The sequence below is a fragment of the Natator depressus genome, chromosome 26, assembly GCF_965152275.1.
Source record: "Natator depressus isolate rNatDep1 chromosome 26, rNatDep2.hap1, whole genome shotgun sequence".
Taxonomy (NCBI): Eukaryota; Metazoa; Chordata; order Testudines; family Cheloniidae; genus Natator; species Natator depressus.
In genome coordinates, this window is record NC_134259.1 from 11287540 (window position 1) to 11359628 (window position 72089).

A 72089-nucleotide genomic window follows, 5' to 3' on the forward strand; every position below is an offset into this window, starting at 1 on the left:
CGAGATCGTCCTGTCTGAATTAGGCCTGGGTCAGTACTGACCAAAAGGAATCACCATTTGCTGGCCTCCCTGGTGCCTTGCGCGGAATGGTTTTGGTGAGCCTCAGTTCATTTCCCAGAGGGACGAGTGTCCACGTCCCATGAAATGTCCAGCCTGTCAGACAGTGCTCATCGGCTCCCTTGTTGACAGCCTACCTGGAAAGATGAGGGACCCAATGCACATGGATTCTGACCTATCCCATCCTATCTCCAGCAGGGATTCCTGCAAAGAAAACTTAGTGGTGGTGCAGGCACCTGCTACTTCCTTTTCTACGAGTAGACGGAAGAGTTGGGGTTTCAAGCCAGCGCCTTTCCTTCGCAGGACAGACCCAAATCATTCTGAGGTGCATCATTCAGGGAACAGGGCTGCAAATCAGCAAGGCACATAAGCAACGTTCCCTCTAATTTTTGTGTGCGCAAAACATTTCTTCTGTGCAAATTGTTGTGCTTCTGTGCAAATGTTTGTGCGTGCGGTGTTTCGCCGTGTGTGCAGGGTTTAGGCTCTCTGTGCGTGCACACACGTGCCCTGCTTAGAGGGAACAGTGGCCATGGCTACCTTTAGCTGCAGGCGTAGCCTGGTTGACGTATGCTCAAAATTAAGCATATGCTTAAGTCTCTTGCTGCATCGGGGCCTAAACCAGTCCCCTTGGGGAGTGAAGCTTTGCCAGAGGATGGGTCTGTCGTTCAGCCGTTCCAGGTGTCTACAGAGCGTGAGCAAGGCTTGAGCAGGGACAATGGGAAAATGCCCTGTGTGTGTGCGGTTCACGTCCGGATTCGCAACAGCGCTTAGCAATGTTCCTGATTCTGAAATGAAGCCTGCAAGTCTCCATAGGATCGGGATGTTTGCTGCTGCTGCTGTGACTGTTGTATTCTGATTTCCTAATCTGCGGCATCCTGTAGAAATTAAAACCGCATGGAATATAGGGACTGCCAGATCTCGCTTGCCTCTCTTAAAAGGGAAATTCATCGCGCTGAGAGCCCGGTGCGTGATTAAGACGTCACTTTGTGCTAAGGATGACAGCTTGATTGCTGTGGAGAGGAAGGAATTGCATACCCAGGTTCTTAAGCCGCATTAAAATCTCCACTTGGGAGACCCCCTTACCCAGTCCAGAGGCCGGGATTGGTTATGCTTGCAGCTCTGTAGCTACCTGCTTGTTACACTGTTATTACGTGGGGAGAGCTTCCGATAAAGGGGTACCCCCTCATCTTTTCTATTGGGACTGGTGGAAAAACGAATTTTCACAAAGATGTTTTCCCCAAGTGTCGGGGCGGGAGGGGAAGGGAGGGGGGTCTGTCTCTTTAAAGGCGTGGGGCCAGCCAGCCCTGTTTGATTATCAGACCCAGCTGGGAAGGGGCCTGGTGTTCCCTATAAAAAGGGCTGAGACAGCTCAGTTGAAGGAGAACTGCTGGGTCCTGTGGCTGACCCTGGAGTAGCGAGAGTGGGGACCTGAGGGATCGGACTCTGGCTCCTGGCAGCCTGAGCTGTGAGTTTGGTGGTGGTTGGCGAGTTCTGTTTGAAGCGCTTGAAAGACGCTGGGGGCCCTTGCTGTGCTGAGACAGGCCAGCACCTGACACCTCTGCGGGGTTTGAAACGGAGTGACTTCGCTCCCCAGGAAGGAAGGGTGGCCTGGTAGGACAGGGTGCTGGAATGGCACCTGCCGGCAGGGCCGGCTTAACCTTTTGTGGGCCCCCATGGCGCGGGAGGTCAGTCCCCAGAGCGAGGGGCAATGGGGCACGGCAGGGGCCTCCCCACTCCGTCCAGCCCAGTGTGAGGGCACTAGTTACAAACCGGCAGGTGCCAGATGCACATTAGCCCGCCTGGCCCCGTGCCGCCAGCGTGCCCCTTCCCCGTGGGGGTGGGCCCACGCCACACAGCCCCCCCTCCCGACACCAACTCCCTCCTGGACCCCCTCCACAAAATGCACAGCACCCTGCCCAGCGCCCCCCACAGAGCCCCCAGTGCCCCAACACACGCAGATCTTCCCCGCCCCCTCCCAGCCCAGCATCGCCGCCAGAGACCCGCTCCCCCACGCCCTGCCTCCCGGCCGCACTCACTGGCCCTGCTGTCTGCGGGGCTGAGCCGGCAGCGCAGCCAGGGCCAGTCCCGGGGCCGGGAATCGCTCCCGCCCCTCGGGAATGGCGCCTTCAGCCAGGCCAGGGCCTGCCCCTGCTGGGCTCCCTCAAGACGCACTTGCCTGGAGGGGCCCGGCCAGGCTTCTGCCCCAGTCCCAGGCGGCTCAGCTCCGGGGAGACCGGTGGGCCCCACAGGTGGTGGGAAGCAGAGACTGCCTGCAGCCGGAGGTGCCCTGGGGTCCGGCCAGGGGGCAGAGAGGAGCCGGCGGGTGGGGCCAAGGGGCAGAGAGGAGCCCTTGGTGCAGGCCGGGGCCCCTTCCGAGCACCACTGGCCCCAGCGTAAACCCGGGACTGCTCGCCAGACTCTGCGGCAGGTACCTTTGGGCAAACCATTTAATCTCTCTGTGCCTCCGAGTGTCCCATCTGTAAAATGGGGATGATAATCCTTCCTTTCTCCCACCCTGTGGGACTTGTCTGTTGAAGCGGTGAGCTCCCTGGGGCAGAGACTGCCTTGCTATGTGTTTGTAGAGTGCGTGGCCCAATGGGGCTCTGCAGCTGTGGCCTGTGGGTGCTACTGGGATACAGATGGTAACAGCGGAGGGTCTGCCACAACATCCCAAGCTTGGTTTGGTTTTTGTTTTCTCCTGAGCTGAATAAACCCCTACCTATTTCAGGGATCCGCTGGAAGCTCAGTGGTTAATGCTGTGATGTTTCCCTAATCCCATTGGATGAATGTCTTCCTCAGGGTGCAAATCCACCTCTTCTCCCTGTGTCTAGAGGAATGATTTACTAACAGAGGCTGTGCCTGGTTGTTTCCTTAATGCCCGAGTGTTTCCAAGACTGTTACCCCTCACAGAGGTCTGTCATAAACCCAGGATGTGGGGGTGAGCTTAGATACGCACTTGCACAGAAAAAGCTCCCCTCAACACTAAACCGTTAGCCCTGCTGGATTTCAATCTGGGGCTTGCAGGAAACAAGCATCCTGGCTTCTGGAAGAGCAATTGTGCCGCAGTATCATAAATCACTTTTGCGCACACACCTTTTTCACGACTTTAATGTCGCTTGGAGCACAATAAGTACGTTGCCCAGCCGGATCTCTTTGCCGCCCTCACTGTAACCTCATTTCCGAGTGTCTATTGCTTCTGGAGAATTTCTGGCACTATTGTGACCCTGGGTATAAAAAAAGAAAAGCGAATGTTTGTTACATTTCAGACACTGGCCTGGATATTGAGATACGGTGTTATTCAGTGATCTGAGTAAGAAGCCTGGGAGTTAGGAATCATGGGGCCTAGTCTGACCTCAGACATGTTGTTTAAAACAAATATGCAAACAAAATCCTGCTCTGTGCTTCAGTTTGCCCCTCTGGGAAATGGGGACAACCTACCTAAAAGGGGTATTGTGAAGATTACTCATTAGTCTCTCAAGCTTTATGACTATAGGTCATATTCTCCACGGTTGTAAATGAGTAAAACGCTGTGGAGGTCAATGTAGATGTGTGTGTTTACCCAAGCTGAGAATCTGAGCCTGTTACTCCTCGTAAGCATTTGTCTAACAGTCTGGAAAATACCAATGTATAGAACTGGTCGAAACATGTTTTTCATTGTGGGGGTGGGGGGGAAATAGTAGTTTCACTGAAATCAAAATGTTTGCGGGGGGGGGGGCAGCGTTAACTAAAAATTTTAAAACAAAACACGTTTCTTTCATTGTAGCTTTTGAAAACCAAAACCAACATACAATTTCCATTTGATATTAAACGAAACCCATTTTTGTGTAAAAAAAACAAACAAACAAACAAACAAAAATCAAAACATTCAATGAAATTGTTTGTCAGTATTTTTCACAAATATAACATGGGCTTTTCTGTGGCTTATCAGACAGAAGCCATAACCATATACCAGGGCTATGGTTATTAATGACTAATACGTACCTTTTACACAGCTCTTAAATCAAATTGCAGATTTTGGGCCTGATTTCTTCCCCGCAGGGTGCCGAGCAGCTCTGGAAACTGGATGCATCGCTATTCGTTATGTGTTGCCCATTGAGCACTGGCAGCAGGATATGCTGCTTAATAGTATCTAGCCCTTCTCATGGAATTTACTAACATTACGTGTCCCCCTGAATAAAGTCCTACTTGCTACTGGCTTGGAAGGCAATCCCATCCCCCCAAAAAACATCATTTCCATTTTTGCAACCAAATCCCAGCACTTGAACTTGTTCAATTTTCAGGTTTTCATTTTTTTGACAAACTCAAAAAAAAAATGCCAATTTTTTGAATGATTTTCTCCACTGATTTACTGGCCACTTGCATATGAAGAACATGAGGCAAAGAACTAAAGGTTCGATTTTTACAAACACTGGACCGTGTGAATAACTATAGTGCACTAGACTGCTAACTGGAATAAAGTTACTCATGTTCTTAAAGTATTTGCAGGTTCAGGCCCTTGGAATTTACCTGACCGTATCTGGAATTTATTTCTCGCTTGTAATAAGACACCAGAGTAAATATAAGGAGAACCCCTTTTGTCAGGATAAAACCCTGAATGGAGATATTTTCCTGTACTGCACACAACAACGCAGAGCTCGAGAGATGCATAAAAGCCAGAATAAATGGATGGTAGCCTAGTGACCCTAACATATGGAGCCCACATTAAACCTTGGAGCGTGTGTGAGTGGGCCCGCCCTTCCCTCCAGCCAGCCAAAACCTGCTTTTGTCCTTAGCCAGACGCGCAGACAAAGGAAAGCACATGGCCCACGTGCCCCATCGTAAATTCAGTCTTCTCGAAAATGGAGCAGATCCAGCCCATTCCCTGTGGTTTCGCTGGCCGATCAGTTTGACAGCATAAGCTACTGCTCCTGAGAGTTGGGGCTTTTAAGTTTCACTGGGTCTTTTGGGGAGGACCATGCCAGATGTTTGGCTGCACTGAAGACTTGAGCCTGTCCAGGCTTGGGCACATGAGTAACTGGACTCAAGTGTGTAGTCCGCTTGAGGGTGTTAGCGACAGCTAGGGCGGGGCACATGGGATGGTGGTACCCACTTCTTCCTCTCCTCGGTGAAGTAGTGACCCTCCCCCTCTCTCTCTCATTACTGTATGACTTTGTGCCCTGGGCGGCTGGCTTGAGGACTCAGAGGTGGTGGGTGCTTGTGGGCACGGGGAGGTTTCAAGGACAGGGTGGCAACAGGTGTCAGTCCTGGTGGTCCTTGAGGAACAACTCTCATGATGTTTGGCATTTCTCTTGCAGCCCCAACTCCTGGAGTCAGGGGATTATGAGAGGATCTTAGGGGGGGTTATTTGCTTTTATAAAGTAAGTTTGTAGCCCTCATGATTGTGGGGGAAAAGCTTGAAAAGTGACCCCTACCTGGTCAAAAACCAAATACATACCAGGCCCATATTGATCCTATTTTGCGGGGACCTGAGTCAGGGTTCCTGAGTGCTTAAGATTGGCAGTAGTGTGTCTAAAACACACCAAACTTTGAGGTGCTAAAAATTCAGATCTGGCTCCAAGCCACTTGTCTTAATGGAATTATCCGAACCTCACGAGTCAGAGTGGAACAGACTATCCTGCTAGAACGGTCTTTCCCATCAGCTTTCCGGGTTGTGTCTCACTCAGGAATACAAAGGCATGTGAAATCCAAAATAGGGTCTTTGGAGAAAAAAATGTTATCCAGACTCTCTAGAACAGAGGTGGGCAAACTACAGCCCGTGGGCCACATCCAGCCCATGGGACTGTCCTGCCCGGCCCCTGAGCTCCTGGCCCAGGAGGCTAGGCCCCGGCCCCTCCCCTGCTGCTCCCCTCCCCCGGCGCAATGCTCTGGGCGGCGGGGCTGCAGAGGGTCCCGGGCTCTTGACCGATAAACTCCAAAGCTCTGTGGCTGACATTTTTAAAGGTATTGAGGCATGCAGTGCTCAGCATTGTAACATCGAACTAACTGGGGGTGGGGGAGGGGGCTTGGTGTCTAAAGGCCTTTTGAAAATTAGCCTCCTAAATCAGCGAGGCATTGTCCTTCTGAGCACAGCAGCACCTAAATACCTTTAAAAATCCAGGCCCCTGGAAAGGAAAGCAAGTATTTTTGTCCCCATTTCTCAGATAAGGAAACTAAGACCCTGAGAGATGAAGTGACTTGCCAGAGGTCACACGTAAGGCTGGTAGCAGAGCTAGGAATAGAAGCCACATTGCCAGGCTCCTAGTCCAGTTCCCTCTCAGTGTGGACCATGCTGCCTCCCTAGATAAGAAGCTCTTGGGTAAATAGGGTGACCAGATGTCCCAATTTTATATGGACAGTCCCAATATTTGGGCCTGATTCACCAGTGCACCACTCAGTGCCATGGTAACTCCATAGAAACCAGTTTAGTGCCAGCTGGATGCCATTGTTTTCAGGGGAGTCACACTGGTGTAAATCAGTGGTGAATCAGGCCCATCGTTTTGTTTTGAATAATCTCCAGTTAAAAATCATCTAGAGGATAGAGCACTGGACTCAGGAGATCTATGTTCATCTATGTTTGTCTTGTATAGGCGCCTGTTACCCCCCAGCACATGCCCTGATTTTTCACACTTGCTATCTGGTCACCCTCGTACATGGCAACAGGGGCAATCTCTCTGGCCCAGACAAATCTTGCATGGCATATGTGCTAACAGGCAAAACCATCTTCTCTCTCTCTACACATGCTCAAACAGGTGATCAAAGACTGATTGTAAAATTAGCAGCAAGTTTCATGGCAAACCAAGATAGGGTCCAGCTCTTTGCAGCTTTGGGCCCAGACCAAATGCTAGGAGTAACCCGGAGTGTATACAGACATCCAAATATTCCACCCATCCTCCCTCTTGGCAAAGCAGAATGGATGGGAAGGTGGTGCTTTTAAAACAGCCTGCCTCTCAGAAGGGATGCTATTACGCAGGGCAAGTTCTGCTCTGTATGGTGCACGATAGCACATCGAATGTAGAATTAACCTGAAAGAGTTTCCAGATCTGGTAGGACTCTGCTTGCAAGACATTGCACTTCCTACTCATAAAATCCTGGTGTGCCATAAAAGGATCGGTCCCATCTGTACCTCAGAAACATGGAGGTTAAAAGTCAGACATAGTAATCTAAGAGCATGGGATCCGTCATACCAGGGTAGACCCAATGGTCCATCTGATAACCTCTCTCCGATAGTGGCTGATGCCTGATGCTTCAGAGGAAGTATCTTGCAGCTTGCTCTAAAGTTTATAGCCAACTGTTCATTGCTGAATATGGAAATAGAGCAAATTCCTTCCTGCCCCCTGCAGTGATCAGCTGATTCCCTGAAGCGTGAGTTGGTTAACCCTATCAGAGCTTACCCGAACTAGACAGAACAGTAGGAATTAGGTGGTGGGGGAGGAGGGGAAGGCCTATTGTTTCATCTATCTCCTTGGGGTCAGGGCAGGATTTTTCCTTGCTGCACCCTGCGTTGACCATGGTGGAATATAACAGCCACTGCATTAGGGATCATAGCAACGGCCGATCTTGTCTGCAATCCTTTACTGAACTCTTCAGAGGAAGACATAACCCCTCTGCTTGCATTTTCACTGGGGAGTCCTGCACACTTGGGAGAAATCTCTTTCTGACCACAAGCAGTGATCGGTATCCACTTGGGATTAGGAGCACTGTGTCATTTGGATCCTAGCTAGTGTAGGAGCAGCTCCTGTGACCATCGGTGGTGGTCTCCCTGCCTGTGTGCACACACCAGAGCAGTCACCTGGCCCTGTGGATGTCCTCCTGTCGAACCTGAGAAATTAGCATTTCCGCTGCAGACTGGATCGCTGTGCCCAAAGCAACTTGCCTGCTTTCATGATACCCGGGAGACAATGGCTTGTCTTGTGTCCGGCTCCAGACCACTCATTCAGTCACTTTCCAGAAGACTGTGCTGAGAGCTCTGGGAAGTGGTGGGGAGCTGATCTCTCCCAGTAGCAACAATACACAATGGAAAAGCAAAAGTCCTGGAAAGGCTATTGCTTTGATTAAAAACGGAACTACAGGGCCTGATTCACCAGTGCACCACTCAGTGCCATGGTAACTCCATAGAAACCAGTTTAGTGCCAGCTGGATGCCATTGTTTTCAGGGGAGTCACACTGGTGTAAATCAGTGGTGAATCAGGCCCATCGTTTTGTTTTGAATAATCTCCAGTTAAAAATCATCTAGAGGATAGAGCACTGGACTCAGGAGATCTATGTTCAGTTCCTGGCTTTGCTGCAGACTCCTTGTGTGACCGTGGGGAAGTAATTTCACCTCTTTGCCTCCATTTCCACAACTGTAAAATGGGGCTGGTAGTGCCTGGAGAGCTGTGTATGAAAAGCGCTAGGTGTTATTTGTGTGTGAAGCAAAATAACTAAACCCACCATCAGGGGGTTTCTTGCTCGGAGTTAGAGGTTTTCCCTGGACGGTGCTGCACTCGTCCGCAAAAATGAATTGGCTGCCGTATGTCGACACATGTTCGCGCAGAGCAAGGACATTGAGTGGAAGGGTCGAATCGTGGGGAACGAAGAGATGGGAAAAGACCAAGTATTTTGGTTGAGAAAGAAAATAATGGAGCCAGATTCTGAACTCAGCCACCCCGTTGCTATAAATTCAGAGTAACTCCACTTAGGTCTATTTACTGGTGTAAACGTCGTAGGCCAGTAGCCTTCACTTCTTAACATTACCAGTCACTTTGCCCAAGAGCTGGAGTTTTAACCCTGGTGTGTAAGGATATATATGTCTGCTCTGCAAATCAGAGGGGTGAGGGCAGCACATGGAGACACGCCCGCTAGCTAGATCAAAGCTAGCCTGAGTGTAACACCTGGGACCCTGGGTAAGTATTTGAGCGGCCGTCCTATGCTGCCACATCTTTATTGCTATTGTTGTTTGAGCTAGCGCCAGGGGTATCTACACGTGCTGCTGTCATGCCACCTGACCACAGTGTAGACAGACCCGAAGCAAGGTCGAGCCGGTTTCTCTCCTGGGCTTTTAGCTTCGGAACACATGGATGCCTGTGCAACGTGCTACCAGACCCGGTATCATTTTACACTTAACTTGCATGCCTTTTGAAAGAAAAGGTGCCTAAATCAGGGACCTAGCCTGCCCGTGTCTCTCTAACAGCTCAGACACAGTCCTGCTGCTGCCCCGTTAACCCGCCAATCAACGTTTCACCCATCTCCGCAGAGAAAGGCAAATAATCTTCAGACAGTTGGCTGCACTGTTTTTCCCCTTCTTCGCCCCTGCGAGCTGCATTTAATCCAACAAGATCTAGTGTGGCGGAATTGGTTATCTGCCAACTAATATGCTTTCTCAAGAGGCAGCCCGCTTTTTGCTTACCGGCTCTCTAGCGTAGTGGGGAGGGGGTGCTGGTGGAGGGGAACGGTAGGGTTGTGTTTCAGCCGGATTGAACAAAAGACTTTGTGTTGTACTTTTGCCATACAGTTTGACAGTGGAGTGATGCTGTTGGCTATGTGTCCACCACATGCAGGCTGCTGCTTCTCGGTGAGAATCGTTAATTCTCCAGGCTAGCCTGTGACAACAGTTTATTTGGGGGGGAATTGGGGAGGGAGGAATATCCGTGAGAGGAGCCTAATATCCCTTCCCCTATTTAAGATGCCGTGGGATTGGTGGTGGATGGGCATTTTAAGCCTTGCATTAAATCGGAGAGCAAGCCGTGGCGGTAGAGGCTGGGATATGCACCGGGGTGGCTTTTTCAAGTGCTGCCTGGAGAGAGGGAGAGCCCGTGATGTTCATTATCTCGGAGGCTGTGAGCAGTGTAACGAATTGGGTAGCATTCTCCCACTTTGTCAGCCTGCTATCGCCTGCTTTGGGCCTGGGTATCCTATAGAAATGCAAGTCTTTTCTCCAAGAGCCAACATGCTGAAGTTCAGCTGTTTATCTAAGACCCTGCAGATGGTGAGGATTAGAAGGCCTCATGGGAGTTAACTTAAAGTATTATGTAGAAGGGGGGGGAAATCCATTAATTACGTATGCTTGCGCACAGTGGGGACACAGAAATATGCTCCTCAGGCAGAGAAGTTTGGAGATCCCTGCAGGAAATCCAACCCACACGAGTCATTTATCGCCCCAATTGCCTCTTGGTGCTGCCACAGGGTCCCTGGCGCAATTTTAATTTGACAAAGGGAAACTTATCGAAAGCTGCAAGATGGTCTAATCGGGTTATTCTGTGGAGCTGATGCTCAGTGTAGCCTGTGGCATGCGGTACCTTTGAGGCCTGATTCTCTGCCATACGGCCCTGTTTCAAGAAAGCACTTGAGTGTATGGAGGACCTCCATGGAACTGATGCACATGCTAACAGTTAAGCTTCATTAGGATTTAAGCACCTGCTTAAAGTTAAGTACCCTTTCCCTGGTTTTGGGGTGGGGGGGGGTTTAGGTCCCCATCAGGTGTCATTCCACTGAAGTCAATGGGACCTGGTGTTTATCAGTGAACTTTCATCCATCCATAATATATTCACAGGCCTCTCCTTAATTCATACTGAACCCTTTGGGGGTAGCCTCTGATCTTCCTTAGTCCAGTTTTACATTGGTGTGTTTCCAGACTCTTCAGTGGGCTTCTGATTCCCACCAGGGCAAGTGAGAGCGAGCAAGGTTGTTTTTTGGCCTAATTCCACCCTCTGCTGTGAGTGTGCATCTCCTAGCTAGGTCAATGGGAAGTAGGTGTGGGTGTAACCTCACCTGTTAGGCAGGGATTTCAAAGGAGCCTAAGGTGAGTCATGTGCCCAACTCCCTTAGACTCCTTTGGAAATCTCAGTGTAAGTCTTTAAAGAAGATAGCTTTGAGGTTTGAATATCCCTGGTGTAATGTAGTCCCTTAGAAGCCTTTACGCTGGCTATGGAATTGTTCCTCAGGAGACATGATAGCAGCTGTCTTGACGGCTTCAGGGGTGCTCCAAAAGGACCCCTCTTGGTGGGGAATGAATCTGTTAGACAGATGTTCTGCCACCAAAGAAGCATGGCTGGGGACCAGAGTGCCCAGGTGTCCAGTTTTCAACCGGAAAATCCAGTCAAAAGGGGACCTGATGGTGCCCAGTCAGATCTACTGACCAGACACCCAAAGTTCGGTTACTGCGGGCAGGGAAGGTGGGGAGGCACTGAGTCATCACCCGGGCAACCTCCTACCTGCAGGTGAGTCCCTCCTGACTCATGCAGGAAGAGGGAAAAAGCAGTGAGCGACAGAGAGAGGGGGAAAGAGGATGAATGGGGATGGGGCCTGTGGGGAAGGGGCGGGGCAAGGCAGGGGTGGGTCCTTGGGCAAAGGGATGGGGCGGGGGCAGAGCAGGAGTGGGTCCTTGGGCGGGGGGGGGTGGTGGTGTGAAAGGGGTGGTTCCAGCATTGCTGCTGGAGTGTCCATTTTTTAAATATTACAAAGTTGGCAACCCTATTTGGGATAGACCTGCATGATGAATTGCCTGAATGGCACCGATGCTATTCTACTGCCCTCTGAGATGCGCTGGTCCAGGTGGATGGCTACGTAGCCTAGAAGTAAGGGTGCTCTTGAGAAGATGAAAGGCTGATTTGACTCTGTGGTATCGGGGTGTTGAGGTGTCTCCGACCACAAAGCCGAAAAATGCAGAATACAGGCGCGGTGTCCAAAAGGGACTGAGGGGCCCTGCAGGGAAAGGGGTGTGGAGTTATCATACACCTGGGAGATGCAGCACAATCTGGTGGTATAAACAGGAGTTAATTGGAGGCTGAAAGGGTAAGAAGGAGAAAAATGTTAAATGGCTGAAGGGATGCATGAGACTCTTTCAAGCTGGATACAGAGACCTATTAGAATTTTAAAAGAAACATTAAAGCGATGACTAAAAATAAGAAATTTCCTTAGAGGTCGCATCTTCCTCTGGAGCCGTCTGCAGGAAAGCAGTGGAGGGCTGTGCCCAGTGCTAGGCGCTAGTGAATCCCAAGTTCTAATCCCAGCTCTGGTAGTGACTCTCTGCGTCACCTCTGCACTACAGCCTCCCCATCTGCAAAACGGAGATGATGCCGATTTGGTGTGCTAATTAGTTAGTCTCTGTGCACTGGTATGAGTGCGTAGGGTGTGATTATTGGCATCCTACCAAGTGGGACGGAGGAAGGCTCGAGTCACTGCCTCAGGGCGCAGGTGATCTGGGTTAGGTTCCCAGCTCGGCCACAGACTTCCCTGTCACCCTGGGCAGTGACCTCATCAGTCTGTGTTCTCCATCTCTGCCACAGGGACCACAGACCCTTGGCCTTGTCAATTTAGATAAGTTCTCTGGGGCAGAGGCAATTTAGGTAAGGTCTCTGGAGCAGCCAGCCCCGGATCTTGGTTGGGGCATCTGGCCCCTGCCGTTATTCTGGTGTAAAATGCCAGCGGCGCTTTGCTCAGGTGCAAATGGTCACAAAAGGGAGAAGGCGGTGGAGAATCAGGCCCCCGGGCACTGTAGAAGCGGTAACCATGGTTACCAGCCGTTGTTAGGAAAGACGGGCAGGGGGCGGGAAAGGCATGCTGTCCATTTCCTGTGATTGCAGGGGACAGGCTTTGGCAGACCCACCTCTCCATCATCCAGCGGTGAGACACAGCAACCTTAAACCCAAGTCTCTGCTGTTGGTCCATAGTGGGTGTGCTGGAATCCCCGCTGGAGGGTGCAGACACCGAAGCAATTACGCGATAGTGCAGTGGATTGACATTGACTCTGGAGGAGGCATTTTTTCTGTCTCCTGCCAGGTGACCTCCCCTTGTCACTCTGCAGCCCACGTTCTCTCGTGGCCCCGATGTTATTTCCATCACCGCCCCGTTGACCTTTTCAGTATTCTGCGTGCCGATAGGTTTAAGCCATTGCTGCCCTTTCCTCCCACCGCTGGCTACAGGGAGATGGGCATCGTGGCCCGGCAAAACAAAACGGTGGCTATCTGGAAGATGGGGGTGGCGTGTAAAAAGTCAGCATTGTGCAGTTCTCGCTGCGGTGAGTCACTGAATATGCCAAGCCCGGCCATTCTTCTCCCTTCAGCGGGGAGGGAAGAGGTTGTCAAAGCTGCAGGATAAATCCAGAATGACGATGAAAACAGCAGCTCGGATAACAGACAATTAGCCACTTTATTCTTAATGTGCCATTAATCACTTCTAAAGAATGGCGGTGTGCAGACTGACTGTCTTCACTCATCAGAATCATGAAACGGAAGCTGTCCTCCTTGGCAAAGAGTTCAGATCCTACATTTTCCTCATGGAATCCACAGTACGTGCCATTATCAACCGCCCCATCAACCTCTCTAAGGCCTGGTCTCTACACCAGTTGCACTAGTTTTTAACACAAGGCGTGATATTGAATTGATTTAGTTAAACCAGCGCAAAAGGCCATGTGGACACTCTCTTTGGTTTCAACCAGATTTAATTCAGTTTAATTTCAGAGCTTGTCTACATTATGCAATGTGCACGATGAGGTGTAAATGCTACTGCGCACCAATGTGTTACACACTCACTGGCCTGTGTAGACCCTGGTGGCATACACTAAAAGTTTCCCAGTGTGCTTTAATGTAATACAGTAGTCATTAAAGTGCATTAGGGAACTTTTAATGCATGCCAGCAGGGTCTACATGCGTCAGTTGGTGTGCATTTAGAATTCACGCCCGGTGTTGCTCTGCATAGACAAGCTCTAAGTTACTTAAGAACAGGTTTTAACTAACCCAAAACAAACCCCTCTTAAACTCTGAAATAGAAGCATCCATGCAGGGTTGAATTAAAACCAGTGCAAGTTTGTGTGTAGAGAAGACCGAAAGGAGTGAAGTTAATTTTGTTAACTTAGTTAATTTTGTGTGTGGACAGACTTTTATATGACAGGTTTAAACTGATTTATATTGGTCTAACACGCTAAAGCAATAAAAGCCGGGTTTTAACTGATGTGTGTGTGTGTCCCCTCACAAAGTTGCACCAGTTTAATTACATCAGGTTAACATTATGTTGTTAATTAAATGAGTGCAACTTCTGGAGATTGACAAGGCTGAAAGCTGAATTGCCCCACTGCCTTGCCCCTTGTGTGATCCTTAGCGTCTGTGCACAATGGGTGTTACGGCAGAATTCTACACCCACTGTGTAGAAAGTGGGTGTAGAAAGTGCAGTGCAAAATTAGGCCCCAGCTCTCCCTCTATATGTTCCCCCCCTTTAAGGATTTTGATTGGGCCCATCACTCTTTTATCTAACAACCATGAGAGAAAGGGTGGGAATGATACTTTAAATGTAAACCTAAAAACAGGATAGTTCTAGGAATTCATTGTAGACTTAATACACTCACCTTTAGGTCACCAGTTCAAATCCAGCCTAACTCAGCAGTGACCAAAGGTAACTATCTGCCTTTGGGTCAGATCCTCAGCTGGTATAGTTCCACGGAAGCCAGACTTAAACCAGCTGGATCTTTTTGATTGCTCATCTGCAGCAGATACCCTCCACAGCGCAGAGAATGGTTGAACTTGAGGAAAACGGAGGCTGATTCACCTTTTCACTTATGCTGAGAACTGGGAGTAGCTCCGCTACTCTAATGGTGTAACTGAGAGGAGAACCAGGCCCTGGGAGTGGATTCTACAGAGATGCAGATCTGCCTGCGTGCACACGGAATGAAAATTCTTGTCATCTCCCTCAGCCTGTTTGTTGCAAAGAGGTGGAAAAAATACCCTGGTGTCTGGCAGGAATCAGGAAGCCAGCGGCTGGCTCTGTTTGGCATGTTTTGCCTTGGTTTGTATGTGTTTTGTGAGGATACTTTGCTTTAAAAAAACGACGTTTCTGTTTGATTAACAAACACCTAATCCCAAGAATCAAGTGACATTATTTTTCCATGATTCACAGGAAAGGCTTCGACTGGCTGCCTTAAGATGCTGAAGTAGCCAAGCCCAGAGATCTGAGCAACCAGAAGGTAAGACACAGGGAAGTATTCAGTTATGTGGAAATGTCTGAATTTTGTTTCCGAAGGACTGTTTGGACCTAACCAATCTTTATAACTCGCCTGCAGGGGGGGGGAACAGTCTTTCAGTGTCTTCTTCAGACTATGGAGTAGTGTTTGAGGATGGTAGGCTCAGATCTTCACGTGGTGTAAATCAACGTAGCTCCATTGAGTAATGCCAACATGTACCAGCTAAGATTCTGGCCCCTACGTTTTCTGTCTCAGCACCGAGGCAATCGTGCACAATTTGTACAGTTAATTGAATGTGGTTTCGCACGTCATAGGTTTTGATGTTAAACCCCAGAATCCTTTCATTCCGTGGGACTTGGTTGGCTCGAGTGGTCGCTAATAGCACATGGAGCCTGTCACCTTTTGGTCACGGGTTCACATGTAACTCCGGCTGGTGGTGACCACACGTGGTTCTCATCGGAGTGTTGCTCTGTACTGGGAACTGAGCTGCCATATGTTTCTTAATGGATGTGCCCCCATCTCCAGTAAAAGCACCATGACCAATCAGCATGCTTGTTGGCAGTTTCAGAAGAGGAGCCGAGCCATAGGATTGCCTCTTTGTTTAGAGGGAGCTCTTTGGAGGCTCACATGGGAGTTGGACACCCAACTCCCATTGTCTGTCCTTCATCCTGACTGTCCTCGGTGTAAACGTGTGCCACAAAAGGCAGAGAAGCTTGGAAATCCAGTGCCTTGAATTCTCTTTGTGGGGGTCAGCGAAGGAAATTCAAAGGACCAGGTTGTCCCTTACAACCCCTTTGAGGGGTTTCCTCTAACAGTCCTGTTGGGGGGGGAAAGGGCAGTATTAGATTCTCAACCTGGGAGTCACAAATGCGTGTCAATGGGTCATGCGACCACCACCACCCACACCCCCCACCCCCACACACCTTTCCCAATATTTCTAGGTACTGGCTAAGTGGGACGTGTGCCCCAGGGTGGGGAAAAGGCTGAGAACCACTGCTTGGCCTCCTTTATAGATGCCATTCAAACTCATGGCCTCAGCCCACGGAGGGGATATAAACAGAAGCTCATGATTTCTGCTGCTGTCTCATATTGTCGAGGAGGAAGCAGAGTGGCCTCATTCTGAATGAGTAATACCTGGGTTAAGCTTACAGGTATTGTGTGCGAGTGAGGTATATGCCACCGTGCCTGTTAGGACAGGTGAAAGACCGCGGGTGGTACAAGGCGTTGGAATGTGCCTGGTGCCAAAAGGCAAAGCAAGCCAAGTACGTCTCGTCTGGAGAAAGGTGGGATGGAGGGGAATGGCTTGAGAAGTTCCTTGTGAGCTGTCCCATTCCCAGCTGAGATTCATTCTGTCTCTCTCTCTCTCTCATATATCCCACTCACAGCATCGCTGGGCACAAAAACATTCTAGCGAATCAAATGCACAACAAATGGATGTGTGGTCTAGTGATTAGAGCCACAGACTGCGTCATCAGGATTCCTGGGTTCTGTTCTTGGTTCTGCCGGTGATTCGCTGTGTGATCTTGTGCAGGTCCCTTGGGGTACATCTGCACAGGGATAAAAGCCCTACGGCGCGGGCACGGCTGGCCTGGGTCAGCTGACTTGGGCTCGTGGGGTTCATTCTGGGAGGCTAAAAATTGCTGTGTAGATGTTCAGGCTTGGGCTGGAGCTGGAGCTCTGGGACCCTCCCCCCTCAGGTCCCAGAGATCTAGCTCTAGCCTGAGCCCAAACATCAGCCCTGCCAGCCCACGTCAGCTGACTCGGGCCACCCATGGGTTTTTATCCCCGTGTGGACGTACTTTTAGAATACCCCCATTCACTGCAGTGGGGTCAAGATTTCAGCCTCACCTGCAAAATGAGGAAGCTAATACAGCAAACAGGTAAGTAAGACGACATCGGCTTTGTGCTACCTCTCTGCATGAGATGGCAAACTTCATTCAAATGTTCACTAACTTCCCAGAAGGGAATGTATTTTTTTTGCCCACTCCCCCTGTGTCTATATTTCTCCGTGGGCATTTCACTGAGCTGATGTTAGCTCTAAATTGTCCAGACTGTGTAGTCCAAGTGTACAGTGTTTTAGCCACCTTCTAAGCATTATTTTTAGTCATTCTTCTAGTCATAATGTTGTGGTTTTGTTTTAACCAGTGTATTTCCTGTTCCCTCCGGAGGTTGTGCAAGGCACAAATCTGCCACTACAGATATTGTGATCTAGCTGTTACTGGCCTTGGAGTTACAATTCCTGGCTTCTGCTCTTGGCTGTGTGGTGGACTTCCACCACTGGACCAAGTCATAGTCTCTTTAGAGTGGGATTTTTAAAGAGATCTAAAGGGCGTTAGGTGCCCAAATCCCCTTGATTTTTTTTTCCAGAGAGTTGCTTGCCCTATTCCCTAAGACCCTTTTGAAAATTCCAGACTTTGTGCCTCAAAACGTGTGCCTATAAAATGGTGTTAATATGCTTGCCAGCTCCACTGAGGGTCTGTGAATTAATCAGTCTCAGTAGTGCTATGAAATTCTCTGAAGCGTGCAAAGTGTCATGATTTTCCCTCATTGCAGATTCTTATTAATGGCTCTTACAAAATAAAGGGTACATGATATACCTATTCCCTGACTCTAGATAAAACTCAAATTAAACCCCCCACATCTGAGCTTTTGGAGCACTTGGAATTCATAGCTACATAGATTTCAAGGCTAGAAGGGACCAATGTGGTCATCTAATCTGATATGGGGGGAGGGATAGCTCAGTGGTTTGAGCATTGGCCTAAACCCAGGGTTGTGAGTTCAATCCTTGAGGGGGTCATTTAGGGTTCTGGGGCAAAAATTGGGGATTGGTCCTGCTTTGAGCAGGGGGTTGGACTAGATGACCTTCTGAGGTCCTTTCCAACCCTGATACTCTATGATCTCTTGTATGACCAAGGCCACAGAATTTCCCAAAACTAATTCCTAGAGCAGATCTGGATATAAAAATCCCCAATGATGGAGAATCCACCACAGCCCTTCTTCCAGTGGTTAATTACCCTCACTGTTAATTCAAACTTGGATCCAGATTTGCATTTTGCAGCTGAACCAAAACTCCAGATCAGAAATCCCCCGAAATTCTGGGAAATGGATTGTCTCGAACCGTGATCCAAATCAGAGGGTTCTTTTCACTGCTGATCCCTATAATAGGTCAAATCAGAATTCTAAACAAGAGTGTGGTGGGAACCAGAATTTTTTTTTTTTCATGGAAAATTCTGTGGTTTTGAATTTTTTTCCAGTCTTGAACAGGATGAAAAACAAACAAACAAAACCAAAACGTGAAACAACCCATGAAACGAAATTAACAAAAAAAAAAATAAAAAAAATCACCTTGGGGTGATCAAAATGTTTCATTTAACTTCATTTTGAAATTTTTTAAAAAATCAAAATGTTCCATTTTTTCTAGATAAAGTTTTGTCAAAATGGCACACTTTTAAAAATTTCCAAAAAAATGGGATTTTTTTTATCCAAAACAGGGAAGTTTTTCCCAAAACTTTTTTAACCAGCTCTATTCTAGACCAAATTCCCTTAACTTTAAGGCATAATCCAGATATTTTAGGTTCAAATTTATTTAGATGATAATCTCTGTGAGTCAGAGGCAGTCACTGATGTGTTTGCATTGTGCCTTTCATAATGGGAGGGCCTCCTCCCAGTTCTGGCTTTCAGATGCTACTGCAATAGAAACATTTAATAATAATAGATCTAAATATCATGTCTTGAGCCCATGTGGACCTCATATTGAAAGGGGCTAATGGGATCACTGGAACGGGTTACCTAGGGAGGTGGTGGAATCTCCTTCCTTAGAGGTTTTTAAGGTCAGGCGTGACAAAGCCCTGGCTGGGATGATTTAGTTGGGGATTGGTCCTGCTTTGAGCAGGGGGTTGGACTAGAGGACCTCCTGAGGTCCCTTCCAGCCCTGATATTCTATGAATCCTTAGTAGAACTTTTTAACATTCAGAGCAACGGGTAGGAAAGGATTAATTCTTTCTTTAGCACTGTATAGGGATGAATTAAAGCATCCAGTTAATTGTTGCTGCTATAATTTATGACCCAAAATAGTTTTATTTAAGACAATATTTTAAAAAAAACTCTGTGCAGCTTATGCACAAAAATATACAGCAAATTCTCCTTGACACAGCCATTAAAATGGACACAGTGGTTTAACTGCCATCAGCTGATGAATTAGACACTTCTACCTAACTTAATTACCTATGGCCTTCATTACCATAGTATCTAAGTGCCTCACCCTTTTTCAGGTATTTATACCTCACAGAGGCAGGGCAGTGCATTTTATGTATGGGAAACTGAATCACAGACAGATCTAGTGCCTGGCCCCAGGTCACACAGACTGTGTGAACCCAGAAATAGAATCCAGCTCTCCTGAGACTAAACCACTGGGCCAGCCTTCCACCTCATGCTTTTATTGGTGGCATCTCAGAGAAGGGCATTACTGAGTATAAACCAACATGGCTTGGAGATTGCGGTGCTCTAATCACCGAAGAGGGAAAAAGTTGACCGCATGTTAGTCAAACAGGAACCGCTGTGGGGACTGGAAAAGCAAGAGCGGGTACAGTTTAGAGTGGCTCCTGATGTACCATACGGATCTGGATCTGAGTCAGGATTTCAGACACCCTGAAGTGAATTCCACTAGGTGCCTAACTACCTTTGCAAATCTGGCAGCTGATGGGGATATAGAAAATCCCACTAGGTACCTCTCTGCAGCTTTAGGTGCCTAGATCCCTTTGTAACTCTGAACGTATTGTGCTAGGTGCTGTGCAAACAAGTCGAAGTCCCTGCCCCAGAGAGCTCGGGGTGGGATTTGGAGGGTGTTTAGATCCTGGATTTTGATCCTGGCCTATGTCTAGAGCAACTGAAACCCATCATTAATTCTGTCCCCGCACTATGATACATGCAGGGTAAGGAAATGATCCAAGTTATGCGTTGATGGGGGTTCTGAGCATTTCAGGGTATGGGATACGGAAAGATTAGTAGGGCTTACATATAGGGGACGAAGCAATAGCTGTATAAGGCCACATCCTGCTCTCTAATGTCTCCTTGCCTTCTTTGGATCACCCCATCCCCATGAACAGAGTGTCCCCTCTGTGCATAGCTCTAAAGGCACAATCTGGGCTGAAATTTGTATGAAAGGCACTGGACAAAATAGTGTGATTTGTATGGAATCCTCCAGTGAATTTGGTCACTACTAACTTGACCATCTACTTAATGTGAGTGGAATCAAATCCTTTGGGTTAATTTAAAAATAACAATCTTCCCTTTAATAGCTGTAGGTGAATTTCCTAGACTCTTTGGAACACTGGCTATGGACACCTGACATTAAAGTCAAAATGCTGAGATGGAAAAGAGCCTAAAGAAGCCCCATGATTGAAAGTGACTACAAGTAAAAGTGAGAGACAAGGTGGGTGAAGTAATATGTTTTATTGGACCAACTGCTGTTGGTGAAAGAGACAAGCTTTCGAGCTACACAGAGCAATTCTTCCAGACTGGGAAAGGTACTAACAGCGTCACAGCTAAATACAAGATCCAACAGATAGTTTATCATTCGTTGGTGCCACTTAGTTTAGCATAAGTAGTTAGAGCATGCACTAAGTGGCACCAACGAATGATAAACTATCTGTTGGATCTTGTATTTAGCTGTGACACTGTTAATACCTTTCCCACACTGGAAGAAAAGCTTTGTGTAGCTCGGAAGCTTGCCTCTTTCACCGACAGCAGCTGGTCCAATAAAGCATATTACCTCACCCACCTACTCTCTCTCAAATCCTAGGACCGACACAGGTACAACGACACTGCATACGCCAAGTAATTGTGTCCACAACTCACAATACAGAGCCTGATATTCATAGATCTTAAGCCTAAAAAAGACCACTATGATCTCTCTAGTCTGACCTCCTTGCATTCCCCGTGCCAGAGCATTTCTCTCACTGACTCCTGCATCCACCCCGTTTCTTGTGCCCGAGCAGCAGTGTATTTTGTTAGAAAGACACCCGGTTTTCAGAAGTGCTGAGCACCCAGGCAGAGCCCAGGGGAGCTGCAAGTCGCTCAGCTTGTTCTGAAAGCCGGGCCTATAAACTCCACCTTGTGGTATGGAAGTTGGGCTGTACACCCGGGTGGCTGTCTGGATCTAAGATCAATCACGTATTTTAATCAATGTGACGGGCATGGACTGAACTGGTGTATTGGAATTAGCGGTACAGTTAGAATAATGAAACAATCTAGTTCTTAGAGAGACCATTTCATCGGTTGGTTTCAAATGGCTTTACAAAGAGGGGGAGGGGTCAGTACTGTTATCCTTGTATCACCCATGGTCACCCAGCAGGCCAGATCTGGGCCTAGAAGCAAAGCTATCTGGAGTCTGAGCCCTGTACGCTCTCCTTAGGCTGTCCTGCCTAGTAGGTATAGTGTCACTCTCACATGCTCTAAGAAGCTCTCCTTTTACCTCTGTGGATTAGCAGCATCTCCATGTGGGTGAAATTCACCACCAAAGAGGACCAGCACAAGGACCTCTGCACCATTTAAACGTTCAGAATAGGGCTGAGGGGGGACTTAACTGATGCATCGTCTCTGTGCTGCCCGCTCTTCACAGGCATAAATTTTACGCTTTGTGCCTGAACCGTAAGGATGACGGCTGTCCTACTGAACGCTCATCACCTTCTATTCAGGCAACTCGGTGCTTTACCATCATTACAGGCCTGCAATCAGTGGAATTCCTTGCACACCCCAGTGCTACTCCGGGTAAGTAAGGGTGGCTCAGTCTGGCTCTAATAAAACTAAAGAGCTACTTGTCCCTGGCGCTGGGTGTGGCCAATCTTGCCAGCCATTTTTAACAGGAGCACTGACTGTGTGTCCTATCCACTGAGCCCTGAAGCTACTTTTAGATAATAAAGAATCAAGCTCAGGATTGATTTGAGGATTATGATCAGATTCCAGAGGAAGAGTAGGTCTGGTGTTTACTTCCTTCGGCTTTCATGGAGGCCCTGTATGAGCACGTACCCTGTCTATAATGGCAAATTATTTGCACGTGCAATGTAATACATACAGAGAGAGAGCTTGCTTTACACAAACATGAAGCCCTGCAGTAAATCTGTGTTATTTTACTTGTAATGTGCATGTATCTTCCTTGAGGTGACTACTGTAAGCTTTGTAATTATCCTGCATGTGTGGGGAAAGGAGCAGTGAGGAAGCATGTCGTTTAAAAGTTCAATGGCACACATGCCCAGCTGGTTCCATGCTCTGGTAACGTGACTCGGAGCTAGTTTTCCCACAAGCAGGAAGAAAGTTAGATGGCAGAGCTCTTATTAAATAACTGATTGGGTTTTTTTTCCCAAAGGCTGTTGTAATAACCTCCCCGTTTTATTTTTCTTTCAGCAGGACCTAGAGGAGCCAACCAAAATCAGGGCCCCGTTGTGCTAGGTGCAGTACAAACCTGAAGCATTTACCGTCTAAATAGATGAGTCAGACAAAGGGAGGGGGGTTATTGTTCCCATTTACAGATGGGGAGATGAGTCACAATGAGATTAGGGCCCCAATTCTCAAACCACTAGCTCCACATCCCAAGAATCCTACTTTAATCTGCCTCTGTAATCCACTTCACCTTTCTGTTTGCTTTACCAGTCTATACCACAGCTGTAAGATTTACCTCCCAAGAGAGTGAGGTGAGGCTTAAATCATTCATAGCTTTGACATATCTGGAGACTCTTAAATGAAAGGTGGTCTAAGAAGTGGAAAAACAAGGTGTCGCTGCCTAGTATGAATGAGAACCATGGCCATCAGCTGGCTAGTGTGAATGAGAACCACTGCCATCTACTGGATGGCATCAGAATTGATCCCCTGTGTCATAGGTTCTATAATGCTAATATGTAATGGAGATTCTCCTTTAGCTTAAGCCAGTGGTTTTCAACATGTGGTCTGCGGACCCCTGGGGATCTGCAGACTATGTCTAAGGGGTCTGCAAAATGTTGTCGTTGCCACAGAACAGTGGTTTTCAACCTGGGGGGTCTGCAGACTGTCTAAGATTTCCAAAGGGGTCCACACCTGAAATGCTTTTAATGGGGTCAGCAAATGAAAAAAGGTTGAAAAAACCCCTGATTTAAGCCACAGGGCCTTGTGGCTTAGGAGCAGGAAGAGCTAGGCGCTATCCCCTTTGCTGCTGTGAAGTTGTGTGTTGTCATATTGTGCGACATAGCGACAAACTTGAAGCTTTTCGCACTAAGCAGCTTTGTTATAGGACTCTGGTACCTAAACCGTCTGGATAGCCGATAAGAGCTGTGCAGAGCTATTAATAATATAATGCTTTGTATCCAAGCCCCTATGAATGCAATCCGATCCAGAGCCTCTGAGCTGCCCTATCTCCTGCTGTTCAAAATGCTCAGACACACTGACAGCTAATGCCGCTAGGGTGCGTTCACACATGCACATAGCTGCTTTGCGGGGACAAGTGGCCCCTAACAATAGTGCAAAGGCAAAGGGCGTGTGCTCACGAGTGCAAACAGGCTTGTTGCCTAGAGATTCCCTTCACACACATTCCTGCCGTCGCTCGGGGAAGTCTGTCCGGTCAAACCGGATCAAGAGAGGCCACGCTTCCCTCACGCAGGCACAAACAGTAATTTTGCAGGCTGTTTTAATGGGCCCTCAGCACAGAGGAGGGTCAGATAGCAGCAAGATTAATGCCTTTTCCTGATTGCCCTGAAATTAGAGATGGCTCTGGATCTCAAACTGGACAAACCTCTCCTCCCCGCCCCAAACTTTATGGGGATTGAGACTCCCAGTGATGATACCCAGATGTGAATTTCACGTATCTCATCAGCAGCTGAACTGAAATTCCTAGTTCCAAGCAGCCCTGGGCTTGGAGTAGGTTTGGATCTGAATTCGCAGCTGGCATCTGAACACTTCAGGCTTCAGGGAAGTTTGTAGGTGGATCAGAACTGTGCCGCTCACCGCGGTCACGGAGCACTTCCCCCTGACTGCAGAAATAGAACTCGGATCCTCCTGCCTTGAAATCACAAGGTGCTGGAGCTAAAGGAGAATCTCCATTTTTGTATCTGCAGTATAGGGAGTCTGTGTCACACAGCTGAGCAGTTTGATTGTTCCTAGTGGAGAACAGTAAGGTACATGTTAGCTTTTAAATATATTATAAAGCACTGTGTGACAGACAGCAATGCAAAATTGTATTTGGTGGCATGAATGCTCAGAGGCGTGATACCACGTAAGTGTTGTGCCTAGATAGGCAGGATAATCTCATGGTTAGACTGCTGGACTGGGGCTCGAGAGACTTGGGTTCGGGTCCCTCTCTCAGCCATAGCTTCCCTCTGGGACCTGAGGCAAGTCATTTAATCTCTCTGAGCCTCAGTTTCCCCACCTGTAAAATGGGGCGAGGACTTTGGTATCTCATGTTGTTGTGAAGCTAACATCCATTAATTGTCATGAGACATTGACATACTACTGGCATGAGGGTCGTATAAATACCTAGCTGGATGTGATGAACGCAGATTTGAGAGTTTATAAATTCTCTTCAGAGTCCTTATAGTCCAGCCAGTGTCCAGCTAGAAATACACATTTTGCCAATGTAATTAACCCCATGCTGATACAAGAGCTGTTCTTTTCCCTACATCCTTTTTAAGTGAATGATCCTTCCCTGCTAAGGTATCTTTTGCAATAACTGTGGGTATGTCTCGCTAGAAATGCTACAAAAAGAAAAGGAGTACTTGTGGCACCTTAGAGACTAACCAATTTATTTGAGCATGAGCTTTCGTGAGCTACAGCTCACTTCATCGGATGCATACCGTGGAAAGTTTAGAAGATCTTATATACACACAAAGCATGAAAAAATACCTCCTCCCACCCCACTCTCCTGCTGGTAATAGCTTATCTATTAATAAATAGATCTATAAATAAATTTATTATCTATAAATAAATTATAAATGCTACGTCTCTGTTGCTGTAGTAAATCCACCACCCCGAGAGGCAGCAGCTAGGTCGGCATAGCTGTGTCTCTCCGGGAGGGAGGTGTGAATTTTTAAAATCCCTTTGCGACGTAGCGAGGTCAACGTAAGCCTTGGGTTTAGATGAGGCCTGCGCTTTGCTCATAAAACAAGAGGGCTCCATCTGCTAGCAGGAAACCTGTGTGGTTTGGAAGAGCCCAGTGTTTGTGTAAAGTGGAAGGATGTTTGTCAGATACTTATTTCTTACATAAAACTTCTACCACATGGTGAAGTGCTCTGTAGTGATGCCCCAGCTCTGATAAATGCTGGGCTCTGTGACGTAAGAACGTGGGGCTTGTCTGAGCTAGCTGGCGCGCTCTCTTTTTGGGCGGGCAGATTTTCAGAAGAGCTCAGGATGTGTTTCCAAGTGCTCCACACCCACAATTGGGGCTGGATTTTCAAAAGACCTCTGCTTCCATTCGGGCACCATTCACCAACCTGTACAATGGGTGTCAAACTTTCCTGTGTCCCAGGGCAGTGTAGGCAGGCTTAGCTCATTAACATCTGCCGGCTGCTGTGAGATCTTTGGTCAGCTTTTCCAAACAGCCCAGCGCCCAAGATGCTGAAAGTCCAGTCATTTATTTTGCTGCCTGAGTGGAAGCTGAGACAGGAGCAGCGGAAGCTCCCTAAAAGTGTGGGGGGGCACCAGTGCCCAAACTGTAGCCCCGCTCATTCCCCCGAGGCCCCACCCCTGCACCACCTCTTCACCCAAGACCTTGCCCCCCACTTGCTCCTCTCTGCCCCCTCTCCCACCATCTCTCGCCCTTATGGATAGTAAAAATGATGGGGCATGGCCCCCCAGCTCCCCCTGTTCTGGCACCCCAGAGCTGAGATCTTGAAAATCTGACATATACCCTTTATGACAGAGAGCCTTTCTGGAAATTCTGGCCTCACTGATTGGGAACTATACTATACAGCACAATGCAACTGATCATCCATTTGGCTGGAGTTTACCTTTCACTTTGGTACCTGTTCAGTGCAATATGCTGTGGTGTATTGTTGACTGTGTTGGATTTGAAAGCTATCACTTTAAGTGTGTGAGGGGGGGAGAGAAGGCGGGGTTCCTAGTGCTGCTTGCAAGCTTGAGGGCTCTGCAGAGAAGCATCTGGAGACAGCCTATAGTAAGGAAGGGGGAGTTGTGCCTCTGTTTTAGGGAGCAGCCTGCTTTATCTCTCTCTGGTTTTGGTTACTGTGTTTTTATTTTTCGGAGTTCTTAGAAATGAAGTCATGTTATGTTGCAAGCTTCCAGCAAAAATATCTGTTTCCATCTGACTTCTCTGTGTGTATGTAATGCAAGCCATTTGTTTTAAACGCACTGGAGGCCAATGTAGAAAGGCAGGGAGGGAAAGCTGATTCTTATGTATTTGGAACCAAGTGGCAGGCGGTGATGACACTGCCTCTTTTGAAACACGGTAGGCAAGACCTGAACTGCCCACCCTGAAGACCCTCCGCTGTATTTCCAATCAGGTTCTCTCCATCCTTATTGCAGAAGGGATAATCTTCTGACCCGCTCAGTAGAACTGGAGTTGGGGGTTTTGGCTTTTCAAAGGAGCCTCTGAGAATTAGGTGCCAAGGGGCACCTGACTCCCTTATTTTTCTTTGTTAGCCCCCACCCACCAAAGCAAACGTCTGCAGCTTCTGATTTAGCCACTTGTAACACTGAGTACCTTACTGAGTCATTCCAATGAAACCAATCGCACTCCGGGTCCTACGCGGTATAACGGTGGCAGGATGGGATCCTTAATGAAGGCCACGGCTCTTGAGGTGCTCATTCAATTCTGCTCCCTCTTTGATTTATCCTGTCCTCTCGACATGCCCTCAAGTGTTCCCGTCACCCTCAAGAGCCTGTGGTTTTGGTTGGTTGTTTCTTCCTCTGACCCAGAATGTTTACTCCAAACACACACACAGGCTGAGCCACGAGGAACGTTTAAGACCCGTGACCAGCATCAGTTGCTCATAGAGGAACATCTTTGCACCTTTATCTGCCTCCTGCCTGTTTAGGAACTTGAAACCTAATCCTCCTTGGCCCAGGGCCAGTCGTCCCAGGAACTGAGGAGTTACTTGAAAGAGATTGTTTCATCTCAGGTTCCAGATCCGTTCTGAAAACTTGGCCAAGGGAGAGATCTTGGCACAGCTGCTTAGAAGTGCAACTGTGGGAAAGAACCAGTATAACCGACTTCTGATTAAATTCCCTGCAACGTGCCTCACTCTGAGCTCAAAGAGGGACAAGTTAAGATGGGTGTCTATCCATAGTAATAGGGAGTCTGCCTGAATGATTAGAGCAGGATGTTGAAGGTCAGCACTACTGGGTTCTATTCCTGATCCTTTCCCTGATACCCCCCCTTAAACAAGTCACTTAACTTCCATTTCCCATCTCTCTAATGATGCTCACCCACCTCTATAAAAGTGTTTTTAACCTGGCACATAAAAGCATTAATGATCAGGTCTGATTACACATTAAACCGCCACTACAATGTATCCACCAGCTCATGGTTCAGCACTGGAGTGAAGGGAAACGTTTGTCAAGGATAGCAGGGAAAACCCTGACCCTTCCAAAGTGGGAGTGGGCTTCCACCTCCCCAGAAAGCAAGAGAAACCCTTATATTTTTAAGATCTCACCTAAAGGGCCACCCCCTCTCACACACTAAGCCTCTCCCAGGGAGGATGGACTTGTGATTGGGACTGGAACTCAGAAGACGTAGGGTCTGTTCCTGGCTCTGACACAGGCCTCCAGTATGACCCGGGGCACGTTGCTTGCTTTCCTTTGTTGCCCATCTGTAAAATGGGGATAATGATACTTCCCTACCTCACTGGGGAAGGGGGTGTTGTAGGGATAAGTTCATCCTTTGTGAGGCGCTCAGATATTACAGTGGTGGGGCCGTAAAAGTACTTAGAAAGCAACTTAAGCTCCAGGAGCTTTGTATCTTCCTCAAATGCAGCTGTGGCTTGTTGCCTGACCCTTTGGAAGGGTGGTAATGTTTGGATTGATGGCCAATTGATCTGACTGTGATAAAGTTCTTCCTGCCCCTGCCTCCCCCCACCCCCCGAATCCGGCCACGCAGAACTAGCACTATGGAGTTCAATATCTTGTGAGGAGTTTCGGGGTGGATGACAAGGACACTCACACTGAGGGCAAAGGAAAACCTTCGATATCTTTATTAAAATACTGGGTAAAGCTAGAAAAGATCCAAGCCACATAGGAATAATACAGTATCAGGGTTATCTTGTTATCTGTGGTATCATTCTACGCATAGGCTCTTAGAATTGCATATTCATTACCCTTGGTTGAGGACCGGGTGGTAAGAGACAAAAGGACCAGCCTTGTCTCTGGCATTCCACGATGGCCGATGGTCCAAGTTCCTCAGCAAGTCGAAGCAGTAGAAGAGTAGACAGCAATGGAAGAAGCCCAGGAAAGAACAAGCCCCGGACTACATGGTGACTGCCTTGTTATAGGGCCTGAGCATCGTCTGCTCCTGCTTGTGTCCTCCATGCCCATATTTCACTGACATAATACAGAGCTGCACTTATTCTGTAGGTTAACAGATTGATACGTAAAAAGAAAAGGAGTACTTGTGGCACCTTAGAGACTAACCAATTTATTTGAGAATAAGCTTTCATGAGCTACAGCTCACTTCATCGGATGCATACTGTGGAAACTGCAGAAGACATTATATACACAGAGACCATGAAACAATACCTCCTCCCACCCCACTCTCCTGCTGGTAATAGCTTATCTAAAGTGATCACTCTCCTTACAATGTGTATGATAATCAAGTTGGGCCATTTCCAGCACAAATCCAGGTTTTTTCACCCTCCGCCCCCCCCCCCCACACACACACACAAACTCACTCTCCTGCTGGTAATAGCCCATCCAAAGTGACCACTCTCTTTACAATGTGTATGATAATCAAGTTGGGCCATTTCCAGCACAAATCCAGGTTTTCTCACCCCCCCCCCCTTTTTTTCAAAAAACCACACACACAAACTCACTCTCCTGCTGGTAATAGCTTATCCAAAGTGACCACTCTCCGGCTATGCCAAGGGTTTCAGCCTACTTAACCGCACTTATGCTAACTCATGCTTCAGCTAATGTCTTACAGGATACGGGCCAGCAGGCTTCTGGCGTTACGGCTGAATGTAATGAAAGCAGCTACCTATAATGAAGGCAAGCCAATGAATATAATAGGCAAGCTTGCCTTATAGGCTACCGGATGAGCTATCTCTCCTAGGGTTTAAACCTGTGGAGGCAGGGAATTCAAGAGGGTTAAAAACGGATGCCAGAAACAAGTGGCTGTGAAAAAACCTGATGCAAAAGTTCCCCTTTGCAGATAATTAGCAGAGTCTGGCTTCAGACAGCTCTCTGCGCCTCAGATAGCCAGAATATCTCTCCAGCCGTGGGTTGGGCGGTAAATACACTGCTGGTGAGATGTATTTCATGCACAAGCCTCTTGGGTCTGGTAGGTTTTTTTTTTCTTTTTCTGGATTTCTTAGACATTACAGGGGTGGCCCTCGGAGGAGGAGGATGGAATGAAATCCAGCCTTGTCCCTCCAAGTTTATGGGTTGCTCCAGGGGCCACCCTGTTAATTTAGCACCAAGAGCACTGGTTAGGACAGGGGGGAAGGTGTTATTAGCTGTTCTTTCATTAACTTCATGCCGACATCCCACTGTCTTCACCTCAGTTGATCTATGAAAGGTAGCACTGCAAATAGCTAGAGGCAGAAAGGACGTCTGCTGGACAACTGGACCACCTTTTTTCCCCACCCTGCAAATCCATTTTTTTGCCGTAAAAGGCAGATTCAGGTTGATGGAAACAATTTGCAAATTTCAGGCTGGTTTTGGTGACTAACAAAAATCTGGAAAGTTCAAAGGATTAGACTTTGGTTTAGGTTTCAGAATTTGACTCGGGTTTATAAAGTCAAGGTTAAAAAACCTTGAAAACAAAACAGTTGGGTTGACCCTAAATGGTTGGGGGTTTTTTTGGTATTTTTTTTTACCTTTTCATTTTGCTGGAAAAATGTTTTAAAAAAAATTGTTTTGTACCAACCAGAGCCAAAAAATCGTTATTTCACGCCATTCTGTTCTGCTGTGCTCCAGAGCATGCTTCCAATCCTGGCAAGGTAGGGCTCTGCTGCTGGGGTTTGTGCAAGTGAACAAGCTATGCATATGTGTGAACTACATAGTAACCTCGGGTCCATGTGAGCCATGCCTGCAGACCCATTCTTTCTGAGCTCGCACTTCAGGATCCACACTGCATTGTTGTGTTGTGAGCCTGATATCTATGCTGATGCATCCATGCACAGCTATGCAGACACGGAGGGCAGGGTTCTGAGGGCCCTTGCTAGCTGCAGCCGCTCTAGGGCTTGGTTAATGCTGTCTTGCGGGAGCATTTTTCTGTCCATCCCACAGCACTTGACCAGAAGTGCTCTTTGCCTGCCATCACATCCCGCTGAGCCATTTTGGGGGTGGGCACGCTCCCTGCCACCCGCTAGCAACCTGGATCCAACCCTCCTGGTAGACCACCTTCTGCTGACGCTTTCACACCTATTGGGGGACTCAGCCAGAGCCTTTGTGAGAGACACTGGTGGACATCTCGCGGTGGTATTTGTCCGGTCGAAAGCCCCTCTCGGAGGGAGGCGTAGACATGGCATTCATGACCCGGCTGATGCTGCTTGTATGGTAGCCCCCCAGCTATGCTAGGCTGCACGGTAAACAGTCACTGTAGCTCAGGGCTGGATTGTGCCTGTTAGGCCACTAGTGGGGTGAGGCTGCATCCCTACAATGGGAACACAGGGGGCCATGCTGCCTCAGGGAGAACTGGGGGGGGGGGGGCTGCTTTGTGCCTCATGCAGCCACTCCTGCACCCCCATTGTAGAGCTCAGCTTATTCCCCTTTACAGCCAGCTCAGTTCGCTCATTGGTGCATGGGGGGGGGAGCCAAGACTCTGCCTTTTCGGCCCCCCTCTCCGCTCCCTTTTGTGTGGCTCCAGGGCAGCAGAGTGGGGCCGACGTTCTGCTTGGTCTTCACATGAGCCTTGTCAAGTGGTTGCTGGGAGAAGAGTTCCTTGCCACACCCAGCTAGAGGCCGGGCAGAACATAGCCCCTGGCCCAACAGCTGTCCTCAGCACAGCACCCCGCTCTGCTGCTGGGATCGGACCTATGCTCAACAGCAGGATAGGACTGGAGAGAAAAGAGAGGCCAAGCCAGGTCCCACACATTAAAGGGCTGTTCCCTCCCAGCTCCCCTCTCCCCCCCCGAAATACACATGGAGCTGGTGTCTCACCATTCTGAAGGGGCTCCACCGGGTGTCACAAGGCTCCCGAATCATGTGACTCTACTTTCCTGCCCCTTTGGAAATACACCAGTCAGGCTTGGGGGCCATGGTTTTGCTCCGACCAGGCCAGGCTTTGGCGGAATGTGCATCTTCACCTGTCCACGGGCGCCGCTGAAATGCAGCATGTTAGGACCACATCCCGCTGCTGCTCTGTCTGCTCCCACTCGGAGAGCTCCGTTGTTACACACCCCTGTGCAGTTTATTTATATTTGCTCTTTCCGCCACCTGACTGAGCCATATACCGTATTGTTCACGGTTTCTTTCTCCTCAGTTCTCTGCCACGGAGAGGGACAAGATCTCTCCGCCCAGAGAGCCGTCCTGGTTCTGCTAACCTACGTCTCTCTCCCCTAGGCGCCCTTCCTGCATTGCCTTATACCTCCTGTGTTAAGGGACCAGTTGGCTCGTTAATTCTCCCCCAGCCCATTCTAATCCATTCATTGCGCCCCATCATGCCCACCCTGGGAGGAATTAATTGGGGCTTAAGTGACCAGGGTACTGACTCATCTTTGATTCCAGCACACAGTCACAGTAACCCTGATCCCCGCCTGGATAACTAGTCCACAGGACGCATCCCAGACCCGTCCTACCTAGTGTGAGCTGGGAAGGAGCCCCAGGGTGCAAAGGAGGAACATTCATGCCCTCCTGCCCTTCCTTTATCTCTTCCCCTCCTGCCCTCTCCTTTATCTCTCTGAGCCAGCTTTATTTGCACTGTGCCAGCCCATGACCTTTCATTGTGAGCCCCTCAGGGTAGAAACTTGTTTAGCACAGCTCACCTAGTGCAAAGGGCAGCTCCAAGTAAATAAATAACAGTGCAGGGTCCAGTTATCCAGAGTTAGTATTTTTGGTTCCTCCTTTTTTAACTGTAATTTACTTGCATCCAAAGTGCTAAATATTGTGAAATCAACATTTACAGCAAAACTATTTCCTTAGCATCCCGGACATTGTGTGAAGAAACCCTTCCTTTCTACACGGGGTTTTGTGTTTCCTGCTCCAATAGTTAATGCTGTGCCCTTTGATTAGTCAAGAATTGTCCATCCCCCACTGACCTAAATCTATTTCAGCTCCTTATTTATTAATCACCCTAGTATCCGCCGTGGCCACATGTGGGGCCTGATTCTTCACGGTGTTGTGCCATCATTTATGGAACACAGAACCACACTGCAACTGCCAGACTGGATCAGAACATTGGCCCATCAAGGCTGGTATCTGTGCTGGCTCTCCATACTGCACCTGGCCGATTGTGCGGGTAGGAGAGATTCCTTCCTGACCCCCTGTTGTGATCAGCTGACACCCTGGTGCATGAGGTTTCTTCTCCCTAATCCATCACTGCAGATTTTATTGTTGGTCATAAAAAATTATCCAGCCACATTGTTTGTTTCTAGGAATGAAACTGTACAGTTTCAGTGTGGAAGATAGGAAGTGCCAGACTGGAGCAAACCCAAGAACCATCTAGTACAGTATCCTGTGTGACAGTGGCAGCAACAGATGCTTCAAGAAGATGTAAGATTCCCACAGTAGCATCTATGAGATAATCTCCCCGCTCCCAACATTAGGTCTCATCCTGATCTCTAATAGTTTCTATCTCTTCAATCATTTTAGTTAATTATATAGCTCTGGGTATTCTTGTTATCCAGTCCCTTTCTGAATTGTGTTAAATTATTGGCCTCTGTGACTTTCAGTGGCATTGAGTTCCACAGTCTAATTATGCCATTCATTTTCAAAGGTGCTGAGTACCTGCAATTCCCATGGATCTGGATGGGAATTGCGGGTGTTCAGCACCAACGAAAAGCAGGCTGTTTACACCTGTGTAAAGTGGGGTGTAAAATGCTAACAAATCAGAGCATGGTTATGTACCACTGGAGGTATTTTGTGGCCCATTTGTATATGACAGTATGGGGTGTAAGGCAGTTTAGAATGGGGACCGTGGTCCTGGAGGATTGAATGGGGAGGCTCTATAGGACAGTGCTGTGGTAGGGTGGATGGCCTAGTGGTGAGGATGCAAGTGTGAGATCTGTAAGACTAGGATTCAATTCCTGGTCCAGCCACACACTTCCTGTTTGACCTTGGACAAGTCACGTCGTCTTTCTGTGCCTCAGTAAGATGGGGATAATATTTCCCTCGCCCACATGGGTGCTGAGGGGATAAAATCCTGTAGTGATTGTCAGCTGCTCAGATACAGCAGTGAGGAGGCCCTAAGATAGGCCATGCATTCAGCTGATGCTGTTGAGCTAACCGGAGAGTCGCTGGGTTTTTGCAGTGCTCTAGCCCCTACCTTGTAGCCACCCCCCGTGGCTCCTGCTGTGGTCAGTTTCCAAAGGTGTTTGGAAGGTGGAGAAGGTGTAGGGTGCTGACTGAGAGGCAGTATGTGCTACTGGCATTTGACTCACGATCTCCATGGAAACAGCCTAGCACCACTCCTTTCTCATGGGGAAAGAAGCATCCCTCCCTTTGTGGAGGCAGCATGGGCACTGGGCTAGGCACTGGGAGAGCCAAGTTCTAATCCCAACTCGGCCACTGACCTGGACAAGTCACTTCACCTCTTTGTGCCTCAGTTTGCCCATCAATAAAATGAGGATAATTAATCATCTCTTTCCTTTGTAAAGTGCTTGGGGATCGAAGCATGCAAAGTGCCTCAGGAGAGCTATGTGAGCTAATATGTCTGGTTCAATGTATTTCTGGGTTCTGCTCTCTTGTTGGGAGTGCGCTGGGGGCGGCTCCGCCTTTACCCCGATGCTGGCCATGCCGAGATCCATCTTCCTTCCCATCATTCCTGAGAGCTGAGGGTGCGGGGGGGATGAGGGCCAAGATCGGTGCTGCTTCCTGGAATCATTGACAACGCGATCAGTAACCAAAGGCTGATTGGAATCTTTTGCAATTGAAGGAGGCTTAATGCACAAAATATGGGGCTGATGCTCCTTACTCACTAATTACTCAGTCCTTACTCAGGGTCTGATCCTGATCCCCTTACACTGAGTAGCATCTTACTCCACAAGTTGATGCTTGGAGCGTAACAGGATGTGACACTAAGCTCTCCTATGTTCAAACACCCCACGCACGATTGTATAATAATCTTTGTATGAAATACGCCTGGGGGGGTATTATTTGAAAACTAAAACTCCCTAATCATTAATATTCCTGCATGATGTATGTATGTAAAGGGTGTTAAGAGTTATGACATATGCTGGAAGGATTACTAAAGTGTGTTTAAGGGGGTTGGTAAACCAGTCTGCCCCATACAAAGGAATGTGTTTTCCCCACCAGGGCGATACTTCCAAAGTACATTGAAAGACTGAGAATGTATTTACATGTCGCGTAAACGGACCCATCAACCTAACAAAGGGTGGAGGCAAAGCTCACACTAAGGCTTTGTCTACACTACACAGCTTTTAGCGACATGGCTGTGTCGCCACAGCCGTGTCTCTAAAAGGCGTGCCGTGTAGCCGCTGTTTGTCCCCTCTCCTGCCGACAAAAGCCATCCACCCACAACGAGCGGGGTTAGCTTTGTTGGCAGGAGAGCGCTCCGGGTGACAGTGCACTGTTCACACTGCCACTTATTGCAGCAAAAGTTTTGTCTTTAAAGGGTGGGAGGGGCGAGTTTTAACACCTCTGAAAGACAAAAGTTTTGTCATTCAGTTGCCAATGTAGACCTCGCCTAAGGAGTAGGGGAGAAGACAGAATGGCATCTACCTTCAGCAGGAGAGAGAAGCTTGGTTTGGGTTTTACTTTTCAAACAATACATTGCAAAGATTTACCGGGGTATCAAGACAGGGGGTGCTGAAGCAATTGAATCGGCTGATAGCACACAATATTACTGTATTATAAAAGTGTAGAGTGAGATCTTTTTTGAAAGCTGATGACACTGGTGATTGATATCATTGTGAAATGGATGTATGAACACTATATAAGGAATTATGGATACTCATTGATATTAGGGTGTAGGAACGGCACAGCTGTCTCCTATGTAAATTAAGCATGGTAGAATCAGAAACAATGGAAGCCCCACTTACGTAGAAATCATACAGGGGGATGGGAAGCTCACATCAAGGAAAGAACAGCATGAGGTCATCCTGCTTCGTGAAGCAAGTTCATTGAACTTTGGAAGATATAAGCAAGGAGAGAAGCCATCTTCGGCATCCATCACTAGACAGACACTGAGAAAGATGGGTCCTTAGGCAAAGATCTTTCACCTAGGAAGACAAGGGAAACCTTCCCCGTGTGTTTTTTGTGGAGGGTCCTGACTGACAGAAAATCAGCCATGGCTGGGCAGAAGAATGACTGGTGAGAGAACCATCTTGAAGATAGTTCTTGCTAGATTAAGTTTTAGACTTCTAGATGCGTGTTTTCACTTTTGTGCTTGTAACCCTTTCTAACTTTATTCTTTTTACTTGGCATCATTTAACCTACATCCTATGGTTAGTTCGTTTGTTTTAGTCTTCCTAAAAAGCAACTCAGCGCTGTGTTTAAAGGGAAGGGTGTATTTACTCCAGTTGTGTTAATAAGTTGTGATGTGGTTTTTGTCTCTTTACAGGCGCAATGAACTTTATAATTTCTCTGAACTGTCCAGGAGAGGGTGGACATTTTAGGGCCCATGGTTTTGGGGAAATTCAGGACTGGGAGAGTGTTTTGGGGTCATCTTGATATTTGTAATCAAGGCTGTTGAAAGCCAGTGTGGCTGGTGGGTCACTGGCAGGCTGCAGAGTCCTATTCTGCTGGACCTGGGCTTCAGCTAAACACAGATACTCGGGGAGTGACCCACATTCTCGTTGGCAGGTTCTGAGTGGCCCTGGCTTAGACCTGCAGTAGCCAAGCATTGTGAGGTACCCCGGGTGTCAGAGCAAGTGGTGATGCAGCTCCTCCCTGGTCTGGATCGCACCCCAAAGCGAACACCATCACATAGGGCTGTTCATGGAGTAAGATCCTAGAATCTAGCCCTCAATAATTACTCAATCTTTACTGCGGCTAAACTCTCATTGACTTCAGTGTTGGGAGAGAGCATCAGGGCTGAGTCAGGACTCCAGGCTTTGGCCCCTTCAGCCTTATGTAAGCTCCCAGTTACTCCCTTGTTAAGTGCTTTCTGCAGCATTGTTTTCATGAAAACTGTGGGTCAGATCTTGAGCTGGAGTAAATCAGAATGGCTCCATAGAAGTCAGTGGAGTTAGGCTGATTTACACCAAGTGAGGTTCTGGTCCAGTGCCTCAAAGTTCTCATTTGGGCCAACTCCCATTGATTCTCATTGGCGTTTTGCCTGTGATTGTGTTAAATCCACACTAAGGGCCGTGTCCTCAGCTATCGTAGGTCCGCTGACGTTACCGGAGCTATGCAGAGCTATGCCAGCTGACCCAAAGGTTGAGATTTTTAATTGCATGAGAGGAGCTAACATTTCAGGGGAAGGATGGTCCAGTGGTTAGGGCGCGTGCCAAGATCTGTGTTAAAATCCTTGTTGTGCCACAGTCTTCTTGGTTGTCCTTAGCTTCTCTGTGCCTCTGTTCCCCTGTGTAAAAAAGGGGTAATAACACTGCCCTGCCTCACAGGGGTGTTATGGGGAAAGTGCATTAAAATTGTGAGTAATGGGGATGGACAAGTACCTCAGATTTCCACACCCATCTTAGCTCTGTCCCTTTCCCACATGCTTTACAATAGGATTTTTTAACTGCTTGCTCAGGCAGGATACAGAGTGGCTACGTACTTATCACCGAGGTTATACAGAAAGGTCGCTCAAGCAGAGCAAGGGTGCGGAGCTGGAAGCAATGGCTGAGTGTTTCAAGCTGCAGGTGCAAAAGCAGAATCCCTGGGACTGCGGGTTCAAATCCTACCACTTAGCTCTTCAGCTTTCCAGGGTAGGTGACTAAGACACACAGTAAACAGCATGGAACACACTTTATCGTTTGTCTTTTGTGGCTCCTAGAGATTCCAGGCTGGTCAGGGCCCATTGTGCTAGATACTGTACAAATGTTTTGGGCCCCCCACTACAGAAGGGATTTGGACAAATTGGAGAGAGTCCAGCGGAGGGCAATGAAAATGATCAGGGGGCTGTGACACATGACTTATGAGGAAAGGCTGAGGGAACTGGGCTTATTTAGTCTGCAGAAGAGAAGAGTGAGGGGGGATTTGATAGCAGCCTTCAACTACCTGAAGGGGGTTCCAAAGAGGATGGAGCTCGGCTGTTCTCAGTGGTGGCAGATGACAGAACAAGGAGCAATGGTCTCAAGTTGCAGTGGGGGAGGTCTAGGTTGGATATTAGGAAACACTATTTCACTAGGAGGGTGGTGAAGCACTGGAATGGGTTGCCTAGAGAGGTGGTGGAATCTCCATCCTTAGAGGTTTTTAAGGCCCAGCTTGACAAAGCCCTGGCTGGGATGATTTAGTTGGGGGTCGGTCCTGCTTTGAGCAGGGGGTTGGACTAGATGACCTCCTGAGGTCCCTTCCAACCCTCATCTTCTATGATTCTATGCATCGTAAAACCAGTCCACACCCCAAAGAGCTTACAGTCTTCAGGACAAGATGCAGGAGGTGAGTGAAAGAAATAATTGGAGATCAGCGGTAAGATGAACATGCGTTACCTCGGGTAGCTCCATGCTTTGGTGGGTGTGTGTTTTCGTTTAGATCAGCTGCAGGGTCTTTCACGGGAGACCTTAAATATCAAGGTCCTGTCTGCTCCGCCTCAGTCAGTGGATGTGGTGTTGCCCCATTTCATAAGCATAGAGGTTTGACCTGGTGTCTTTGCCAGAAATGTTCCCTCCCTCACTGCGTTGCTCTACCCGTCAGTTGCTATGCTCCACCCCAGAGGAGGCTACGTTCTGGTAGCATTGTGTATGTATGTGCAGTGTGTAATGGGCGCTGGGGTCTTTCTGGACGAAAGGCCATGTCAAAATGTGGCATGTGATTGGAGGAATTGTGGGGGCAGATTCTCACCCCCAAAGAGCTCGGCACCCCAATTTGCATAGGACTTTTGAAAAATATGGCCACTTATTTTGATGCCTACATTTGCTCTTGCAAATCTGCCCTGCCAGGGGAGATGGGACAGGGTGTAGTTCCTACAAGAAAGCAGCTCGACTGCCTATTGTCACCGTCAACTAAGCTCAGAATCTGAGGCAGGAGGAATGAGGATCCCTGGGCAGCTCGTGTGCAGCTGTGCCGAAACTTTACCCTGTCCCTTTAACAAGCTCCAGTGCTCTGAGTAGGAGCTAGAAACTCGGCTGGGCTTTGCACTCCCACTTCACTGAGAAGGGAAGAAGATATTTTTTGCTATGTCACACATTCTCCAGATTTTTCCATGGCTTTCTCATTGCAGTCACTTTGAATTCTTCACTGCAGCCTCTGTTATCCACAGCCCCGTTCTCCCAAGCCCCTAGTGTTCTGAGACTGACAGACAGCATCCCCTGTTGTCTGTCAGTTCCATCGTGACCACTTTTGATTCTCCGGAATTATTCTGCATCCCTCATGGTGTTTGGATAGTTGGTTACGCACGCTGTGTAAACCGGATGAGGGTGTGAGGATGACGGTGAGCCAAGCGAGTAGGAATTAGGGTTGCACTAATGAAATAAATCCTGCCCCCAACAATCAGCCCAGGCACTGTGGATCTTAGTAGGATCAACGCAGGGAAGGGATCCAACCAGTGTAGTGGCTCTGCTCCTCCAGCCTTATGCTTGGAGTAGCTTCCACAACCCCTCTGCAGGGGACAGCTGCCGATGCAGATCCAAATTGCTCCTGGGCAGCCGAGCGCTTTGCACCTTGCAGGGAGTTTCTAAAATCTTGCTTCCCCCTCCCTTGATCGGCTGAACCTCAGGAGTCCTGCTGCTGACAGCATCCTCTGCAGCAGGGTCAGCTACGGCCCAGTAGTTTAAGGGATCTAATGCCAGTGATTTCTAGGTCCCTCTGATTCTGCTGTCCTTTCCAGCGGTGTCACCCTGCCAGTTTCAAAGGAGTTAGTCCAGATTGACAGCAGTGCAACTGAAATCAGAACCAGGCTCGCAAGAGCTTAAAACAGCCCCTCAAGTCCCATGAGACTCAAGCAAAACTGTCGTCTGCTGGAATTTGCTGCTGCATGAGGTCATTGAGACAAATACCAGGGGCTGGATTTTTAAAGGGCTGGATAATGTTATGGCCACTAATAACACAGGGCTTGATCCTGACAGGTGCTGAGCACCCCCCACCCCACCAAAGTGAACGGAGTTACCCCAAGAGTTGCACCGGTGTAACTGAGAACAGAAGTGGGTTGAGAGGCCCTATTTGAGAGCTTTGGAGCCAGCCTTAGCTCTCGGTTACAGGGGTATGATGGAATAAGCCTGGCTACTCCAGACTGACATCACTGGAACGTCGAGCAGAATCCAGCCTGTGCCTTCCTATTTTTAGACATGTTTACATGTTTTTCAGAGTGGGCTTTCAACATCCGTGTTCAACTCTTGGAATACAACGGGAACTTAAGCATGCGTTTGGATGCCTCTTGGAGCTGCGCTTGGATAATGTTATGGCCAATTATAACACAGGGCTTGACCTCTTGAAATCAGACCCGCCATATCTGGAGCCTGATTCATCCTTAGCTTTACGCTCCCATTGTTTCAAACCCAGCCCCTTACGCTCTCAAATTGCGCCCCCAACACACACACACACACATTGCAGGGCCCTTGGTGGTGCTTTAGTCTCTACTTTTCTCTGCCTGTGGCATGCAGCTGTTGAGTTTCCTGAAGACTGAAATGCTTTATGGTGTAGCCGCTCTGCTACGACAGCCCTTAGGCTTGGCAGAGAGGCTACAACCCCTCTGCAAGGGGCAAGAGCCGATGCAGATCCAGACTGCTGCTGGGCATCCTAGCACTTTCCCCCTTGCAGGGGCTTCCAAAATCTTGCTTTCTCCTCTTGATCGGCTGAACCTCAGCTGAAGTTACTGGGCACAGGATAGGGGTATTCCAGTAAAATGTTTGGCCTGTGCTATACAGGAGGTCCAAATAGATGGTCCGGTGGTTTCTCCTGGCCTGAACACTATGAAGCTAGGAAAATCAATGGTGTTCTCCTTGCGTGCAACAGGAGGAATGCCCTGGTGAATCCGGCCCTGTGTATGTTCCTTGGCAGAGCTGCCACCTTCCCAGCCTGCTGCTTGGCCATCGCTACATTGTGCTGCTTCCATCCTGCCCTTCCACCAGCCTGCCACGGCTCAGCACGATGAGGCTCGGTCTTTGCCTGCCTTGGGCAGCCCTGGGTCCCGTCGTCCCACCCATGACACATCCCTGTGTAATGCTGTGACCCATTCGGATGCAACCCGAAAGACGCCGGGTCACAGAGGCATCAATGCAATGTGATGGCTCATGGATCCCGATGGAGATTTGGACACCCAGGGGCTTCAAGGTCATTCTGGTAAAATGGGGACCTTCCCACACATGCTGGGATCAGGGGGCACCTCTCTCAGGAGTTACACTAGTGCCAGCATTAAGCACAGGTCATTGCTCAGAGCAGGAGCCAAGCCCTCCCCAGCATAGGGTGCAGAGGACGGTGCAGCAGCATCCCCCATGGCTTTTCTTTGTTTCACAGGTCCCAGGGGGAACGGAATATACCTTTAGAGGAGTCCTCAAGCTGGTGGGACTTACACAGGGGCCAGGCAGGGCCTTGACCTGCCCCAGAATATGGGAACCACAAAGGGAGCTGAGAGTCCATTCCTTCTCCATCCCTGCTCCGGGTGCAGAAATGGAAAAAAGTTGGGCTTTTGCAGAGCTATTGGGCCCCAATCTTTCTTCTAAAGCAGGGCCTCTCTGGATGTAGCCCCGAACCCTCCTCTAAACTCCGCTCCACGGAGATTCTGAGCCTAGTGCGGGCTCACACCTTGCTAACCTGCCGTAGCAGAATGACGAGAGCTGGGACAGCGCAGTGCGGGTTGTTTACGTGGCCATCCAAGTGTGTGGGGGGAGCCGTGCACAAAGAATTTTTAGCAGCTGAGGAGCGCAAGCAGCCCGAGGCCAGCGTCCCTGCCCGAGATATGCCTGGCATCTGGGAGTCAGCATTCTGCTGGCTTTATTGACATTTGAAAGCCTACCTCCCACTTCACTTCAGCCTCCAGGCCAAGCACAGCCAGGGGAGGGCCAAGCGGACGTCTGCCAGTGAAGTCATTCTGTGTGCAGAGGCTAGGAATGCAGCTTGGTAATCGTGGAGGGTGAACTCATGAGAAAGGCGCGTGTTCAAAACCCGCTCCCTTCATTAGCGGCATGGGTTTGCAGTGAGCAAAACGCGAGCTCTTTCTGTAAACCAGGCGTGGCTCCGTGGTGCTGCACCGGTGAGATGAGAATCAGGCCCCATGTGCTACTTTTCCAGAGGGCCAGATTCCACACTCCCCTTGGTGTAAATCCAGAGTAGCTCCATCCGTGTCTACACTGTAACCAGAGGTGTGACTACAGCTTTGATCTCGATCGAGTAAAAACAGCAGAGAAATTGCAGCAACACTGGCTAGCTGCTCGAGTACAGACGTCTGGTCCTAAGCGGGCTTGTTCAGCTCTGCTACTGGTGCCCAAACTAGCTTGAGCAAAGCGAGCTGGGGTATGTCTACACAGGCTGCGGTCTCACCCCCGATTGCAGTGTGGCCATACCCTCCATCACTGGAATTAGTTACACTAGTGCAGGGGTTCTCAAACTGGGGGTCGAGAGGCTATTACCTGGGGGGTCGCGAGCTGTCAGGCTTCACCCCCAAACCCCGCTTTGCCTCCAGCATTTATAATGGTGTTAAATATATTTAAAAAGTGTTTTTAATGTATCAGGGGGGTCTCACTCAGAGGCTTGCTGTGTGAAAGGGGTCACCAGTACAAAAGTTTCAGAACCACTGCACTAGTGTCAGACGGATGCAGCGGGGATCAGAATCAGGCCCAGAGACAACTTCATGACCCTGGGTTGCTTCTCCACCGCCTTGCACCTTGTGTTGGCATTTGCACCGGAGCCGGGTTGCTGCACGTTGCTCGCATTCCGGCTGGGTAGCTGTGTGTACTCACTTGCCAAATTCTCAAGGCTGCGGTGTGCTGCTAAGCGAAGGTCGGCTGGAGTGGAGAATCCTGCCTGAGGTGTGGGGCATTGGGCCCAGTGCCGTTTGTCTTAGAGGCCAGCCAGAGCTGGAAAGTTTGGATCTGGGTTCTGCTCCAAACCCCCACACCCTGCTATCGCAAAGGTCACTTAGAAAAATGCCCCTAGATGAGATCAAAACGCTTTCACCAGACACCATGAACTTGCTGAATAACCTTGGCACACGACATAGATCGCACTGGGCCGTCCCACGCTCCTTCCAGGACTGTGTCAGGCTCCTCGAACGCCTTCCTAGGGATTAACTCGCGCATTCCATGTTTCCTTTTGATTCCTGCCTCCTCCTCTGATCAGCCTCTGCTCTGGGCCACCCACTGCTACCACCCACCCTGACCTTAGTGAGTCTGCCAGGGCTGTGAGGCGGAGGGAGAAGTCACTTGTCCTCTGCCTTTCAGCTGAAAGCTCCTTTTATTGACTGAGCGGGAGAGGGCAGTAAAAGGATGATGTAATTAAATAATGGGCTGGATGGGACGGATGTGCGACCGATGCTGAGGCCAACATAGTGGGAACTGTAAGGCTATGTCTGCTCTGGCACTGAGTCTCAGCATCCAGGCTCGCAGGACTCCGGCTGCAGGGCTAAAGACTAGTAGCGTAGGCGTTCGGGCTCCGGGACTCTCCCCCACGCGGGGTCTCAGAGCCCAGGCTCCAGCCTGAGCCCAAACGTCTACACTGCAATTTTATACCCCGAGCCCGAGTTAGCTGACTTGGGCCAGCCACGGCCGCACTGTGGGTCTTTTATTGCCCCTGCTAGGTGCTGGGATGGGGGTGCAGTTCCACTCCATGCCCCGATCCCTGGAAGCTCCAGATAGACCATTCTAAATCATACCTGAGTTTTGCTAATGCAGGGCCCGTTCCTGCAAACACGTCCTAGTGGGCCTGGGGCCTGATCCTAAGCTGGTGTAGATCAGTACAGCTCCATCAACTCCAGTGATTTACACCAACTAGGGATCTGGCTCCCATCTCCTGCTGATCCTGTTAGCCCTGCCTTTGGCTTTGTGCCTTCTGTCCTACAGTCCCTGCTGCCTGGAACATCCTCTCACACCCCAGGCACCAGCCACTCTCCCTCTCCTCCGCTAAACCCATTCCAGCCATTAAGCTTTCTCTCCCTCCTTCGCTATGGGAAACAATCACCCCTGTGCAGAGGGCCAGTGCAAAAGTCTATGTGCCACTGACATCCTGCTGGCCCACTGCACAGGGTTTAACTTCACTTGTGTCTCCATCTTCCCATACGTAGCCATCTAATCTATCGAATTTGCACGGCACTCATCACTATGTTATCTATGCACCTATTGGCTGTTCTCCCGTGCGCTGGACAGTATATCCCAGCCTACGTCGTCTTCTTGCAGCGCTTGTCCAGGAAGTGGACAAATTTAACTAGACTTGGGAAAGCGCCCTCAGTGGAAGGCTCTCTGCTCTTTCGTTCTCTTCTTCCTCCTTTCCAATCTGCCGCCATCTGAGAACACCACCAAGCAGCATCCTCGGTCTGCAAAGCCCTGGAATTAGCACGCCCTGAGGATGTCATGGTGGTGTGAACAGTGTGATGGAACGGGTCCAGCCTCTTCCCATGTAAGGCCAGGGCTGCTGGGGCACGGGGATCCGCAGACAGAGTAGATTTGAGGGATGCTAATGGGGCCACCTCATTGCACTAAATTTAGGCGTGGGAGCTCCTGTCTGTACGATCAGAATGAAATGCCAGAGGGTAACCAGAGCTGTGCCGTTCAAGGGCCACTCCTACCCTGAGCAGATAAACATTCGGCTTCACTTTTCACTGTCGTAGGCTTGTTGCGGCTGTCAGCAGCCAACATGACACTCTCTCATTCTTTTAAAGGTATTCTGCAGACTGTCTACAGCCAGATCTGGCTGCGCTCTATTTCCAGCAATGCGTGGAATATGTGTATCCCTTGTGGTTTCATAGCAGACAACTCTCTGGCAGTTGCAATAACGTATTAGCGTGGGCACTCGGTCATTGCTTGCATTGACCTGCTCCTGACTAACTAGCTGCCCCAGCAAAAGTTATTTTGGTGACGGGCCTCATCCCTGTTTTTCCCTCTTCCTTTGTTTTCTCTTCTCCTCCACGCCCTCTATGGTTTTCTTTACTTTTGAGGGGTGTTACATTTTTGTTGTTGCCATTAATGCAAGCCTGTTTTTATTATTCACTGTATTTGGGGGTGCAAATCCCCCCCTCTGCAGAAAGCTGGCACCAGTTAAACCCAGGCACAAGGGCTTCAGGGGTGCACAAGCCTTGTGCTGTCTCTCTGCATAGGGATTAATTTAATGCCCGTGGGGTTTAGGCACCTAAATATCTTGGAGGATCTGGGCCTTAGAGCCGAAGAAGACAAGGCAGATGAAGGACAGATTATTATCCCCATTTTACAAATGGGAACTGAGGCACGGAGAGACAAACGGCCCTGATTTTCATAAGTGCTCCACCCCCAGGGGTTCCCATTGAGCATTTTTTTAAATTAGGGTCCAAAGTGACTTGGCCAAAGTCACCCAGGGGGTCTATGGGTATGTCTACACTGAAGAAACAACAAACCCTGTGTCCGTGAGTCTCAGAGCCAGGCTCAACTGACTCAGGCTCACGGGGCTGACGCTATGGGGATGAAAATAGCAGTGTAGATGTTTGGGCTTGGGCTGGAGCGCAGGCTCTGACCCTTTGTCCCTACCGTAAACCCAGTCAGTTGACCCAGAATCTGAGAGGTTTTTTGCAGTGTAGATAGAGACAAGTTCTCCTGAGTCCCTGTCTAGTGCCTTGTCCCAAGACCATCCTTCCATTCTGGACTTCAGTGGAGTCATGCCCTATTTACACCAGTGTAACTGAGAGCCAGATTTGATCATGGTATGTTTTACCATTGTTTCCTAGATTCATTTTGGACCCGCTCCTGTCCCCTTTGCCTGCTACACTTTGAATAGTACTTTACTCTGTGTGTAGTCTAGCTGGAACGTTTCCTGATGGAAGTGTGTCCCCAAACCCTCACGCTGTACTTTCCAAGGCAGAATTCTCCTTTCCCAGCACATTTTTGGCTCCTGGAAAAATAATAATCCGAGCCCCTGATCCTAATGCTGATCTCCTTGACCCAGGTGCAAATGGGGAGTGACTCTGGAAATCAAAGCAGTTCTCAGGAGTACTTAATCCTCCCTCGGGCATGCAGGGGGTGGACTAGAAGGCCTCTGGGGGTCCCATCCAGCCCTGATTCTATAAGTGCCTCACAGCAGGGTGAGAGGAGAAGCCAGCATGGTGAGAGAAGTATCTCCAGAGGTGGCCCTGTGTTATCAATGCTTTCAAGCTGGGATTTTCAAAGGAGCATTTGGAGTCAGGTGCCCAATTCCCAGTGTCCCCTTTGACAGTCCCAGCTTAAAACGTAATAGAATCCCACTGAGGAAAAGAGGGTGAAAAAAACACTGGTTCAGCAAGGGGACAAGCATCTTCCCTCCCCTTAAAGTCGGTGGGAGAGGAGAGATCCTCAAAGGTATTTAGGTTCCTAATGTCAGTGGAAGTTGCCCTTCTTCCACTGAAGTTAGGAGCCTAAATATCTTGAGGATCCAGGCCTCAGAACCTTGCACAGGATTGATCCCTGTAACTGAAATGCATCCTCTTTGGCAGGGGCCATTTACAGCACAGTCTACTTCAAGCAGCAGCTCCAGCCTAATGGGGATTTTGCCCGACAGCCTCATTAAGGCTGAGTCGCTGTATTGTAGGGTCTGTTTTGTCCAGAGGCCTGGAAGCAACAGCCCCCTTTGCAAATTCTCCCTTGCCAGCATGTCACCACGCTCCATTACTATGGTGACGCTCCATTAGGCCCAACAAATTACATGCAGACTTATCATCTCCATGCTGTGGGAAAGGCCCTAACTGAGTCTCGGGGTCCTGCCCCACATTGAAATCGAAGCCGTGTTTTTGCAAGGGGGGAGTTGCTGACGCCAAAAACCTGCAGAGGCTCTGGGCAAGCCCAAGCACAAAGAAACTAGATTCACTTGAAACCACCCCGGGGTGACAGCAGATTGCTCCGTAGTGAATGTCTAATGTGAGGTAGTGGGTGAGGTAAATTCATGCCCCCCAACTATCCCTGGAGCGTTGGATTCTGTATTACAACCCAGAGCAGGGGCAGACTGAGTGGGTGAAAGGCACATGGCATCCCAAGGGATGGATCCAGCTGAGGGAGACGCCTTTAAACTAGGTAGCACGTATGTGCCAGCCCCACCATGCAGCCAGAACGAGTGGCCACTTAGGGCAGCAGAATGTTGCAGAGAAGAGCGGTTGCTAGCTTGCCTCTAGGCCAGTGGACGAAACCCCTTGAACCAGGCTCAAATAGGTTAGAAATAAGTCGCAGGATTTCAGAGCCCAACCCATCCCAGGGCTCGGGGGTGTTTGGATTCGGGGTTCATGACCCTCAGCAGCTCACTGTCGAGAGAAAAGCCAGGTGCATTTCAATCTGGATCCAGGGTTGGAGACTGAAATTTCCCCAGAGTTCGGGTGCTGGGCTAGGGTCCGTGTTGTACTAGTTACAGCTGGGAAGAGTCACCTAGAGTGACATGGAGCTACAGTGATTTACATCAGCTGAGGATCTGGTCCTATCTACAGGAGCATTGAGGGGATCCATATGTGGGGGTGGGGTGTCTTAAAATCCAGTCATAGCCTATGCATAGCAGCGCCCACCCCTCTCAGAGCTGCCACCACTGCCCAAAGACATTTTGAGCTGCTTTCCATTCCCCCAGCCTCTCTCCAGCCTCGCCCAGTGGGTGCTGACAACTCTCATAAAGTTGGTGGCTTTTCTTCAAGCCCCACCTCCTGGAGTCATGTGACTATGTGATCATCTCAGCTTTCATTTAAAAAAAAATCTCTAGCCCTCATGGCTGCAGAAGAAAACTGGCAAATATGCAGCCTAAAGGCTCAGAACCCAGAAGGCAAATAAACCCTTCATGATTTTTATGCCAGTCTTGTGATTTTTTTATTTTGCAGGACGTATCTCCTGATCTTTGAGATTGGCAATACGACCCATTTGCAGTGGAGGAGGAGGAGACGCCCATTGCAATACTTCAGGTCTTTATGGCTCAGAAAAGCCCACCTCTGCAAAGTCCTCCCACCACCCCCCTGCCACATGAGCTTGACCTAAATTCTGCACCAAGGTTCCTGGATATTTCAGTACTCCAACACAACAGATGGCAAACTCTACAGCAACTTCAGCTATGTTACACTTCCTGGCTCTGCTACTGGCCTGCTGGTGACCTTAGGTAAGTCACTTCATCTCTCTGTGCCTCAGCTTCCATTTGTAAAATAGGGCTAATGATATTGATTCCTTGATAAAGCGCTTTGAGATCTACTGGTGAAGAGCACCGTATAAGAGCTAGGGATTATTCCAAACTGGGATGGTTTGATTGAATTAAATAGGACTGTGACGAATACAATCTGGGCAGTGCTCCTTGTATTATTTAATTTGATATTAAATTGAATTCATCCTTACATTCTTCCTTCTCAAGGCGGTACATAAATTAGCACTGAAAACGTAACCGCCTTGCCGGAGTTGCCGTGACGTGTGGGAGGTGGAGATGAAAGCTGTAGCAGCTGGGTGGGGACAAGCTTTTAGCAACTTGGATTGTGCGTGAGACCGTCTGGGATTGTGGTAAACACATAAACTGGATGTTTCTGCTAAAATGATCAGCAGTGAAATAGTTAATAAAGTTGAAATCTAAATGTTTAGCAGTTGGTTTCAAAGTTTAACCGCCCATTAGAATGAGTGGGACCGTTACACACCTCCTCCAGGACTATAATTTCAGGCTGTCTGACAGCGGTTTGCGCTAAGTTTATAGTTGGAAGCGTTTCCTTGCAGTCATGAGAGCTAGGAATTTAAGGTCCGATTCTCTGCTGGGGTCACTTGGTGTGACACCATTGAAGTCAATGAAACCAGTTTATACCAGCAGGTAATTTGGCCTCTAACTTTCACATGAAAGCTTAGGTTCTGGGGTACACTCTGCTGCACGTGTGGCAGAATCATCAAGGGGACGGGTCCCTGTATATATGCTTCTGATCTGTTTTATGGTGGCCTGTTTATCTACAGAACGGACATCGCCCATGCCCAGTGAGCAACTGTATTTCATCACGTCAGCCGGGTCCCAGTCGTGAGCTGGACAGGCCACTAATAGAGGCAGAGTAAAGGTTATTCTCAGTCGCCCCTTCAGTCCATTGCTTGTCTGTGAAATGGGAAATAAAGGTCTTAGATTGTGGTGTTGGGGTTGTATTTAGAAGGACACCTAATCTCCACAAAACCCAACAGCATTCAGACGCTAACCGTTTTCTCTCATGGCCTTCCCAAGCCACATTCAGGGGACAGTGAAATACGATGACTGGACCTCTGAGCCCTGTTTCCTTTGTGGAATTTTTAGTCATATTTTGCACTTCTAAAGCTCCTTTTAACTGAAACTCCCACAGAGCTTTACAGACATTAATGAACTGGGCCTCGTGACACCCCTGGAAAAGCGTATTGTCCCTGTTTTTACAGATGGGGAGACAGAAGCACAAAGATGTAAGTGATTTGCCCATGGCTACAGAGTGAGATCTGAGAACAGAACCAAGGAGGCCTGTCTTCCAGTTCCTGTACTTCTGGGCTGGATTAACACGAGTGTCATCAGTAAGACACGGGAGGTAATTGGTCTGCTCTTCTTGGTACTGGTGAGACCTCAGTGGAGTATTGTGTCCAATCTGGGGTCAGGACAAGACCTACACGAGATGTAATCACGCAAGGGTGAATTTCATCCATTACTACAAGATTCACATTAGAGCTGTGCAGAAACCAGTGTTTCCATTTTGTGGTAATTCTACAGTGTTGAAGTCTGGTTTCATCTGAACTGCAACAAAACCAAAGAATTTTGAAGTTTCAAATTTTGTTTGGGGCCAGCCAAGATGGTTTGTTTCTGTTCTGACTTTTTTTTTTTTAAATTTTATATTATAATTTATAATATAAATGTGTTGAGTGAAAGGTCGCTTCCAAGTGAAAAAAAAATCACGTTTTATTGCCATAAGGCTCTTAGGAAATCGCTTCATGTCTCATAGACGTGAAACATCATTGAAATTGTCGCATTCCTATAGAATGTTTTGAGTTCGGCAAATCAGCATTTTCCAATGGAAAAACAGTGAGATTCTCGACCAGCTCTTATTCCCATAGAGGATCAGCCCTTGCACTCTTCCTTGGTTTCACCACCTTTCAGAAGATAAATTACGCAAACCCTCCTCCCCCTGATTTTAATTAACTAAATAAAAATAAACACGGTGAACGTGTTATTATAATAGCTGACATCTGCCAGATATAACCACTATTCCCTTTTACAAGGCCCTTTCCCAGGACAGCAGTCACCAACCCTGGCTGGTGCTGGCCGAGTCAAACCACTGACAGGTAGCAGTTTAATCCTTACTTAGGCTGCCAGGAAAATTTTCATGACACACTAAATATGGAACTCCCACCAGCACATGGAACGTAACATGGCAAGTTCCAGCGTCTGTGTTTATTTCTGTTTGCTGTTGTTTATTTGCCTTATGGACATTTTTAACGCCGCAGGGAGCCAGGAGATCTGGTCTCCCTTATGATGTTTCAGTTCCTGGAGGGTAGATGTGATGCTACACTCCTGAGTGGGATGGCAGCCTTGGGGAATCATGGTTTTGCTCATGGTTTGTTTATGAACCCTGTTCGTGGTGTTTTCCCAAATTAATGCTGAGTTACTTCCCTCCTTTTATTACAAGTTTTTGCTACACTCAGACTCTGTGCTAGCGAGAGGGGAAGTACTGCCTCTTAGAGGCACCCAGGGGATGGTGTGTAATTGTCCCAGGTCACTGGATGGGGGCTCGTGCCGGTTTTGTGTTGTATTGGTGAAAAGGAACCCCTGGATACTGAACCTGGCTCTTGTTGCTGCAGGCTCCACCTGGCAGAAGAGTTACATAAGGAAGTTTACGGCTCAGCTGCTAAATTCCAAGACAATAGACTTAGGGTGAAATCCATTGAAGTCAATGGCAAAACTTCCATTGATTTCAGAGGGGGTAGGCTTTTAGTCTTGGATATTTTGGTTAGGCAGTAGCAGCTCGTGCTTTTAAATGGAAAGGTCCTGGGTTCAAACCCCCACGATGACCCACCCAGAAATAAGCAAGGCGCAGAATTCAGTGAATGTTTGCTCTTTGCATGGAGACATCCGGTGACTTTTGAACGCTTTGACTTGGATTGGGCTACAGCTGAGGGAATTATACATCTCCACAAGGTGCTGGTGGTAAATCACCCGGATGATGGTGATGATGATCATACCCTTGCCGCTCCTACCTAACACCCTTCCTTCCATGCAGTCCCAACATCCAGCTACTTGAACTGTTCAGGAAGCAATGTGCAAAGCTATTCCAACCAGTCTGAAGAAACCAACATCTGAAAATCTCTTCCCGGCTGGAGAAATGGCTGCATTCCAAGTTTAGGTTGCTACCGCGCCTCCCAACCTGGCTGTTTCCCTGCCTGATTCGCATGCAGCCTGCCAGGAAGTCTTGGCTACGGCTCTCTCCTGAGTTAGGAAGTGAGGAAGGCTTCAGGATCCAGTGTGACAGGATGCCAGGAAGATCCAGGCTTCTAATTGTGGTTGAGCCACTAATTGCTTGTGACCTTGCGGGAGTTACTTCCCCACCTTGTGTATCAGTTAAACCAACCAGAAAAGTGGGCAAGAAGCAGGGGGAACCTACCTGAGAACTGCATCCAAGCTCTTCTTCCCTTGGGGGGAAATCAATTACAGGCATGCCCTGGATGATGTAATCTTCACATTTCTCTCTTCACAATCTCATTGACCAGCCTGCAGATTCTGCCCTGTGTCTCAGATAAGTGGAGATGCCAAACTTCTAGGTCTTAGGTTCTGCAAGCTCAGTCCCCACACTTCCTTTTAACTGGCGCTACCGCTGATCAGAAGAGCAGCTTGAAGGTGATAATGAGCAGAGATTGGTCATCCAGGGATGAGTGTTAGCAAATGGTTTGCAGACATAAAAGGAGGCTTGTTAGTCTCTAATTTTGTTAGTCTCTAAGGTGCCACAAGTACTCCTTTTCTTTTTGCTGATACAGACTAACACGGCTGCTACTCTGAAACTTGTTCTGATGAGTAGCACTGGAACGATCTCATTAGAGATTACAAGTGACACCATGTGACTTAGGTATCCACAGGCCTGATTTTCCGAGGTGCTGAGTTCCAGCAGTTCCTACTGGCCCCACTTGTGGTTGCGGGTGGTCTCCCCCTTGCAAGTCCAACCCCGGGCATACAGCTTCCAGACTCAGTCATCAGAAGACTCAGAGCTTCCCTGCTCAAACTGAAAGCTAGAGAGATGCCTAAGGGTCAGATCTCACCAAATATCCAAGTCCAACGGAGGCGATCTCCCACCTCAGGGTGCTGGGATGCATCTATCCTAACCACCAGCAGCTGAGGGCTTTATAAATGCGCACAGGCCACAGCTGGGTTGTTAAGCTCAGAGTGGAGTACAAGAGACCCAGCTGTCCGATTATAGAGCTTGTTCTTGTGGTGGGAAGCCATTGCCTCCAGCAGTGTGAGGGGGTATCAGCTTGCCTGGTGCATTCAATCTTTGGCCTTGCTGTTGAGTTTTCCTATGGCCAGCAAGCAGCAATTAGTACCGTATATGATTTGTGTGTGTGTGACTGTAGATAGTTGTGTGACCCACAGGCATGCATTGCAGTAATTAGTTATAATAATTAGAGCAAATAATTAAGCAATCAATTTGCAAACACCTAGAAGACAATGAGGTGATAAATAAGAGGCAGCATGGATTTGCCAAGAACAAATCATGTCAAACCAGCCTGATAGCTTTCTTTGACAGGGTAACAAGCCTTGTGACTAGGGGGGAAGTGGTAGATGTGGTATATCTTGACTTTGGTAAAGCTTTTGATACTGTCTCGCATGACCTTTTCATAAACAAACGAGGGAAATGCAACATAAATGGAGCTACTATAAGGTGGGTGCAGAACTGGTTGGAAAACCGTTCCCAGAGAGTAGTTATCAGTGGTTCACAGTCAAGCTGGAAAGGCATAACAAGTGGGGGTCCCACAGAAATCGGTTCTGGGTGAGGTTCTGTTCAATATCTTCATCAGTGATTTAGATAATGGCAGAGAGAGTACACTTATAAAGTTTGCAGACTATAACAAGCTGGGAGGGGTTGCAAGTGCTTTGGAGGATAGCGTTAAAATTCAAAATGATCTGGACAAACTGGAGAAATGGTCTGAAGTCAACAGGATGAAATTCAACAAGGACAAATGCAAAGTACTCCACTTAGGAAGGAACAATCATACAAAATGGGAAATGACTGCCTAGGAAGGAGTACTGCGGAAAGGGTTCTGGGGGTCATAGTGGACCGCAAGCTAAATATGAGTCAACAGTCTAACACTGTTGCAAAAAAAGCAAGCATCATTCTGGGTTGTATTGGCAGGAGCGTTGTAAGCGAGACACAAGAAGTAATTCTTCCGCAGTACTCTGCACTGATTAGGCCTCAACTGGAGTATTGTGTCCAGTTCTGGGCGCCACATTTCAGGAAGGATGTGGACACATTGGAGAAAGTCCAGAGAAGAGCAACAAAAATGATGAAAGGTCTAGAAGACATGATCTTTGAGGGAAGATTGAAAAAATTGGGTTTGTTTAATCTGGAGAAGAGAAGACTGAGAGGGGACATGATAACAGTTTTCAAGTACATAAAAGGCTGTTACAAGGAGGAGGGAGAAAAATTGTTCTTCTTAGCCTCTGAGGACAGGCCAAGAAGCAACAGGCTTAAATTGTAGCAAGGGAGGTTTAGGTTGGACATTAGGAAAAACTTCCTAACTGTCAGGATGGTTAAGCACTGGAGTAAATTGCTTTGGGAGGTTGTGGAATCTCCATCATTGGGGATTTTTAAGAGCAGGTTGGACAAACACCTGTCAGGGATGGTCTAGATAATACTTAGTCCTGCCTTGAGTGCAGGGGACTGGACGAGATGACCTCTCGAGGTCCCTTCCAGTTCTTTGATTCTATTATTCTAATAAGGGAAGAAGCAGTGGGGAAGGATATATGGGGGAGGACTTGTAATAGAGAACTCTGTCTGCAGTGCCAAAGATGGGTGGGATGATTCTGCTGAATGGACCAGACTCATCCAGAAATTGGGTGTGATGGGTACAAGGTGTGTTCATTAGCTCTTTGAAGTGATGTGGGTGATTTCCATTGTGGGCAAGCAGCCTGGCAGGACTCACCCAGGATCACTCTCTGAGAGTGGAGCCAATGGGAACTCAAGGGGAGGAGGAGGGGTTTGTAAATAGGCAGAGCAGGAGCAATGCTGGAGAACTCAGCTGTGGTGCAATGCAAAGACCAGGAAGGCCTGCAGTCAGGTTGTGTTCCAGAGACTTTTCCACTTTGATGGACATAGACTGTGGGCTTCCCCACCCCACACCCCTTAGAGAAGAGGATTACAATTGCTGCAGGCTGTGCAAACTACAGATTGCCATTGCAGAGACTCAAAGGAAGCTTGAAGGACTGTGGGCTATCCCTTGTTTCCCAGACTACCAGGAGCTGGCGTGCCCTGGCCTAGAGACAGTTTGGCCACCATTCCCCAGAGACCGAGAAGATTAAATCCTCCCAGTGAAGTGCCCCGAGGAAGTGTATGTGTGTACACGTACATATATTTTGCTTTGAATTTGTGGTAGCAACAAGTGCTAAAACTTGTGGCAACCCCCTGAAAGTGTTGTCTTTAAAAGAGTCGTTATGGACAATATTCGCAATTGCTTCATGGGTTATAAGAAAACTGTTATGTAGCAGATATCGATAGGTAGGGAGGTATATTTAGTAAGCGTTCTCCTTTAGAGATTTTGTCACTCTCCTATCATAAATTTCACTCCGTATAATATCTATCTATCTATCTATCTATCTATCCATAAGTCCTGAAAACACCAAACTCTGTGGTCTCTACCACAGCAGAAAGGTAAACAGAGGTATAGGAAGGGGAAAGAAATACTGTTATTAGCATTTTGCTTTCTCCAATCCAATTACAGCTGCAGTATTGCCAACCCCAACCATCCAAATGTCATGAGTCAGGCTCCCTAAAATCATGAGATTTTTACAAAATAATAACTAATACATTATTAGCCTTTTAGTGTGAGCCTTTTAGGATTTTCAAGCTTTTCTCGGGCAACCCAATGGCTAGAAACTTCCTTTTTGTTTTAAATAAAAGCTGATGTTCTCATGTAATCACAGGACTCCAGTAGCTGGGGCTTTAAGAAATACCCCAAATGCCTAAAGTTGTAAGATTTGGCAATGTACTAGGAACTCAGCTGGATTTATCTCACATGGGCCAATCATCAGAGCTATCTGTCAAGGCATTTTTGCCACGTTCATTACTGTGGAATTTGCCTCACTGGCTTTTAGTCTCTAGCAGACTGGACAAATTTGAACCATTGCTTGATAGGCAAAAGGTTCTGTAACCAATTACCAACTCCTGGAGGTGTCTGGTTCTCCATCTCTTTTAGATTTCCTCGGTTATATAAAGATTTAAATTGTGTATGCCTGAAGCTACTAAGTGTGACTCTCCTTGCCCCTTTCCATGCCTCTGGTATTGGCCTGGGGCTTGACTGGTTGCTCCATGTTAAAGAAATAGAAGCCCCTTTGCTTGAACAATTCAAAAGAGGAGTAGATTAAGCATTTGGGAATATACTACAGGTTACAGCCCTGCGTATTTTGGATCAGGGATGGCCTGGGTGACTTTAGTAGGCCATTTCCATCTCCAATTTCTGTAATTTTATGACTTTGACCTCTTAAATGTCAAGATATATCACAGCTTCTTTAAGGCAAAAGTCATAGCAAACAGTGCGAGGGTGGTTTTGGCACTATGCAGCTAGTAACATATTCTACAGGAAAATTACTAGTTTGGCCAAGTTATGGTAGACCAAGCATGCTCTGGGTAACGTCACGGGCAGTTCGGCTCCAGGCAGATCCAGGATGAACTGCAGAAACCACATTACTGGAACCAGTGGGACGTGCTTTGAAGGCACTGGAGCAGACAGGAAGCGTGTACGATGCATGCCCAGTTTGCAGCTAACCTGTAGGTCACTCGGGCTGGAATCTTGCATGGGCATCTGCCGCAGAGGTATTTCAGGCTTGAAGATATGGGTTGGAGGAGGAAGTAGGAGTGGTTACGTGCCACTTACAGTTGCATTTGGTTAGGCAGCAGAGTGCTGTTGGTCAGGGGGAATAGCAGAGTGCTTGCCACTTTTAATATGGTGTATTTATTTCAGTGGGTGTCCAGCAGGCTGAGGTTACACTGGGATGTGGGGTTTTTTTTTTTTTTTTTTGGGTCTTACTTGGAATTACTGTGATGAAATACTAGTTACTTAGCAATTTTCTAACCTTGGGCCTTTCTGGGGAAAGTTAACAGCTGTAATGGGTTCAGATTTGGAGGCAGAGCTGGGTAGATACTTCAAAACCCACTTCTGTGACTATTTGCTTACATTTTAAAAAAATCACCTTGTTTTGGGCTGTTTGGATGCATCGTTGGTGCGTTAAATTCACCCCCTGTGCAGAGAACTAGCACAAGGTCTGTGTGTTACTTAAGACCTTTGGTCTGAAGGGTTAGGTGGGCCTTCAGCGATGGACAGACGTCATGTTAAGCAAAGCGGATTTCACCCTCCATTAATATTTTAGTGACTGAGGTCGCTGGCAGGAGTGGCTGGTGGAAACTGCGAATTTCAAGCAAATATTAAAGGGTTTGCACTGAGCATTCTTGTCAGAAACCTGATGCTTAGACTTATGCTCATCCGGCCAAGGAATGGAATGGTACCAATGCCAGGAGATCTGTGTGTTCCATCAGAACCAACCAGCTTGGGTTGAATTTTGGATATCCAGCACTTGCAATGGACTGTTAAGAATAAGCTGCAGACCAAGGATCTAGTCATGAAAATTACTCACCATTGACCACTGGGCATTTGGCTTAATTATGCAGCCCCCTGAGAGGCTAGCGTGCTCATCTAGAGAGTAATGAAGAAGGTTTCCAAAGATGTAACTGTTTGCCTTGTGTTGAGTCACTCACCTCCTCGGCAGGATGTCTGATATCTTGGGGACATCACAGTCACTTTGGTTCATGGGTCCCGAACCTCAGCCGGGGTAAATCAGCGCTGAATTATTGACTTCACTGCAGCTACAGCCATTCAGGACTTCCCAGATGTAACAGACAGAGCAGACTTCTGTTCATTCTGTTCACCTGGCAAACACCAGGCAGCAAGAATTCCTACTCGCCGCTCTTGGCAAGGGCCCCCTGGAACCAGCACTGCATGCTGCGAAGACACAGTCCACTGAGAGGGCTCACCCAGGGCGGACACAGGTCGTCGGCTGTTTCCGGTCATAGAGAGTGCTGCCGCGAGTGCCCTGGGGTCTCTGCTATTCCATCTGCTCTGCAAGTGGACGGTTAGCATAACAGTGGCTTTCCCTAGGGTGACTTTTCACCCCATCTGATAGGAGGCCATCAGGCAAGCGGTTCCAAGAGGGGTGGGCTCCCACTGGTCACGTGATCCAGATGGGCAGCTTTCTCTGGTGAGGATGGTTCCTCGGAATCCTGGTGGGTTTGGGAGGAAGATAGAGAAGAAGATCATTTCTGTGTCATATCACAGGGTTTACCTCGCTGTCTATTATTATTTATGATTTGCCCTGCGGTAGCACCTAGGGTTGCCAACCCTCCAGGAATTAAAGATTAATCTTTCATTAAAGATTATGTCATGTGATGAAATCTCCAGGAATACGTCCAACCAAAATTGGCAACCCTAGTAGCACCTAGGAGCCCCAATGTCATAATGCGGGCTTGGGAGGTCAGGCCTAGTGGTTGGAGCAATGTTGGTCAGAGCCGGGGTCAGGAACCAGAGCCAAGTCCGTCACTACAGCTTGCAGGGGAATCCATCTTGTTGCACAGACACTTCCTGGCACTCCTCCTAGGCTTAAATAGGGCACCTGGACCAATCAGGGGCCAGAAGGGAAGCTGTCAGCCTGGTCTTCTGAGGTGGTATTTATCTCCATAGGGTTTCTGTGGTGATGCACACAGCCCTATCATGGCTGCCGGGTAGCGGTGTGGAGGTGTTGGCCATCCTGCAGACCTGGGTTCTAATCCCTGCAGAGCCTCACACCCAGTCACGGACCAGGCCCCGTTGTGCTAGGCACTGTGCGAACAGAAAATTCGGTGCTTAAGTAAAATCTGTTGCATGCTCAATAATGCCTGGAACCGAGGCCAAGTATGCTTGCATGCCGGCAGCTCCATGCTGGTGCTCATTCCCTAGCTGAACTGAAAGGATCTCCTGGACGTTTACAGCTTCCAGTTGTGATTCAGAAGGGCTGGTTGGGGAAAAAGCTCATGCAAGTCCTTTCACTGAAGGGCTGTTGTTAGGGTGGGTGCAGAAGAGAGCAGAAAGATACATGCCACCTGAGCCAAGCGGGAGAGGCACTGCGGAGAGGAGTGGCATGTCCCCACCTGCTTCGAGATGCTTTCCAGCTGAGCTACCAGCTTCCTTTTGTATGCTTTGCTCTGCCACTGTGTTTACCCACTCTAGTCTCGGCTGCCCACAGAGCTGCCAGAGGAATGAAGGGCTTAGCTGCAGGTTAAGGCGGAGGATTCCCGCTCAGCCACATGGCAGTCTGCCCTTTGGCAGAGGGCTGTCAGTAGAAAGGAGCTGAAATGAGGCAGAAAAAAATGGGGACACCTCTGTATATGGGAGTTTCAGGTGCTCTGCGTGGCTTGGGATCATGCTTCCCCTAGGGAGGTTGAGTAATTTCTTGCATCTTCCCCTGAAGCATCGGGTGCTGGCCAGGGTACAGGAATAGATGGACCTGATCCAGTCTGGCAATTCCTGTGTTACGGGAATTCCCTGCAAGAGTAACAATTGGCATGCCCATAACTGTGTGCAGGATCAGTCACAACAAGGTACATCCTGCCCTGAATCGTCCGCAAGTATAAAGAATTAAGCGGTTCTATTATGGTCATGATCCCGCTGTGTTAGCTGCTGTTTCCATTTGTCCAGCTTGGCAAACGGTCTTTGTCGAGAGCGGCACTGACCTCAGCTGTTTCAATTAGTGGGACTGATTGACAGCTTTTCCCTTTGCATTCTGTTGACGCGGATCTTGCCATTTCACTCACATATCAAACGCACCCCAAAACTCAAAGCGAGGCTCAGTCAAAGCCATGGAGTTGGCATGGATTAACGTCTGTCTCCTGTGACCAGAGAGAGACTCAAGCCACAAAAAATCTGGAGGGCTTAAGTTTCTTTGGATCTGCAGTTTTGGTTTGGGGCCGTGTCTAGATCTTCATATTTTTAATTGTTTCAAACTACTGGTCTCTCCCCAGGGGAGGGAGGTGGGTTGCTGAAAACTCACCTGCATGGCCAACCAACCCCTTGTTCCCAAATATTGCCAAACCTGAGACAAGTTGCAAGTACAACGCATCCAGCTCCTGGTCAACCTGGAACAAGGACCCCCCTCTTCTTCCCCCCCCGCCACACATACATCCCCCCCCGCTCCCAAATTGCAGGTCAGTTACACCCTTAAAGGTAAAATCCAAAAGGAAATAAAAGCCCTGTGATGAGGCTTTCCCAAGTAGGGTGACCAGACGTCCTGGTAATACCGGGCTCATTCCAATATTAGGGCCTTTGTCTTAAATACACAACTATACACCCACCGACCCTCAAAAAAGTGTCCTGATTTTTCCCACTTGCTATCTGCTCACTCTTTTCCCAAGAGGCATGAAAGCAGTAGAACTGATGACAGGCTGAGCTAAGCTATTTTTCTTAATCCAGGCTGCACTCAGCCGCTTGCATATTTTGCTAGAATAACTTTCTGTGCAGCGCCCCCTGCTGGGAAAGACCGGCACGAGAAAGCATGACTATCGGGGGTTCTCTGAAACTGAACCAATCATAGAATAGAATATCAGGGTTGGAAGGGACCTCAGGAGGTCACTAGTCCAACCTCCTGCTCAAAGCAGGACCAGTCCCCAGTTTTTGCCTCAGATCCCTAAATGGCCCCCTCAAGGATTGAACTCACAACACTGGATTTAGCAGGCCAATGCTCAAACCACTGAGCTATCCCTCCCACACAAGCTACCATTTATGATATACCAGCCTCAGTCACTCAGCTCCTAGAAAGTCTGAGGAGTTCCATATACTGCCAGTTTACTTGTTTATTCTGAATAACCAGACAAATCGGTGGAACTGTCTAGACACACCAGCGTCCTTGTATGTAAGTTCTCATAAGGTCACCCATCACCATAGTCCCTGATCATCTCTGTGGTGTCTGACCACCTGACCCATCTTGCCCAGCATTGCTTTGGGCACTGGGAAGTGCTTGGCACACCCATAGTTCTGTGTCAGTGCTGATAATTCTGTAGTGAATGAATGAGTGAACTGGTCAAATTAAACACGCCAGTTCATGGGGCTGAGGGGTCTTTCATGCCGCTTTGTAACCTGGACTGAATTTCTGTGGGTGGGTTTCATTACCCTGAAATCGATGCTAATATCACATGTTCTCTGATCCCTAGAGTCTCTGACTAAACGCACCACTGTGCGAGGAAGCTGGACTTTGACACAGTTCATGACCCCAAACTGTGCACTTGCTTATGCAAATATACCACATCCAGCTCCCTGGTATATCTGCAGGGGCCCTGAATTCACCCATCGTGCTGTGTCCTTCTTACTTGTGATTTCAAGCCAGTTTCCACTGGGAGAAGGCACCTCTTACTGACTCAGGAATCCAGAGGTTCCAGGCATAGGCAGCTCCAGGCGGAGATCGCACCCACATTACAAAATCGGCTGACATTTTCACTGGGGTTGAAAAGCCTTTTTTTTTTTGGTCCCCAAAATATGTCGTGACAAAAATGGCAAGCAGCTGCAGTGACAACGCTCATCTCAGCTAGACCCTAACAATTTCCTCAGCAAAGCTCTTTGCAAACTGTTAATTAAGTCTCTCAGCACTCCGGGGACGGGGGATGGTTAAGTCACTGTTTTACAGACGGAGCACAAACAGGCATGGAGGGGTTAAGGCCCAGATCCTCAAAGGTACTAGTTGCCTCTCTCCCTTTGAGGATCTGGCCCAAAGTCAGTAGAAGAACCAGGAATAGAACCCTGGCATCTGGACTCCCAATGCCCTGTTTTAACCGTTAGACCGTACTTCCTTCTCTGTACGAAACTGTCGTGGCCATGGAATCTTGTGTCGGTGCCCTGATTGTATCCCTTGCTCGTGGATGTGAGTATAAGCTGGCTGTGGTGCTCACCCCATGACCTAGCTATGTGAAAACGGCTTTACAAGTAGAGACAAAGGATCTGAACAAGCCCAACTGCAGAGTGAGTTAGCGGAAACTTCCTTTGCAAATTCAGGCTGGATGGGAGAGGAAGGTTTCTCACTCTCAGTGCAGGTTGGTTCTGGGAAAGCCTCTAGGACAGCGGTAGGCAGCCCACAGGCCACAGGTTGCCCACCACTGCTCTAGGAGTTGCAGGGGCAAACAACTTAATTAGTTTGAGAGAGAGAGATGGACAAACAAATGAGTGTGATTGTATGGCAGGGCTGCTTCTGATGGTGGGGGCTGGGCTTGGCAGCCCTAGGGTTCACTTCCGGTTTATGTCTTATGTTTCTGTAAGCTCATGCTTCACTTTCAGCCTGCTGGGTGACACATTCTCCCCGCCCCCGATGTATTCTAGTTGGTTGTTTTTTGTCTCCTTCCTCTGAAGCATCAGGGATGGCCATAGCTGGAGATGGGACACTGGATGCGGTGGGCCAGGGCTCTGAGGTGGAATTGAGTTTCCTCTCTCTCAGGGTCTAACTGATCACCAAAGGGGGGTCAGGAAGGAACTTTCCCCCAGGTCAGATTGGCAGGGACACTGCGGGGTTTTCACTTTCCTCTGCGGCGTGGGACGTGGGTCTCTTGCCGGGATTATCTGAGCGTATCTCACGTAAAAGTTTCAGCGCCGTTGCGGGGGCCTCGGGCACCGGTGCCCCTCAGTCCCTCTTTTTCTCTGCCTGTGGGACACGACAGTTTATTCTGCTGAGGGGTGTGATGCTTCGGTCTAATTTCGGTGGTGGGGTTAGTGTGCAATTGCTGGGTGGTGCTGGGCCGTTGCAATACAGGAGGTCAGACTAGTTGATCTGGTGGTCCCAGCTGGCCTTAAACTCTGTGACGCTGTGCAATGGATATTTTTTCTTGCTACATTCTGATAACATCAGGTTAATGATTTACTTACACCAGGGCCTTGTGTCTATTAACTCTATTACCAGAGTAATTCTCTTAGCTGTGAGCCAGGAATCCTGCTGCTTCTTTCCTGAGATGATGATGAACAAAGTAATTCCTTTACGGAAAAAAAAAATATGTAGAGCAAAATTCATCCAAATGTATTTGCTGGCTGTGGCTGACCTTCCTGAAGTGCTTTACGGGAATCTTGGGAAATACAGAGCAAACGCTCAGTAGAGAAGAATTGTCAGTGGTATTCAGGCAACATTGGGGGAGTCTTTATTTTGTTTTCATAGAGCTAAAGAAATGCAAGCCAAAATTAAGATGAGGCTTATCTGGCTGCTTCTGTCCAGCGGAGTCCTAGCGCAGAAATTCATTGAGTCATGCCCAGTGGTGGAATTAAAAGGGGGTTGAGAATGCTGTGACTAAGAATAGCATGTACACTTAAGGGGCCAAAGTCATTTAAACCTGCGTCAATCCAGAGTAATTCCGCTCAAGTCATTGCCCTGTATTCACACTGATGAGAACAAGCTTTGACCCATAGTCAAATCTCATGCTTCAAGGCACTGGGCGATCACCTGCAAGGGTCGGGATGTGATGTGTCCTCTTTGGCATATGGGCCCGGTGCCCTTGGAAAGTTTCTCTCTCTCCTTTGAAGCATTAATGGCCAGTGCTGGAGGCAAGATGCCAGAATTAATGGACCAATGGCCTGATTGGGTATGAGAAACCTTACCTGCCTAAACCTTTTGAGTACTGTATAACTGCTGCATTGGGAGCCTCAAGAGCCCATCCAGCTCCCCAGAAACGGGAGGGTTGGAGAAGGAAGGGAGGCAATGAGATTAAACAGAAGCCTAGCAAGAGAAGGTTCTTTTGCTCACACTGGGCCTGGTTCGCCATCACTCACACTGCTTTTGCACTGGTGTAACATCCTCCATTTACACCAGGACAGTTAAGAGAACAATCAGGTCCACTGTCTCCTTTCTTAACTGCAGTACTCACTTCACCCACCACTGAAATGCAGCCACCTCAGGGCGGTGGGGGAGGAGATATGCCAGCTGCCGAAGAGTACACCGTTGTACAGAGCCAACCCATGCTCTGATGACGAAGTACAAACTGACCTATCACCTCTTGTCCTTTCCCTGCTGCAGCTGGTGCTGCGCTCTTCCTTCCAGGGCCTGACCCTGCATCAGTGGAAGCAGCTTGAAGGCTTTTTGCCCAGGCGTGGCGGGATGAGGGTCAAAGAACTAACTCGTTACATTGGCCCTGACTAAATCTTTGCCTTGCCTTGGCTTCATTCAGCTCTTTCCAGCGGTAAATGTACCATGTGTGTCCAGGAGCTTTCAAACTCTCAGAGCCCAGTTTCGCACACCGTGGCCGTTTAACTGCAACCTTTCCATCCATTTCGAGCCGCCTCCCTCCCGTGGTTTCATTTTACCTCGATGGCCCATTTGCAGTGAGTTACCATCTGCGCAGCAGGCGGAAGGGGTGACTGGTTTCGGTCACTATTTTATTGGCTAGGAGAGCGGGGTGGGGAGTGATAAATGCAGCCATCCCTATGAGCCACTAAATTGAAGTGAATTATGCAAAGGCAAATGGCAGGTGGTAACGCAGCCTTTGGCGTTCAGCCTCTCTGGAGGAAAAAAAAATTAGCTGCCTTGCACCGCAAGATCACATTACCAGGTTTGCTAATATAATCCTCGGGGCTTTCAAAGTCTCCTTAGAGTCAGACTATCCTGAACCGGAGGCCTGAGGAGACTCTGAATGCAGATTTATGGCATTAACCGGTGATGGACGAAGCAGGATTCCAAGCCTGAGTGGGGTGCACGTCACAGACTTTGCTCAGGCCCTGATCCGGCAGCCTGTTTGGGGTGGGTGGGCCCTCGCTGAAGCCAATGGGGCTCTGAGGGCTCCCCTGCCAGTGCAGGATCGGCGCTTGATGGAGAGTTTGCCTGAGGAAGGATTGCTGGTGTTGGCCCACAGGAGTGTTGCATCCTGTCTTGGTCACCCTATTACAGAAGGCATGTGGACAAATTGAAAGAGTCCAGCGGAGGGTAACGAAAATGATTAGGGGGCTGGGGCACATGACTTATGAGGAGAGGCTGAGGGAACTGGGGTGATTTAGTCTGCAGAAGAGAAGAGAGAGGGGGGATTTGATAGCAGCCTTCAACTACCTGAAGGGGGGTTCCAAAGAGGATGGAGCTCGGCTGTTCTCAGTGGTGGCAGATGACAGAACAAGGAGCAATGGTCTCAAGTTGCAGTGGGGGAGGTCTAGGCTGGATATTAGGAAACACTGTTTCACTAGGAGGGTGGTGAAGCACTGAAATGGATTCCCTAGGGAGGTGGTGGAATCTCCATCCTTAGAGGTTTTTAAGGCTTGGCTTGATAAAGCCCTGGCTGGGATGATTTAGTTGGGGTTGGTCCTGCTTTGAGCAGGGGTTTGGACTAGATGACCCCCTGAGGTCTCTTCCAACCCTGATATTCTATTGTATTCTGTGACTGTCCTTGGCAACCTCAGGGCCTGCTCTGCCCGTGCCAAAGGCAGTGAGAGTTTGGGCATTTCATTTAATGGGAGCGGCCCCATATTCCTGGCAGTGAGGCCCTGTGTTTGTGCTCAGTGCCTGTCTTATCTAGCTGGCTGAGCATGTAGCCTACTGGGCTGTGGCCATTTGTACCACAGTAGAGCCAGCCATCAGGAGTCACGGGGGGAAAGCTGCCCAGCCCGTGATTCTCCCTCCCATACGCGGGTCCTCTCAGCGGCAGGCACAGCAGGAATGAGAACAGGAAACTGCAGATCTAAATGCACGAGCTGCTACGGTCCCGTGCCTCCGGAGCAGAGGGCTGTGACATCTCATATCCTGTGTGGATGGACGGAGAGGGGCTTCCCAGGCCCCTCTACTGCTCAGACGAGAGCAAGTGGCTGTTAACAAACAGTAAAGCGTAAATCATCAAACCCTGTGCTTGCCCTGTCAGTCCAGGGCCTGGTTAAGTGAGGAACTGGGGAAGCTGGGACCAGCTAAGATGTACCGAGTGAGGCACGCAGCCTAGGGAGTCTGGGACTAGCCAGCCCAGCTGGCGGGGGTCGTGGGAAACTCCAAGGAGCTACCAGGGGCATGATCAGCACACCGTGAAAGCGTGAGAGACTTCGGAGATGGGCTGCATTTGTTATCAGGCTGCTTCACTCCCACAGCCCTGCTGGAATTCTCATTACCTGGAAGTTTCCTTGGTCAGATGCTCAAGTTGCTGTGAGGAGGGCAACCTCAATCAGCCACCACCCCTGACATCCATGAGCACGCTGGGGACATGATCCCATTTCAGATAATGGGGGTGGAGTGAATAAACAAGGTTCAGATCACCAGGCCAGCAGCTTGCCTTAGGCCAGCCAGCTCAGCAGGGCTCTAACTGCCTGGCTTTGGTGCCTGGCTGTCTTGGAGTTGAGTTGGACAACAGGCTTTCCTTGCTGACACAGCGAGGCTGGTTCCCCACCACTTTTGGGTGGCCCCCAGAACTTTTAAGAGGGGTTCTACCCTGCTATCACTGGACAATGTCCATAAAGTGATTTGAAGATAAAAAGGGCTGCAGGCTGGCCTGTATTATTATTGCCATTTTACAGATGAGGCAACTGAGGGAGTTAATCGACTTGCCACACAGCAAGTCAGTGGCAGAGGTAGGATGGGAACGCAGGTATCCTGACCGGTCAATCACACTCCCTTCACAGAACCAGCATCCACTGGAGAATTTTAAGAGCAGGTTAGACAAAGACCTGTCAGGGATTGTCTAGATAATACTTAGTCCTGCCTTGGGGGAGAGGACTGGACTAGAAGTCCTCTTGGGGTCCCTTCCAGTCCTGTGTTTCTAAGATTCTATATCAAGTACTGAATAGAGTAACTTGTTAAACGGTTACATTAGTAACCATTTACTTTAGGTCAGTTCTGCTAATGGATTTTCAGTATGTAGTAAAAGCAAGTTGAAATGATTTTTAATTCTAATTTGTCTTCCATTATTATCTAGATGATAGAAATGTGTGGCCTTTAGAAGCAGAATTACCGTAGAATAGTAAGATTCAGTACTAGGTACTTGAGGTTTGCACAAGGATTTAACCCAGCCCTGCCCCTATACCTTCTGTCCAGCCCTGGCGTATTCTTAGATTAAGAGTTCCAAAGTGCCATTAAAATTCATGGATATTGGGCACTCATATCCTGTAGGTGTCTTTAAAAATCTCTGCCTTCAGCAGGATCATACCACATCATCCATAACTTCTCAGTACGGGTTGCAGTGAGGAGGAAAAAGCCCTGGGGTTATCCTGGAAGGGTGGGGACGATCTACTGGGTCATACCTAGGTCCTGACTATCAGAGGTGCTGAGCACCCACAGTTCACAAGAGAAGTCAGAGGGAGCTGTGGTCACGGAGCACTTCTGAAACATCCTCCCAATAAAACCCCATGTGTTTTCATGGAGAGCCAAAGTCGCCCCAGCTCTAACACCATTGATTGCTCCATTTGGGCTAGGGAAGGAAGGAGGGGCCAGTGCCAAGAAGACAAGCTGAGTTTAGTTCCTGCGTCATCTGCAGTCACCTTGCGTGGCCTTGGGCAGGTCTCTTAATCATCCCTGAGCCTTACTTTCCCCCTCTATAAAACAGAGATAACATTTCCCTACCTCACAGAAAAGTTGTTAAGATAAAATCCATTGATGATTGCTGGGCACTCAGATATTACAGTGATGAGGGTCATAGAAATACCTAGAGAGTTGCCTCAGATATAGGTTTTCAAACTGGGGGTTGCAAATATTATTTATTATTTGTGTTTCCATGGCATCTAGGAGCCCTAGTCACAGACCAGGGCCCCATTGTGCTAGGCACTGGACAAACACAGGGTAAAAAGACGGCCCCAACCCCAAGGTCCTTGCAATCTAAGAAAGGGTTTCAGGGGGTCGTTGCTAGTCTCCTTTCCTTTCTATGAAGAGGCCCCTGGAACTTTTTTCTGCTGTGACATGGAAAAGGTTGACACCTGCTGGCCTGGGATCCAAAAGGCACCGTGGTAAGTGGATCTATTGTGGAACTGGCCCAGCAACATCCCCCTTGCTCTTTCCTCCACTGTACATTGCTGTCAGGGACCAGGAGATGATGTTCTGTTTATTCTTCGAGGGAATTTGTACTGCTAAAATTTACCTGAAAATCATTACCATGGGCGGCGGGTATAATAGGCCAGGGTTACCCTCAGCTCCTGGGTCCAGGCTAGCCAAGAATGCTGTTGTGAGAAACCTTTCATAAAAAGTGCTGAAATTGTTGCATTCCTCATCATTTGCTCGTATCTCGGTGTCAGGTGTTTCCACGCACAGGAGAGAAACCTCGGTGCCCCCTCCTTGTTCTTTTTATACTTGTCAGCTCAGTCCTCCTCCTTTCTCTAATGCTGGCAGCACAGGGTGGGGCTGCAGGCATTTGCGACCCATGAGGGTGTCTCACCCCACTCAGAGCTGTGCACAAAACCCCTGAGTCTTGTCTCTGCTGAATGGAGAGGAAGGATGGTCTTATGGTTAAGGCGTTGTGCTGGGATTGAGATCCGAGTTCATTTTCCAGGTCTGTAGGCCCTTGAGCAAGTCACTTTAATCTCATCATGCCTCAGTTTCCCGTCTGTAAATGGGGATCTATTCAAGCTGTAAGCTCTTGAGGGCAGGGGACTGTGTGACTCTGTGTCTGGGCAGCGGCTGGCACAATGTGGCCCTGTTTTCAACTGAAGCTTCAACCATAATATAAATAATTTCCCAGGCCAAGGAAAAGGCAAGTCCCCACCCCAAGGGCCTTTCCCCGCAGCATTTCAAAGGCCTGCTGCAAACCATGGAGATGCAAGAGTTTCTCAAAAAAAGGTTGCAAGAATCTTTTATCATGAAAAGCGTGAAGCAACTTAAATACAAGGGTCACAACCAGTTTCCCCCTATTAATTATAGAGAAGTTCCCCCGTGGACCATCTCTCAAAGAGTTTACTCTCCAAAAATGTTTGTGGCTAGTATTTTCAAAGGAGTCTAAGGGAGTTAGGTGCTCAGATCCTATTGCAAGCCAATAGGAGTTGGGCCCCTAACTCCTGAAGGAGGTGAATTTAGGACCCAAGCCTACAGAAGTACCATTCTTCCTCCTGCCAGGGTGTACATGGCAACGCTGGCTGTTAACATTGGCCTGCCCGATCAGAGGGGAAAGGACATGCCACTTTGCAACAGGGAGTTTGTTTGTGCCACGGAACGAGTGAGTCATGGTCCAAAGAGATGGCAAGATAGCGTCTCCAGGAGGGCGCCCTGCCCTGGGAAATCAGAGCGGTAGCTCTGTGATCCAAGTAGGGGGAAATGCAGCTGCCCTGCTATTAAAATCCCACAAGAGGTACAGCGACCAGGGCTCCTTTCCGCCGAAGACAAACAGCGGCCAATCAAAGTGTCGGCTGGACTCATTTGTTTCAATCAGATATCAGCTTAGCAAGAGATTTTACAAGAGCAGGAATCATTTCTATTCACTAGTTAGCATAGTCAGGTGGGAAAAGGTACATTCTCCTTCGCTATTCTGCTAGTTGCTGAGCACCCTCAACTCCTGGGGCAGTGCATGGGAGCCAAGGGGCCTCAGCACCCTGCAGGTTTGAGCCCATAGGCAGGAGAGGAAGAAAAAGAAGTGATTCCTGTCAGGGCTATTTAGACATTAGCCCACCTGAGCACCAACCCGCTCATGACAGGTATTGCCGAGAGTCCCTGGAATAGGCTAACCACACTCACCATTATTCTGTAAATAGCAATTCCACCTGCTCTTACTCTGAGCTGACACATGTTGTACAGTAAGAGATCCTGGAATTGCTGTTATCCATGGTGTTAGTGGCTGCAGTCCAGTGAGCTACGTAAGCCACTCCCAAGGCTAAGCAGATACCTTGGACCTGCTGCTAGGGCTGTGCATAGCAGCAGCTGTATATCTAGCAGGGGGGAACATCTCCCCCTGTGGGCTGTAAGTAATATAGGGTATCTCTTCTCTTACACCTGTCCTTGTATTTATGAGAGCCCGTCGACTTAATTTTTTTTTTTTTGGTCAATTTTGATGACGTTTCATTTAAAAACATTTTTTGAGGCTTTGAAAATGTGAAAACTTCCTGTTTCGACTATTTCAGAATGGACAGCTTATGTTTTTCATTTTGAAATGACTTTCTGGTTTGAAATGTACTTTTATTTTGTATAAAAATGATGTAAAATATAGTTGAAGTCAAAATGAAACCTTGCAATTGACTGAAAATGGGGGAAAAAACCAGACTGTGGTTCTCTGGAAAATGTCTACATTTTGGGGTTTTTTTGTCTCATTCTGGGGGGGTGGGGGTGGAAATCAAACTCTTGACATATTTCACCGGTTGGAAAATCTGTTTTGTGACCAACTCCAGACTTTGCAATGTGGAAACAATGTACTATTGGGGCGGAGGGCTGTGGAGAGCAGTGGGAAGCGATCGTTGTGATTTCCAGGCTGAATTTCTTGCTGTGGCCACATAGACAGAGGAGTAATTTCTGTCATGTGCCCAGATCGGACCATCAGTTCACAAAGACAACAAAGAAAATCTGTTGTAGCCAGTCTATAGTGCAATGCTGTATGCGGTTGGATTTTTTTAAAAACTTTTTATTAAGGCAAAGTTACAATGAAAGGTGAACATACTACGTTGTACGTTACTTATTACTTATTCAGGAGCAGGTTAATAGTCAAGGAACATGGCTAAAAATTCTGAGTATTGCTAAAAAGGGTGCCCAAACTTCTAGATACCGATCCTCTTTTTGGTGTTTCTCTTGTGTACGTACTTGGTGTGAAAGCTTTTCCATTACAAGGACAATGGTATTTTTCTTCTTAACGCCCTGCAGGTGTTCATCTGTTCTTACTAGCCCTACTATAATTGGCTGGCTTGTGCACTGCTGCCCTCTACTGGATGGGATCAGAACTGCACAACTGCATGTCCGCATAGGCCCCATAGCATAAACAGCTGACAAAGGCTCTCTGATGGCGCGAACGACAGCGGTCTCTGATTTTGTAGCAGAAGGAGCTGAGCCCTCTCATTGCTGTGACTCTGAAGTTGCAAACAGCCTTGTTGTACAGCCCAGCCACAAGTGCAAAGCTGTAGGTGGTCACAGAGTTGATGTAATTGTTCTCACTTTTAAAGAGTCTTTATTTTTTACGTAAATAACTGCTTTTCTGTTTTGTTTGGTGGCTTTGGTTTTCGTGCTGCTTGAAATATGAAACAGCAAGTTCTTCTTTAACAGAGGAAACAAGTCAAAAATTTGCTCCAATCATGGCCAAGTAGAAGAAGATTTTGGTGGCATGTTTTTATCCGAAAAGTACATTAGAGCACTGTAAAGTGTTATACGTCCAGCTCTGGATTCAGACCAGATCCTGGGGTAATTCCTTGCACCGGGCTCCCACTGACATCAGTGAGTATCTTATGAGTATTACAAACACAAGCTATTGGCCGAAACTGGTCAGGGTGCTCACATGCCGTCTGTGTTGTGATGAGCAAAAGGTGGCATCAGCAATGAAATGAACCGCACATTTCTTTGTAGATGTGATGGACCATTTATTTCCTTCCAGGAAAAATAACCCAAACGGTTGGCAGAAATGTGAAACGTACTGAGCGCTGGGTATGGTTGGAAACAGCTGAATAACAAAGTCAGGGAGGAGATAAGATAGAATGATATAAATCAGAGATGGAAAAGACCAGTTAGATGAGGCTTTCCTAACCTTTTTGGGTTGGCAGTGCCTTATTAGACATCAAAAATTGTAATGATTCCCCCCCCTCTTACATTTACAATAAAAGGAAGGGTAAAAAATGTATCCGTTATAACAATGCTAAGCCTATGTAATATAACTGCTACTCCATTTAGCCTGCTAAATTTTGAAAGTTATTCTGGAAATTTTATTTGCTTTGCTTTGCACTTGCACTAAAATTGTCAATGTCTCATTTGCACCAATTGCCTTCCATGACCCCATACACCCCCTTGGGAGTCATGACCCACCGATTACAAACACTGATTTACATTATCAACTGCATTTCCCTGCCAGGGCAAGACTGGTTCCTACCAAGCATGTTCAGTTGTCTTGTAAAGTCTAGTCATCTCCTTTGATGGAGCTCCCGTTCCTTCATCAGAGCTTTTCTCCACTCGGGAACAGCCCTGCTCCAGCAATTGGTGGCTAGCCATTGGTGTAGCTGCACTAATGCTCACTCCTAGGTGCAGAGAAGCACAAAGTGGGGTTCACACTGATTAAGTGAAGGCCTGAGTGAAGGCTGCAGGATTGAGGTTCAGTCATTGCCACAAATGACCACAAACAATTGCTGTCTGTCCATATACCTCATTTCTGAGTTCTCCTCTGCTCACACAAATAAAATCAGCCTTGAAATTATCTTTGTCTTGATCACAAAAGGTTAATGGTCGAGCAAGCACAAATAAACATACCAGGGTCCTTTTCTACACCAGCAAATATGCATCCAAATAAACATGAATGCAAGTTTCAAGACAGAGATTCAAAAGCTGTTTAGGGACAATCAGCGACACACCTGTTGTTTGCAGTGTCATTGTAGCCGTGTCGGTCCCAGGATATTAGCGAGACAAGGTGGATGAGGTAATATTTATTGGACTAACTTCTGTTGGTGCGAGAGACAAGCTTTCAAGCCTACACAGAACTCTTCCTTGGGTGTGGGAAAGGTACTCAGAGTGTCACAGCTAAATACAAGGTGGAACAGATTCTCTAGCATAAGCAGTTAGCGCATGTTGCAAGAGATCATTCAAGGTGAAGTGGGCTGTTAACACCTCTGCGATCATAGGACACAGGAAGGTTAGTGGGTTACAGATTGGTGTAATGAGCCATAAATCCAGCGCCTTTATTGAATCCACGATTTCTAGTATCTAGCAAAGTTATGAATTTAAGCTCCCAGGCTCGTCTTTTCATGGTATTGTGCGGGTTTCCTTTGAGGACGAAGATAAGAGGTCAGATGTGGAGTGGTCATTCTGTGAAAAGTGTTGCTCGTAGGTAATAGGTGTTTTTCTCATCTCATTTTTCTGTGTGAGTTCACTTGAGAGCATTGTGATTGTCTGGTTTCATCCATACAGTTGTTCTGGGGGCATTTAGTGCCTTACCCCACGTGTTGTGATAGAAAGGTGTAGGACCCATGGATTTTGAAAGGTGTGTCATATCATCTTCACAGTGGAGCTATGTCTGCAGGGAGTTTGCTTCTGGGAGCTTACTTCTTGGCAAGTTTGGGGGAGTTTGAAGGCCAGAAGAGGGGGTTCAGGAAATGTTCCTTTCAGGAGCCAATGGGAGCTGTGGGGGTGGCCCCTGAGGGCAGCGGCACGCGCAGACCCTCTGCCCTGCCCCCACCTAGGAGCCACTGCCGGGGAGGGGGGGGGGCGTGTGCTGGTCGCTTTGGGAGCCACGCCACCCGAGGTAAGCACCCCCCCCGCTCCCCTCCCACACCCCAACCCCCGGCCCGGCCTGGCCCAGCCCAGAGCCCGCACCCAGCAT